We start from the raw sequence: 62453 nt of genomic DNA on the forward strand, positions 1-62453 counted from the left end.
CAAAAGTGATTTCATCCCCAGATTTTCCCCAAGTGTTGAAACCCTCTAAGCTGCAAAGCTAGGTCGCTATAACTAAAAGGGTCAACAACTGATGTTCTATTACTTATCCCAAAGCATCCTTATTTCATTAGAAAAAAAGAAAAAGGAAAAGGAAAAGGAAAAGGAAAAAGAAAAAAAAAAGGTGTGATGAACAATATCATAATCTAATTCTGCTTTACATAAATCACCCCTCTAAATCACTTGCAATAGTTTCATTATGACAAGATGTTCCATCAAATTTACCACGCTATTAAATAATCCGCAGATTCCATCAGATCTTCACTTTTCAGAGTGATATGGACCACATTGAAAAAAATTAAGAATACAATACTACAACCAGAAAAAAAATCATTGTAAATATATTTACAGCAAAACCAGCCAAGCCACCCTTTCCATTTTATACTTTACCTAAAGTACAGCCATGTCAGCAATTGATTTTGCACTTATTTTGAAGACTCTAATTTTTTTTTTTACTCATTTTTTCATTTTACACTTTATTATATTATTATTTTAAAAAAATAAAATAAAATTTTTTATTGTCTTTTTTTCAACAATTTTATTCTCAACAAGTATAATACTAACGGCTATAATTGTTTGCTCCAGTTATATATTTAGATATAAGATTTTAAAAAAAATTTATTAAAAAACAATAATATATATATGTATAGTACATTACATAACTTCCTACAAATAAAATAAAATAATACAACTCAGGAAAAAAATATATATATTAATACTTCCACACATGAAAAAAAAAAAATAGTAAACATTACAAACTTTTTATATTATTATGCAAATTAATTAAATTATTATGTAATAAATAAATAAATTAAATTGATAAGTCAAAAAGTACAAACTTTTTTTTTAAAAAAAAAAAAATTAATTAAATCTTATGCAAATTAAATGACTCTTTTTATTTATTTAAGAAAAATGACTCGTTTTTAATTAATTAAAATTTGACTATCTTTACATTAATTAATTAATCCAATACACATATAATAATTATTTTACACATGATCGATCACATGATATCACTTTTTCATTTTATATCATTATCACACATAATGGCCAAATGCGCCAGGCGCTACTTCATTCTTCATCTGCGGAGTGTGTAACATGACATGGGGCTCACATGTGTAATGTGCAACATAAAGGCTTTCATTCAACACAGGTTTAGATATTGTATATTATTGCCTTGTGCTGTGGTTGCTCTCAGAGGTAGAAAGGTGTTGAATAATTTCCCATATTGTTCTTTTATAGTTTTCATTTATATTTTTATATTTACTTGTCCATTGTTGGCGTTCTCCAATAGTGTCATTTCAGTCATTTTATAAAATTATTTATTTTTATATATTTTATAAAATGGTTGATAATTTAACCAACTTATGGTTTAAATTTGTCAAAGGGGCCTATTTGTACCATATTGAAACTTTAGGGGTATTTTTTTGCACGAGAGGGACATCTCCAATTTTTAGTCATTTTACAAAATTATTTATTTTTATATATTTTATAAAATGGTTAATTTAGTAAACTTAATGTTTAAATTTATGAAGGGACCTATTTGCACAAATTTAAAATTTTTGAGGTATTTTTTGCATCATAAACATATAATTTTATAAACTGTCATTTTATTTTCTCATTTCATTTCTCTATTATGAAGTAGTGATCTCTTGCTTCTTGTGGAGTAAGAAAATTCTTCTACATTTTTTATAGTGACTGTTAGATTAAATCTAATAGTTCGATTCTAAACCTACCTATATGCTCTCTTTTTTTAATACAAAACCACTAAAACTATTTCTAGTTTCCAAATTTAATATTTATCAATAACATTAATAATAATAATAAAATGTAAGTACTAAAAAAATAAAAATAAAAATCTCTTCACCTCTCGAAATCAAGTCTCACCACTAATTTGAATTTTATTTTCTTTAAAAAAATTTATAAGTGTTAGAGAATTGCATCAATGACCTGATACTAAAATTGACATTGCCTATTTGTTTGAGTGTTAGAAATAAATTAAAAATTACATTATTGACATACAAAACATTGACTAAAAAATAATAAAAAATTAAAAATAAAGTCTCTATTTTTTTTATCTACTTTATTAACTTAAGGTAACCTATGATTTGCACAACACTTCACCAATAAAAAATTTAATAAATTACAATTTAAATTGTTGTATACCTCCCTAAATGTATGCTATTTAAAAATTAAAAATTCAATCTATATTTCTCTGACCCCTTTGTTACAAATTGTTTCATCTTTTTGGTTAATTTTGTTTTATTTTATTTCAAATTTTAACTAGTTGTAAACATATTTGAATTACTCATATGTCATAATAAAAGTCCCACAATATCTTTTTTCTAGTTCTAGTATAATAATAAAATTTTATTAACGTAATGAAGAGATTCACGACAAAAAATGTTATTATTTTATTAAATTTTAGATTTTCTTTATAAATTAGTTATTTTTCTTAGTGTTTTATTTAATATTGTTATTATTATTATTATTATATTATTATTATTTTTCACTATCATCATTTTTTTTGGTAAGCTAAAAAGGTTTGAAAGGCGGCTAATATGTAAAGTAACAATAATGATGTCAAAGAAAACAAAAATTTCGATTAATGATGGTAAATTTTATATTAAAAGAAAAATATATAGATATAGAAAGTACGAAATTATTTCACGAGAAATAAGATCATTACTCGTCCGCTATGTATATGTAATCTCTTAGTGTTTGTTCTACCCTATTCTACCTTGTTCCCAACGGGTGTAAGTTTCACTATTCTGGCCCAAAACTTGTTTGGCATGGCCTGTAGTGTTTTCAACAATGGTGGAGCATTTTGGAATAATGGCCCAAAACTTGGAACAAAATTTCCTTGTTCCAAGTTGTTCCCAAAATGAGGCCGGCCCACTAATAACTGTAGCGGGTGGAACAACAGAGCAAATTTGTTCCATTCTAAGAACAAGTATAAAGAGAATCGGTGGAACAAAACTATGGTTTTTTGCAAGGCTCAACAGAGGCGATACACATGAGGGGCTGTACTTGACACAAACGCGGGGTTGAAGCTTTCCGAGAGTCGTCTTCTTCACACCGGTGAGTTCCTCTGCTTCTTCTTCTTCTTCATCATAAATCGCTGTGCTCTGTATAAAATTGGTTTTGTTGTTTGAAGATCGGGCTTCAAATCGGCCATTGTGTATGCAGATCTGAAGAGAGGAACGCTCTGTCTCACCTCTGCTGTGCTTTTTCCGGCGAGCCCAAGCTTCGCCGCTGCTCTCTGCTCTACATATGTATATATATGATTTAATCTGTAGTTTTTTTATTCTCTTTATATACTACTACAAATGGATATAGAACATGTTAACGAGGCACCAGAAGGCCCCAACGAAAAAGAACAAAAATAAAGGGGATACAGACTCACCATTATGCGGTGTAAAAATGCACGTTTCTGATCAGCTACAGCATATACATTTCCCAAACTGGTAATGGAGTCGGTCCTGGTGTCCATTTTGGATAACCACACTACTTGTGTGATTCAACAGTTGTGGGACCCTATCAATCACTAGATTAGACGATTCTATATTCACCATTCTCCCAATTGAGGTTGAAGTGGTACAATCTTCAAATATTTCAATTCTATTGAGGTGGTGCCGAAAAAAAAAAAAAAAAATCTATTGAGGTCAAATTTTTTGGTACATGAAATTGGTCCTTTGGACTTATTATGACAATTAGAAATTAGTGTCTCGGAATCGAAAACTACACTATTATCGGTTTGCATAAAATTAGTGTATTGAAAATTTAGAAGATATACTTAATAAAGTTAGAAAAAATGTATTCAAAGAAAACATTATTTAAAAACATTCTTAATTTAACATATTTAATTATTTTATTTTTCTACTGATTTTGGTTACACTTTCAGTCTTACAAATATATTTTGTTCTCATATTTCTTAAAACAATATACATTACCAAACATGTTTTACCATGTTTTTGTTTCAAAATTCTCAGAATAAATTTGGAACACCAAACATGTTTTGTTCTCATTTCAGAACATCACATTACAAAACTTCTAAGCTAAAGCAGTACACTGTATCACACTACACTTCCCAAACGGGCCCTTACTCCCTTTCTTTTTGCAGCCCACCCATCCATGCTCTCTCTCTCTATTTGCAATAGTTCAGATTTCTGTTCTAGGCTAAAACAGTACATTATATCACACTACACTTCTCAAACGGGCCCTTAATCCCTCTCTTTTTGCAGCCCACCCATCCTTGCTCTCTCTCTATTTGCAATAGTTCAGATTTTTTCTCTATTACATCTGTAATCTATCTATATATGTATATTTATATACATTATACATTGATCTCCATCGTTTTTTTTAAATTGTTCAAAGTTTTCATGCTATGACTGAAGTTTTGGTAACAGAACGTGAGCAAAAGGTTCGGATCGGACCAGGGACAGACCGTGTTGACTTTCGGGATAGATTGAAAATAAATGGTGTAGGTAAGGGTCGGGAAAGATTGACCCGTTTTCATCAATCATTCGGGGCCCTTTTATCTGGTGACATGTCCATATTTTATCGGATAACAACCAACTGTAACATACGGTCAAAGGAGTATGGCACAAACTATCAAATCCCTCCAAAAACCCTAACAACAAGTAGCAGTAGCCGAGAAGAGAAACGTGAGGGGGGCGGCGAGTGGGAAGAAACTGTGCGCGTATAAAATCAGCGAATAAAGGGAACAAATATAAAGTAATGACCGGCACATTCGCTCTCTTACTTCCGCCGGTCTCTCCTCCAACTCTTTCTCTAAAGTTCAATCGGCTCTCTCTCTTTCAGCATTCTCCTCCTCTCTCTGCAACCTGTAAGCCTATATATATATATATATATCTGTATATAATCTATACATGTTTCTGTGTATATACATTTATCATTCTCCTTCTACACTTTGCTGTCTTTTTACGCGTCTCTCTGTACATATATACGTGTGTGTATATGTTCTGTCACGAGATTTAGCATAATCAATAATTTTTTTGGGTGTAAAATAGATTTTTAGAACTATTGTTAATTTTGTGGTGTTATTGTGAAACTAGACAGATATTCTGAGAGCTACCTCTAGAAGATTTTCTTCGACGACAAAGGCACAGTCAATATCGTCAATGGCAGCTGTAAGTTGATGCGCATATATAAATTTATTTACATTTCTGTGTTTGAATATGCAATATATACGTGTAATTTAAATGTACAATGTACGTTTACCATGACAATTAAAGAGATTATGCAATTTTTAGGTTTTAGCATGTAGGTAAGAAACGGTAGAATATTTTTATCATGTTTGCTGTAGATTGCTGTTTCATTGCCTGATCAAGTTGTTGTGCAATCTAATGTTTTGTGGGGACAGGCTGAAGAAAGCACAGGGACTCTTAGGCAACAATTGGCAAAACTATTTGAAGCCTCACTTAGAACAACGGTTCCTAGTGAGGCAGATGTAGAACCCTTGATTGCTGCCTGCAATCCAAGATTTGGCGACTATCAGTGGTACGGCTTCTTTGCATGCTTTTGCCCCAATATCTTCTCTGCTTTTTTATCAAGCTGAAAACCATATGTGATATGATGTCTCAGGTTTGTAGCGTGTTAGGTCTCTCATGAATTTATAGCACTACAAGTAGTTGTATGTATTTTGTTAAGGAACACATTATTTTGGTGCAGCAACAACGCCATGAGTTTATGGACAAGAATAAAAGGGAAGGGCACCGAGTTCACTGGTCCACAACCTATCGGACGGGTATTAACATTCTTGTGTAATTATTTTATCTACTAATTGATTCATCAGAGATGTTATGATATCTGGATTAGACTTTGAGTTAATGCCATCATACAAATATTGGTGGTCTTTTCTTCTGCAGGCCATCATAACAAATCTTCCTGCATCAGAAATGATAGAATCGTGCACCATAGCTGGACCTGGCTTTGTGAATGTTGTATTATCTAATCTATGGATTGCAAAGGTGTTTGCACATCATTAACTTATACTTAACGTCAAAACTCAAAATTTATTTATGTTATTTGGTTTACGACAAATATCATGTTTACTCAGTGATATTGTTACTGCAGAGAATCCTAAAGATGCTAATAGATGGTATTGAGACATGGGCACCAAAGCTTCCAATTAAAAGGGCAATTGTTGACTTTTCCTCACCCAACATTGCGAAAGAAATGCATGTTGGTCATCTAAGATCCACTATTATAGGGGATACTTTAGCCCGTATGCTCGAGTTTTCAAATGTTGATGTTCTTCGGAGAAACCATGTCGGTGATTGGGGTACACAGGTATATACAATTTTGTGCAAAATGTCCATATTTGTGGAGGATTTTAATCATTTTCTTACTAATCAGGGTTTTAGTCATTGCCTGTCAGTCTTTTCTTCTGCATTATTGCTACTGTTTATCAAATATGGGATTATTATGAAAATCATCTCATAATCTATATTCTGTGTGCCTCTTTGAAATTGCTATTGGTTTTTATCGATATATAGGCTGATAACTTTTTATCATCTCTTCTACCTCACATTATGGTTTAGTCTGCAAAGATATTACTACTACTTTTCTATTATGTCATGTAGACTGAATAAGTTTCACATGTTTTGCAGTTTGGTATGCTAATTGAATACCTTTTCGAAATGTTTCCAAACTGGGAAGCTGCAACAGATCAAGCCATTGGAGATCTAGAGGTGAGAGAAAAAACTTTGTAATCTACACAGGCTTCATAGCTCAATTAAGTATTTACTCACATTTTTTTTTTATAAAAAAAAAAAAAATTAAAATTGAATATTTGCGTATAGCACAAGCTAAATAAGATTATAACCAAAGTATTGCATATGACTAGTTATACATGATGTTTGGTTTGATCAAAGTCATGCTATAGATTTACTGATATTCCATCCCTTTATAATTTTGTCAAACTCTTTTTTCTCTTGTTAAGCATGGTATTTTGTAAAATTGGGAGATATCATAATTGAAATTTATGTTCAATAAACGGGTTCGTGATAGGTATTTAAGCTTATTACAAATGCCTGACATTAACAAACAGACTCTTGGAGAGGTCAACATCAATATTTTTGTTAGGCAATTACCTCGTCACTAGTCCATATGGTTTTTGTTCTTTATCAGTTCCTATAATTGGAACTTGGATGGTGATATTATGGATCATCAAGAATTACTTCCTTAATATAAGAATGTTTTATGACAGAGTGTTTAATCCATTACCACCATTTCTTTTATGCCTAGGAGTGCAACAACTATTCAAGACGCTGCGTTTTTGTTAAAAGAAAGTATGAAATTTAGTGCATGAAGGTAATGTTGTTTAACTTGAATGGTGCTCTTTTAGGCGTTCTACAAGGCCTCCAAGCAGAAATTCGATAGTGATCCTGGTTTCAAGGAGCGGGCACAACGGGCAGTTGTCAGTCTACAGGTGAATAACTTAGTTTTTTCGCTTAAACACTTGTGAGGTTGACTTCCAATGATGAGGACATTATTCCATTTATTGAATGATCCTATTGGATATTAATTCTAATTATTCTTACTGAAAGATTTTTATTTTTATTTTTTTTTAATAATGATTTCTCTTATCTGTTGATTTATTATTCACTTCTTTTTGCAATGGCATAACTATAAATTATATCACAGGGTGGGGAGGCGAAATATCGCAAGGCATGGGCTCAAATTTGTGAAATCAGTCGCAAGGGATATGAAAAAGTTTATCAACGACTTGGAGTAAAATTAGAGGAAAAGGTACCATATTCTTTCTATCTTCTGGATATAAAGTCATCAAAACATCTAATTCATAGCTGTTTTTGCATTTTGTTTTATGTGTAATTTTGTGGCAAGTTCTACATTTTTTGAACCCTCTTAAATATATACATCATATCACAACAAATAGATTTCGTCTATTGCTTGATGATTTTTATAGGAACAAGAGTTTGGATGAAGTCAGGAGATTGTTTTCTCATAGGTATTTACTATAAACACACACACACACACACACACACACACACACACACACACACCATTTTAATATTTCCCGTGGAGCAGATTAGGTGTTAGTGTATAACTATAACAAGTTTTTGCTTGATTGACACTTAAATTGTACTTCTAAGCAGACAAAGCATTTTTATTTCGTCAATTTCGTTTATGTATAATATGTTAATATGTTGATTTAAATTTAAATTATCTTAGGAAAGTTGACGTAACAAGACTCACCTACATTTTGTCTGTTGTGTCGTTTGAGGCGGGGGCTGGTCAGTTGGCAGAGATCAATGGTTGTCAGAGCTGCCTGCAGCCTAGGTGCTTGGGTGACAAAATACTGCATGGGCAATCAGAATAATAGATGTGGTTTTTGCTCACTGTATTGCTAAATGTAAACTAGTAGATGTGACTACTTATTTGGTCTTAAAATACTTAAGTGAGGTGGTTATTAATTTAATGAAATTAATATATTGTGTGCTATTTTTTATTTTGAAAGATGAGATCAATGGTAGCATCTTCGTATGGACTTGAAGCAGCATTTGATGTTGGGGATTGTGGTATTATTACTGCGGATTTCTCTAGACATTGTAAATTTATATTAGAATATATCATACTGAAATTATATTTCCATGCTCTGTTAAAAAGTTAATTAATCCATCTGTGAATATTTTTATATTGGCAAGTTTAACTTTAATGTCTATGTTCATTGGAGGTTATTGAAGAATCAGAAAACTTACTGAATTGACAGGTTTATTTTATATACTTAACATTCACAAACCCATTAAATTTAGGTTTAGATTAGAGCAGAGGCCACTTAAATAATTTTTTTCCCCTTTAATTCACTTGTTATCACTGTGATTTTGTTTCCAAATAGTTATAAATGTGCAACCCTATTTGCAATTCTAAGATATTACAATAAACAAATAACATAAATAATTAACAAGAACCAACTTTTTGGTCGTATTTAAAAAAGGATTTAATTGTTCTGGTATGGCATAAGTAGTATTCTGAACATGTTCATACTGCAACCTTTATTAAAAAATGGGCTTCTTTGTAGACACTGGTTAGTAATGAGCATCATCCATAAGTTGTAGTTGCTTGTTTGGCTAATAGATTGTGTTTCTGGCATTTAAGAGGTTCCAGGTGCTGAACGAAAAGGTGCACTGTTGCAACTTCTTAGGTAGTGGACCTACTGGTATCTAATGATTGTGTGCATGGTCTTTATATCATGTCCTGCAATGGATTTGCATTTTCTATGTTATCTACTTATGATGGTACATTTAACCTAATTAAATTTGCATTCTAAACTGAACTTTTGTATTTCACCCATATTGTTAGTTGTTTTTAAAACTGACAAGCAAAGCGACATGTAATTATTTTGTTTTGCCTCTTTTCAGGGAGAGAGCTTTTATAATCCATTTATTCCTGGAGCTTTAGAGGAACTAAATAATGTGGGTTTAATCAAAGAAAGTGAAGGTGCTCGTGTGATCTTTATCGAAGGGAAAAATATACCTCTTATTGTTGTGAAGAAAGATGGTGGCTTCAACTATGCTTCGACTGATCTTGCAGCTTTACGGTTAGTGTTTTTTAAAGCTTGAAGTTGATGAACCCTTAATAGCTTAAAAATATTTGATCCTTGTATGTGCCGTTGATACGTTCCTCATTAAATGCTTGTATCCCAGCTTAATGTGCTATCTTATCTCAATAATTTAAATAATGCGTTCTCAAATGCTTTTTTCCTTTATTTAAAGGGTTGCATTAAATGGATAAAATTATTAATAAAGTGTTGATCATTTTGTTCATTAGATCTAAAAGAATCTGTTAAACTGTTGGACGTGATATCTTTTGTAATCTGACATGACAATGTGTGGTATTAAAACCTACAATAAAGGGAAGGACTTGCATCACAAAAAAGTGTCTTCTGCTAGTGTAAGTGGGAAATGAGTGCATTTTTATTTGTCTTACTGCTTGCAATTTGTAGGTATCGACTTAATGAAGAAAAAGCCGAGTGGATAATCTATGTTACTGATGTTGGCCAGCGAGAGCACTTTGAAATGTTTTTTGCTGTAAGTATATAAAGCCATGTTGTATCTTTGAATCTTTTTTCCTCTTTTGTAATATAAAAATATGGTAATGTTATTGCTGTTGGATTTTGATGGTCAGACTTGGTTTATCCTCTTCTTCTTTCAGGCTGCCAAACTTGCAGGTTGGCTTCCAGCTGGTGATAATGTATACCCTAAAACTAGCCATGTGGGCTTTGGTCTTGTTCTTGGAGAAGATGGAAAGCGATTTCGAACCCGAAGCACTGAAGTTGTTAAATTAGTTGATTTACTTGATGAAGCCAAGAGTCGCTGTAAAGCAGCTCTTGTTGAACGAGGTATAACAATGAGTGATTTATACCACTAGTCTTTTTTTTTTTTAGCCAAAGATGCAGCTCCTTGAAAGATCCTTGTGTCTATAAATTCGTATGTGATATATCATTTGTTTTAATTTTGTAAGATCTATTTTGTGGTGTCTATCTATTCAAGATCTTTTTATAAGCAAATAGTGTTAGGTCAATAGGACATCAGCTGGCAAATTCTGTGTCATACATAAACTTGGGAGTGAGTATATATTTATTTTTTAGGATATAATTGAAGTATTAATTAGAGCTAGTTGGTTACCTCTTGTCCAAGGACATAATTGGAATTACAGTTGCATGCAAGGGCAGAAAGGTACACGTCATACTCAAGCATAAAAAGGGTAATTTAACACATATATGCACATACCACTCAGGGTTCGTGCATTCTGTCCTCTTTTTATTTTTTTGGTGGATAGATTTTAAAGTGTCCATTAGAGCTAGTTGGTTACCTCTTGTCCAAGGACAGAATTGGAATTACAGTTGAATACAAGGGCGGAACGGTAAAACTTCATATTCAAGAGTAAAAAGGTTAATTTAACACTTATATATGCACTTACCACTTAGGGTTAATGCATTCATTAATTAGGGTTTCATATATTCCATGTTTGATTCAGTTAAATCTTTTTTGATTTGCAAATATATGTTTTTGAAAACTTAAAATCAAAATTCAAGTCTAAGGACAGGGCAGAAGTCACTGGCCTTGTGTTGTTTGATTGACATTTGGCTTGATTGATCGAGCAATGTGAAATCAAAGTTTTCTTTTCAGATGTAATCTATATAAAGGCCTCTTATAGCATATTGAGTGCATTCTAGCAATTCATCTAGACTAGTGAGTATGCTTATATGGTGTCAATCATCTATTGTTGTTGAACTTGAATCAAATTCAACACCAACATGGAGCAATCACACAAATCATACTGATTGGACCACTAGTCTAAAATCAAAGTGATTTGGGAGAAGCAGATAAAGTGAGAAACAGATCTTTTTGCAAGGTTGACTGAAGGCTTGGAGACTCGAGTGAAGAGTATGGTAATCAGTCTTTGTCAAGAGGTAACTAGAGGTTTCTAGGTTTGGGAAACTAGTCAACCTTGTTGTAGTATCTCTTTCTCATACAGTGGATTTGATTTGTTTTTCTTTTTTGATAAGTGTATAGTGGATTTGATTTGTTGAACTAAACACCATGGTTTTCCACTTAAAAATATCTATTTCCATTGTGCAATTGCTTTTGGTACTTTTACTTTACATATTTATCATTTACATGAATGATTGATTGAGTTAGTTAGTATCTACTTTATATTTTTATTTTAGTTAATTTACTTAAAATTTTAATTGTAGTTAATTTACTTAAAATTTTAAAAATTGGTTAAAAATCTGTTAACTAGCTCGGTTGGAGCTATTGACCACAATCTAGGCCTAGATCACAGGCTTTGCACTGAAGAGCCTAGGATTCCGGTCCTACAACCCTTATAGTGTACTTGAATAACTTCAAAGTTTTGAAAATTTTATAATATATTTGATTCTTATCAGGTAAGGCTGATGAGTGGTCTGAGGAGGAGCTTGAGAAAACTGCTGAAGCAGTTGGATATGGGGCTGTGAAGTAAGTTCCTTATACTCCTACAGTCCTACATGCTTTTACTTGATTGTGGTGTCTGTTGTTCTTATCTTGATGCTACTTTTATTGCTACTACTTTTATTGGTTTTATTTTGTGACAAGTACATGAAGCAAGTAGGAAAGTTTGCCATATTGCATCTTTGGATGAATCGGAAGTCCCAGTAGAAATTTGTTTCAAAATGTCTTCCGTGCTGCTAGTGTAAACTTTGGTCCGTTACTGTCAGGTGTTCTTACCTAGTTTGCAATTTTTTCTTATTTATTTATTAGTAGGTGCTTATTTTGCAGTTGTTTTGGATATTAAGGACACTTCCGTTTTGGAAATTATCAAGTCTTTTCCTAATTTTTTTGGGATTCTCAAAAGGATCAGGATGTAGCTTAAGTGGGAATCATAGAGGCACCAGGATGATGCTTAGGTTAGGTGCCAATAATCAATCATTTTAGAAGAGCCCTTGTACTAATAAACTGTAACCAGCACCTATTTCAGTTGTATTCACAATTTTTGTCATTGTAAACAGAAAACTTTTTATCTTTTATGTTTGCATTAAAAGACAATTGAATATATGCATCTGATGACTTTTCCCACCCACCTTGATATGCATTGCTTAATAAAACATTGTGTTCAATAAAAGCAGAATCTAGTAGTTTGTGTTGGATTGAGGAGTTCTGTTTTCTTTGGTGGTGGAATCTAGAATTGGGTCTCCCAATTTTGATCCAACATTTGGCTGGCAGTCTAGGGATTGAATTACGCTGGGAGTTGGTAGATTTTGATGTGGGTGGTTTTACTCTGTTTTCTTTTAGTTTGTCTTGGCTAGTATTTAACATTTTGCTTTGCTTGTGTTAAACAGGTACGCCGACCTGAAGAACAACAGATTGACCAATTATACTTTTAATTTTGATCAAATGCTTAATGATAAGGTGCGTTTAATAATTAATTTTTCTCCAGTGTGCACTTTAATGTGAAGCTCGATTGAAAATGCTGTTGTGTTTACTATACCTGTTTCTGAAATAAGGTTTTTTATTTGTCTAACACGTACTTCAAAAAATATTTGCGACTATATTTATCTTCAGAATTTGTTGTTAAATAAAGTAAATAGTTGCTGTAAGGCTTTTTTGACCAGTCATTCATTAGTCATTAGTTATTCTTCCGTTCACACTATAATTTATAGTGTTGATTATGCTTGTGCAGTTGCTGCTTATTGAATAGTAATTATAGCAGTAATACTATTGCTATCAACATTAGCATTCATTTCTTACTCACCAAACTTTGTGATGAACAGGGGAATACTGCTGTATATTTGCTGTATGCACATGCTCGAATCTGTTCAATTATCAGGAAATCTGGTAAAGACATAGAAGAGTTAAAAAAGGTACGATCTTTTCCTACTTGAAGCAATTATAACTGAAATCTGCTCAAATATGTTTCACATCTGTTTTCTAGCACATTCCAATCATATTCTGTTAAATTCATTTGGCATAAAGTTGCTGGCTTTTTTACTAGATATGTGTGAGCAACATTGGTATTTTTGTTAGCATTTTGGTGCTTTCAATATAACGTGTGAGTGAGTTGGGCATGAACAGTTGCATACACTGAGTTGGGCATGAACAGTGGCGTACACTTTTTCTGCCGCTTGTGGTTCATCACTGTCATGAAACAGCCCTTCTCATTTGCATCTTAGGATTTTTGCAGCAAGATGGTAAATGAAAATAACTATCCTTTATATATGATAAGCCTTCCATTTAGATAGAAGATGAATGATATTTCAATTCAGTATGGAGCTGTTTTTACTCTTGATTGATCTTGATAAATCTGCATAAACTTTCAGACTCTTTTGATTTTTTAATTTTATTTTGTTTTTATTCTTTTGGGATTTAGGTGAGGCAGGCAGCGAAGCCACATTTTGAATCGTTTTTGCCCTTTTTGACTGCTACTTTTTGTGCTGAGTTATTTTGTCCTTTCACTTTGCTTAACATGCAAGATTAGCAACCATGTTGTGTGGCGCTTTTACTTGTTATATTAGTTACTCCGACCTAAAGCTTGGCAATAGGCTAGGATTTGACCCCTCCTTTTAATGATCCTATGATGTTATGACTAAGCTTAGAACTCTCTCGAGGTGCAGTTCCATACCGATGGAGTAGCCGAGTTGAATCATAGACCAGTTGCAGTTGCACCTGGACAGCATATTTCATTTGATGAAAAAATGTTAATTTTTATTTTTTAATTCTATTTTGACAGACGGGAACAATAGACTTGGCCCACCATGATGAGCGTGTTTTAGGGCTTCATTTGATCCAGTTTGCTGAGGTAAAACATGAATTTGAAGGACTGTTGCTTGTGTCAGCAACTTAGTTTGCATGTGATGCTCATCGTTGTAATGACTTTTAATATGTATGCCCTTGCACTTTTTAGGTTGTTGAAGAAGCGTGCACCAATCTCTTGCCAAATGTGTTGTGTGAATATCTATACAATTTATCCGAGTACTATACAAGATTTTATTCCAACTGTCAGGTACGAACTCATCATCCATTTACTCTCTTTTTCCCCTTACTCATTTATGGAAACTGAGTACTTACTACAACACCTTTTTTTTTTTTTTGTGGGGGTGTTGTGGGGAGGCTTACTATCTCACTAGGGTTGGCAACGGAGCGGGGATGGGACAGGTTTTCCTAAATCCTACCCACCCCATTTAGTAATACAATAGAATTCACGGCCCCGTTCCCATCCCGTTAAAGCCAGAATATATGCAAATACAAATATGTATGTGTGTGTACAAACCCTAGTTATACAAACATTGATCTTTTTTAAGCAAATGTACATAGATGCAACATAAAGGACCAACAATATAGAAGATGATATCGCTGCAAAAGCCAACAGACCTGTGGATGAGTCGGCTGGGTAGATGCGAGAGACATAGAGGTTTTTATATGTGTTTTCCCCTTGCAGATGCGACCATCTCATGTGCTTTGATTCAAACAAATGCGACCCTACACACTACCACAAGTAGATCTATAGGCAGAGGAGGTCATCGTCGGCTCCGGAGAGGAAGAGAGGGGGAGGAGGAGGAGGAGGCGTGACTGTGGGAGTGGGGCCTGTTGGTAGATAGAAGCCCCGAGAGAGAGAGAGAGAGAGAGAGAGAGAGAGAGAGAGAGAGAGAGAGGCTCACATTCCCGACCCACCCTGAACATGTATCGGGGTATCTAGTAAATATAAGGTTTAAACAAGGTACATATGTAAATTGCTGTATAATTGGTGCAGGGATGGGGCGGGATACTCACATACATGACCCCACCCTGAACTTTTACCAGGTTGAAATACTTTAACCCAAATCTGCCCTTATCCCATATAATACCTTACCATACTCATCCCATTAGAGGTGGGATGGGAATCCGTATGCTCGGAACAAATTCCATCCTTTTCCCACCTTGGGAGAGAGAGGGAGGAGAGGGTAGAATTTGGAGGTGGACTCAACTTTGGTGGCTTTACACATGCCCTTATTGATAATGGGTTTCTGGTATGACCATGTAGAGAATTACCAGTAGGCTAGTTGGCTCTTTCATTCGTTCTGTCTTATTGGGAAAAGTAGTAGCAGAGAACATTTGATGTGATGAAGATCTACTAATTATTTTGGATGCAATGGATCATCCATTGGGTTAACAAAAAGAGGTAAGAAAAGAAAAGAAAATATGGGATTTGTTTTAAGTTTATTTTAGGAACTTTGGAGAAGTCTGGAATTTACTTGGGTTTATGAGTCCAGATGTAATGATTATATTCGATTTGGTTTTGTTGCATACGGACTATAGTTACTTTTTCTAATTGAAGATAAAATTCGATTTATGAATATGGTATTGTTGCCTTCTGAATGAATCCTTATTTGGAGAAATTTGGCAGGTTGTGGGATCAGCAGAGGAAACAAGCAGACTCTTGCTGTGCGAAGCAACGGCTGTTGTCATGAGAAAATGTTTCAATCTACTCGGAATTGAACCTGTCTACAGGATATAATTCTCGACAGTTAATTGAATGGTTTTTAATATGTAGTTCTGGAACTGTGCTGTGATAGTACAAATTTCTTGGCATTTTAAGGTGTAAAGCTATATATGCCCTAGCAAAAAACACATTACACTCTTTTGTGGGCTCTTACTTAGAGTGAAACTGGCCATTTTAAGTAAATGTTGATTTTGGTTTTGCTTCCTGATCTTACATTTGTAAGAGGTCTTTAGTCCACATTAAGAAGCATCATCATCTACATGGTTATACTATATATAGTTGTTATATATATGTTTTCATGTCAGTACCTCTGAAAAAGATGGAATCGATATTTAGTCCTTTCTTTTGTGGATATGTAATTTAAGAAACTCCTTGAATGTATTCTCTTCCAAATCTCAACGTTCTTGGCTTTGTCTATATTTTTGAATCATAGAGGGTGTGTGCTTCGAAGAATATTAGTAAATGTCGGATCTAGTTATTAGACAATGGCAAAGGACTGTTATGTTAATGCTCCAGGTGATGCAAACAGGAAGCTCTGGATCTATACTGGGTTTGGAATAACAAAGTTTTACATTATCAAAATAAACAATTTTGCAATAAAAACCAGGCAAGTTCTTAATAGTTTTTGGCACATCAGTGTATATTCTACACAGTTTTTTCGGCAATGTAGTAGGATAACCCACCACCAAAAAAATTTCTGGGCATTTTAAGGTGTTATTTTGTTATTTGTCCGGTAGTAGCCGTATCCTCGAACAAGTGCAGCCGAATAAGTGTGTCTGAACGTAAAATCTGGTTATTTGTACGGGAGTGACCATCTCCTCGCGCGGAATATGTGTGCCGCATTAAAAGATTAGTGATATTGTGAATCCTTTTATCATCACAAATACTTTTATACATATGGCTTGCGATAGAAACCGACCAAGTTCGCAAGCCCTAATAGGTTTTTACCCATCGGTTCTTGGTACATATACTAGAAGACTGACTACCGCCACTTACTTACCTAGTGAAGAAAAGAAAGATACATTTGAAGCCTTCTTTGATATTGTAGGCTTAGGACTGTATGATTTATGGCCATCTAAACCCCCTCCAAAGCTCTTACATGACTTCATTTTCTTCCTCTGAGGACTCCCTTTCTTGATAAGATCTTCTAGGCTCTTCACACTTGCTAGAGATGCAAAGGACTGGGCCTTACCTTGATAATACTTGGAAAGGCCTCTCCTGCAAAACATATGCTTTTGAGTCACCAATATTCATTCACACTTCAATATATATATATATATATATATATTATGTATGTATGTATGTATATTACTATAGATTTCTTACTTGATAGGGAGTTGGACCATGAGCTCAGACAATTCATCCAACGGACCGAATGAAGGCGATGGTGACAGTATTGAAGAGGTTGCATCATCTGCAATGTCTAATGAAGAAGAAGATGATGCAACAGAACTAGTTGAATCTTCGAAGGAGGATTTGGTGGATACAGAGTAGCAAGTGTCGTCGCCATCTTCCATGATCACCCATTGACTGTGCCGGGGATCAGAACCATCATTTTCCTTCATGGAGTTATCTTGACTAATGTGTGTTGCTCCACCCATTGTGATGCTCAAATCATATGAACAAGAACAAGAGAGAGCAACACGAAGGGTATCTTATTCTTAGCTAAAGAATTGGTCCCATATGATTTCCAGCAGGCCTAATCAGAGGGAAAATATAAATACACACACACACACACAAGTAAGGTCTTGATAAGTTAATGAATGACAATCATTTGATGATACCACCAATATATGGTTATAAATGAAGCATTGGAGGGTGATCATCACAAGTTAATGTGTTTTTTCTATTGTCTTTTGTTTGTTGCTTTTATCGTTGGATTTGTCACTATCATTATTTCCCTATGGTTTTGAAATTCTTAGCTTTCCCACCCAACTAGGAAAATGGATAAGGTCTACATATTGAATGTATCCATATCTGAGTCACACTACCTTTTTCATTTTGGGGAAACTGAGGTCACAATCTTGGCATCTTTGTCCCCATAAAGTTATGACACAATGCCCAATTCTCTATAATATTTCAAGGTAGGAGAACCTTGCAATACTTGGAGAGAACAAAATTTGGTTGACATGGCTAAACTCTTGTACCAACCCTTTTTCAAAGTTTGACAAAATTTATGTCCAATAGTTTAAATTTGTCCACATCGATCTTAACTATTGTAGATGGTACAATTTTTGTATAGTAAGTCATTTGGACGGCACTCTACGTTGCTGGAATGACAATCATGTAACATCAAAATATAAGAAAAGATGGATGATTATAATTTTAAAAAGAAAGTAATACATAATATTAGGCAAGTGCACGAGATTTCTGTCATTACAAAGTCTAGAATCAATATATGCAATTATACTTTTGTATGAATATATATATATATATATATATTTTATTTTAAACATCTAGATCACAATTAACTGTAAGTTAGATGAAAAAAATGTAGAATATGAAATGAAAATAACACATGATTTTCAAACTATTGGTTCCAATTATTTCCTTTGTAATTACAATTTTGCCTAATTAGTAAATGAATGGAAGGGAGGCTTGAGAAAAGGGAATGAGATAAGAAGGCGACAGGGTACATGTCATGAGTCATATGACTCAAGGAATTGTCATTCATTTGATGGTACTGAACTTGCCACCCCATTTTTTGCCAATACTGCTTACTCGCCATTAATTTGTGTATGTAGTTCACATGGGATATATGAAAAATTATTACATCTCTTTGATATTTGTTTAAGATTTACGTTAATTTTATTTTTTTGATATGTAAATATTTGTTTAAAATTTACGTTAATTTTGTTTCACTTTTTACTTGCATGTCAACTTATAATTGGCCGAAATCAATGATCTTGGAGCCATGTAATAATCTCTCTAGGCATGTGCCAATAAATGGCTTAATACTACCCTCAAAAAAAAAAAAAAAAAATTAAAAACCCTAATACTTTCAACCCTTGTTTGGCACTTCACAAAAAAGCTGTGTCCCACCAACTGTGGTGGTGTGAAAGTGTCGAACAGTGTATCATTTTCTCTGCCAACCTCCCTTAGGTTTTTTTTTTCTCCCACATATGCAAAAAAACACATTAGCTTCTACTTTCATTTTTTTTTAATTTTTTTTTTTCCTTTATATCTTTTGTGCCAATAATGAAATTACCCTAGTCTCATAGATCAGGTATTCATCATAAAAAAACCTAAAGCCTTGAAAGTAGTCAAGAGTACAGATATAGCATAGGATTGGTCTCTCTACTTAAAGGAGTTCTAAGAATAGAATGTTTGTTCACAAACGAATAGGAGAAAAAAAAAGAAAGACAAAAGACAACCAAAAGAGAATAAAGAAAGCATAGCATTAGTCCTGGTTCTTGTAAATTTTAAGCTAATAGTCTAATAGTGGTAAACGATCTGCAAAATAGAATATTTGTTGCAGAAATTGGTGGAAGAGGTAACCAAACGAAGCAGCAAAGGAATGTAAAAAAATGGACATCTACAAAAACCTGATGCCGACAATGTTATTTTAATCAGATTTCATGGGCAAGGTGTGGGCAAAGCATAGAAGAATTCGTACGCAAAATAGCTACGTAGCCATTCAATCACATTAATAGTAAACCAGTGAATTAAAATTGAGAGATATTGAGGACTTAATTGTGGCTCTCTGAAGAGGAGGTACAGCTAAGTAGGTCCAGCAACCTCACTAATTACACTAAAATGGAAGATCCGGCCAAGAAAATAAGTAGCCGGGGCAGGTCCTGGTCCATCGCTTAAATGCTTGATACACCCAATCAAGACATGGACCCAACCAGAACCTGATTTTAGGTACCTGATGAATACATTACTATCTGAACATTCAAAGACAGTTAGGCATGGCATATCAAATGCTTAATTGCTATGTAATGTTTGAGCACAGCTGTCGATACATATAAGTGAGAACATTTCACACTCAAAATCCATCATTGCAAGACAGATTTATCTTGTAAAATTTACAGGAGGTTCCAAGCTACCCACCAGAATCTCGAGATCAATGTCTTTGTCCTCAAACTTCTTGATAAATGGATGACTCTGGAGCACAACAGAGGTTTAATAAGTAATTGACTTTGAAACGTGAATATCTACTAATAAGTAACATACTAACCAATAGGTCCAAAGCTGACAATCTGTCTCGAGGTTCCTTTTTTATGCTGCATATGCATAGAACAAATAGAGTCAATGAGGGATACAATTTATTTTATGCAAACTGAGTTTCATAGAAGCTGCTTTCTGTTATATGGGGGAGAATATGCATCCAACAAATAAGAAATGTCATGCTTCTTTGAAAGAAAATATTAGCGGATGATTATTATGAAGATGCTCTACTGTCAAATATGCAAACCGGGATTTGGACAACAGAGGTGAAAGAAAAAGAAAAATACTGGCCGTAAAGGAAAAAGTATTCATTGTGCAAGCGTGTCCAAGAATATTAGTCTAAGCTTAGGCACCAGTAAAACACAAAAAAATTAAGTTTGAAAAGAGCTTATTGACATAATTAATGAAAAAGAACAGGCGAAGTAAAAAAATCCAATCACTTGGAGATCAAAATAAAGGATTTTCATAATGCAATTCAACAATATAAATGCAAGTTGAGGACATCTTAGTCATTGTGCAAGTGTGTCCAGGAATATTAGTCTAAGCTTAGGCACCAGTAAGACACAAAAAAATTAAGTTTTAAAAGAGCTATAATGAAAAAGAACGAGCGAAGCACAAAAGTGCAATCAATTGGAGATGAATAAGGGATTTTCATAATGCAATTCAACAATGTAAATGCAAGTTGAGGACATCTTAGTCATTACCAAGCCGATACAAATGAACAGAACTCAGGAGAAAATTGATCTGGTGGAGCAGAAGGTGGTGGGCTTCCCACAATGGCCTGCAAAAGCTCATAAAAGCTTGGCCCACCTTGCTGATCTTCAGATTGTATATAGGGAAACCGCCCTATAGCACACTCAAGTATTACCATGCCCAAACTCCAAATATCGCTCTTATAGTCGTATGTGCTCCCACTAATTCTTTCAGGCTGAAAGAGACGTAAAAACATTACAGTTAGCTTTCATTTGTCAAGATAGCATAGCATGCAAAAAAATTTGGGATCATTCAAAATGTACTTTAAATTACTGAGATTAAAAAAAAAGAACAGAAATCACTATATAAATAGCTACACCAATATACTCAGTGTTCTAGGGAAAATGTTGAAGGGTGATTACTCCACTTACAGACATGTAATTGTAAGTCCCAACAAATGTATCTCGTTGACCCATAGAACTGGCCAGCATCGCACTCACACCAAAATCTGTAATCTTTACTTCTCCTTTGTGATTTACCAGCAGGTTGGATGGTTTTATATCCCTATGAATTACATGCCTTTCATGGTGCAAGTACACAAGACCTTGTAAAACCTGGAATACAGACACGGTTTTGTATCAAGCTAGAATTTGCCAACTTCCTCAAACTATCAAAAAGGCACTTGTGTCTCAGCTCTTTAGTTGGGAAGAGATGAAACTCACAAACCTGCTTACAAACAACTGCAAGATATGGTTCAAGGATTGTTTTGACTTGTCTGATCACATCCGCCAAAGACCCACGGTCCATGTATTCTAACACCAGAGAGATGACTCCATTGTGATAGAAAGAATGGTAGCAAACTACAACTTGTGAACATTGTGATGCCTGATTTATTTTCAGCTCCTGCACAATTTGTTTACGAATATCCTCTTGTATGTTCATCTGTATAACCTGTGATACACAACCCAATGAACTTCATAGTTAATTATTTACATAGTTTTGACAGCCTGGATTGTGAAATGTGATATTCAAACCATCATCATCGTAGTAATACCATAACAACAACTAAAAAAATCTCAGTATATGTATCGCTAAAGAATTTTGGAGGCTAGTATTGTGAATTACTGTTCCAATAAACAACTTCCACAAAAATGTCTGCAAAATGGTGAAAAACAGGCAACTGAATTGTTCACGAGGCCAAGTTCTAATGTACATCCAAAGGTGAAGCACTGCTTAATGAATTGTTCAATATGCTGATGTATCAAAAAGGTGAGGAAGAATTTATTTATCGAGCCAATCACTTTGGAATGTGAAGTTTGTTATTAATTATATTTGAATTTGGTACAAAAGCTAAAGCACCAATAAGAGGCGCTAGAAGAGTCGAAGTATAGCCAGAGTACATGCATACAAGAGCAACCCCAACCAGGGGCAGCTCTCCCTTCTGCTTAAAAAAGATGACAAAGATTAGTAGCTACTTCAAACTTCACATTCCAAAGATGACAAAGATTAGTAGCTACCTACCTTAAGAAAAATTTTTTAATAATAACTTTTCCGCTGGTATATCTATGTAAATCTTTTTATTAAAAATTCGAACTCTATGGTAATAGTCAGTAATATGTTTACAAAATCAAATAAACTAACAGGAAGTTGAACAATGTGTCTATAGTATACTGACCTTCAAGGCAAACAGTGTTCCGACCCACTTGTGGCGAACAAGTTGAACTACGCCACCACTGCCCTTCCCAATGACTTTGATGGTTTCAAGGTCTTCTAATGAGAATTGGAGATCAAGCTCAGTTTCTGAAAGCTGTCCAAGCAAAGCAGAAATAAATATGATGGCATCGGACTGTAAACTCAGAACACTCGGCAAATGTACATTGCAAAAGAATAAACATGAATATTTCTAGATCATATATAACAAGAAAATCACAATAGATCCCGGTGTTTGTCATAAATACAAGGATAACTACGGCTGTGGTGAACCAGTAGACATGGCAAGGGGCCAGATTAACTATGTTGTTCTTACAGATGCTAATCTAGCTAACATTTCCCTGTTTTTAGAAAAAAAAATTTCACAAACCCCCAATATGTCCACAAACAATCCCCATGGTCAATAGTTCCTACATTTCTTACCAACTTTTTGCTCCTTGTTAATCAAATAGATACCAAACGTTACAGTTGACATGAAAACTTTTAAATCTATCAGCAAGGTTTTTAGGAAGGTGCCTACACATGCTTACCATAGGTTCTCTCTTTCATTTTGTAGTCACATTCTGCTTCTCAATGTATGTGCCAAATCAATTTTTAGTGCAACAAGTGCCAGTCCAGTCCATTCACCCAAAAAAATACTTAATATTGTGCATCTATATACAAGCACAAATCGAAGCGGAAGAAAGATTAGTTAGCATGTGTCAAGGAGAGAACTGACAGGTTTTGTATTAATGTTAGCCATAAGAACATGTACTGAAAATTATGGCATAGCTACCAAAATGTAAAGTGAAAACCCATAATAAGCATATGAGGCACCCTCTCATTCATTTTCATGTATCTTGTACCATATGTAAGAAGCACAGGTTTTGGTTTACCGCAAGGTTTGATTTGCTTATGCAATAAAATCGACTTTTTTTAGAGTGATTAACGTACATTTGTCAATTTTTTTGAAATTTTTTTTTTTTTGCCATTTTCATATGAAGATGAAGATGGTGTGTGCCATCTTATGGGACCTTTCAAGCAGCTTATGTTCACAATAAAGTCTTGCTCTTTGAAACGCTGAATAAAAATTTGAGGCTTGCCATCTAATTGATTCCAATAGATTACATTTAAAGTTGAAGATTAACTCAACTCAACAATCTTTATAGCAAAACAAGATCAATAGATACTATCAAAAGTCATATCTAACAAACACATATCCACCTTATCATATGTAAGGTGGTATTCGTAACCATTTATTTTAGTTGCAGATGTCATTTGGTAAGATTAAACCATAAGATCTCTACAATGGACTTGACTTTCAATTGGATGAGTAGATCGACGGTTGCCTGTTTTATAAGCAAAGTTTACTTTATATAATAGCATATTTTTAAATAATTGCCATCACTGTAACTTGGAGATTTCATCAGAATATAAATATTTAATCTAACAGGAAAAGGAGTTAACAGATGTTTTTGCCTCCAAGAATGAGTATTTAGCAAACCAAAAAGATCATGAACAAGCCGCAGTGCCACACCAAAGAAATATAGAAAATCTGGGGTAGGCCGCTTTAGATATGACTACAAGGCAAAGGAAGCTAATGGAATATGATAACCACCAATTTACATGAGGAAGAGAGATCAATGGGTGATTATGATTAGTTTTTCTCAGCTACACTTATTAGCATTTTCCTTCTACAATTAGATGAATGAGAAAATTATTCGTTTTTTAAGTAATGGATCATTCAACAGTTCTCAAAACCAAAAGTGATTTCATCCCCAGATCCTAAATGTTGAAACACTCTAACCCGCAAAGCTAGATCGCTATAACTAAAAGTTGAAGATAACTCAACTCAACAATCCTTATAGCAAAACAAGAGATTTCATCAGAATATAAATATTTAATCTAACAGAAAAGGAGTTAACATATGTTTTTGCCTCCAAGAACAAGTATTTAGCAAACCAAAAAGATCATGAACAAGCCGCGGTGCCACACCAAAGGAATGTAGAAAATCTGGGGTAGGCCGCTTTAGATATGACTACAAGGCAAAGGAAGCTAATGGAATATGATTACCACCAATTTACATGAGGAAGAGAGATCAATGGGTGATTATGATTAGTTTTTCTCAGCTACACTTATTAGCATTTTCCTTCTACAATTAGATGAATGGGAAAATTATGTGTTTTCTCTTAAGTAATGGATCATTCAACAGTTCTCAAAACCAAAAGTGATTTCATCCCCAGATTTTCCCTATATTATGCTATGTTTGGTTGGAGGGATGGATTGAGGAGGGATGGATGAGGCTTTTCGTGTTTGGTTGGAGGGAAGGGAAGAGAGGAAGGAAGCAAGGAGGGATGCTTCATCCCTCCTTTCTTCATGTTTTTCTATCCGCCCAATTTTAGGGGGAAGGGAGGAGAGAGAAAATGAATAACTACCAACAATATGCAATTTCCAATTTTAACCTTTTCAAAAAAATTCAAATGGATATTTACTTTTTGTTATTTTATACAGTGAGGATATATTGGTAAAAAAATATAAAAAATCTCTTTCCCTTCCTCCAACCAAACAAAAAAAAGTATCACCCCATCCATCCTTTCTACTATCCATTCCATTCAACTAAACAAAAAATGGAGGAAACACCTTCCGTTCCCTAGGGATTCCTCATCCATCCATCCCTCTATCTCTTCCATCCATTTTTCCATCCCTCCAACCAAACGAAGCATAAATGTTGAAACCCTCTATGCCGCAAAGCTAGATCGCTAAAAGTGTCAACATCTGATGTTGTATTACTTATCCCAAAGCACCTTTATTTCATTAGAAAAAAATAAAAAGAAAAAGGAAAAGGAAAAAGAAAAGGTGTGATGAACAATATCATAATCTCAAGTCTACAGAATTCTGCTTTACATAAATTACTTCTCTAAATTACTTGCAATAGTTTCATTATAACAAGATGTCCCATCAAATTTACCACGCTATTAAATAATCCGCAGAATCCATCAGATCTTCACTTTTCAGAGTGATATGGACCACATTGAAAAAAATTAGGAATACAATACTATAACCAGAAAAAATCATTGTAAATATGTTTAGAGGCAGAAAGGTGTTGAATAATTTCCCCGGAAACTACATTAAAGTGGAGCCTTTCAGATTATTAAGTAAACTGTACAAGAACTGAATTGCAAGAAAACTTACACGAGGTTCGTTTTCTTTGGATGTGAGTCGCAAACCTTTCATGTTCAAGAGCAAATCGCCTTCATGAAATGTGCCACTCGCAGTCCTGAAATTCAAATTTGTGCAAAAAAATTTACAGAAAAATAACTTACATCAACGAAATTTCAAGAAGATTGCAAATTGAAATTTTAGCGATTGGGTAAATCAATCTAAATGCAATTCGAAATCATATCCATAAACACAAAAAATGAAAATCGAACTGACAGACCAAAAAAAACTCGAATAGACAAGGCAAGGAATTGATCAGATCAAGAAAACAGAAAGTAAGACAAAGGTGTTTGTGCTTACAAGAAGCTGGTGATTGGAGTTTCTTGAGCAGGAACAGAGAGCTTCAGCTGTGTAAGTGGTTTCTTGGTCTTCATGATTGTCTTCTAGGGTTTACAAATGATATATGTGTGTATATGTGTTTTACACACAGAAATAGAGAGAGAGAGAGAATATTTTCTTTTTGGAAACGGCGACGAGTGACCGACCGACACGATTCGCGTAAACAATAAATTCAAATGGGGATGACCGCCAAAAAAGTAATCATGTACTGTGCTTAATTAATTTAACGTTACAAAACTTTATTTAATAGTCTACAAATGAAAAATATTAGACCGACCAAATTTTAAAGAGAAAGTTAGAGACCGATAAAAAGAGAGCTAGGACTAGAAGACTTTGGGTGTTGTTTTAAAATTTATTTGATTATTTTCTTCAAATTCAGTGAAAATTTAATTTGGAGAGAATGTAGGAGTTTAGAAATTATAAATTTCTATTCGGATAGATTTAACATCAATTGGGAGTATTTATAATTCAAAATTTGAATAAAGTAGGGCAATAGTATTTCAGCTAAGAAAAGTATAAATAATTATTTAGAAATTCTGGACATAGTGAATAATATTCACTGTACTGCTTTGTATATGATCATAATACATATATGTTTACCTCTCAATTTTCAAAGTTGACGGGACTTTTCTTTTTCAAATTCTTTGTGAGACTTTATCCAATTTTGTTCCTTGAATAATATGAGGCTAAAATTTGTGAATAAGTTGGTAGAGTCGAGTTTGTCCTAAGCATTCCTTTTGAATTAAAGTCAAGACCATAAATAATATTCACATTTATTTGAAAAAAGAAAGAAATAGAAAAAAATATATATATTCCAAACCAATTTATGTGTTTTTGTGTCTATTAAAAAAATATTATCAACGCTCCAAATTCCATGATTCGATGCACTAACTAATAAAGTTTGAAATCGACTCGAAAACTAAATTCGAATGCGAAAACAAATATGAATAAAATACTATCTCTACGACAATAAAAGCATCTCAAACGAAGTTAACAAATTTTGAACACGAGTACAACTGTGAAGGTTAATGACAAAAAGAATAAAAAATGATCACAAATGCAGAAGATAAAACCCACATTAGTCTACATGGCTAATGTGACCCAAAAGATGAATCAAATGAAGTTCATTAAAGTCATACCAAACACTTATTAACATCCTATGATATTTTAGGCTCTAGAAAAATAATTTCGATACAAACAGTCATTTTTAACATATGAAAAACCTTACTAAAATTGTTGTAACTCACTCATCGCTAGGTTTACGGTCCGACACATATAATCCAGTATGTAACCCGGCCGAACCCACTGGTCAATGAACCCGGTGGGGGAAGTAAGAAAGTTTTAAGTAATTCATGGTCCCAATTATACGAGCTCCTGGTACAGGGCCGGCATAAAGCTCAACTGGCCCAAACCCAGCCGAGCATTATTTATTAGTATTGGAATTTTCAGAACCCTCAATAAATCAATGTCAAACACGTGCAATCCTAGTCACTGTCACATAGGAAAAATTATTACATGAATTTGGCCCACTTAGTGGGACTACTTCAATCAAAATTATTTGAAAATTTATTACATGGAAAGTAGGCACTTAATGAGTCCAATTAAATCAAAACTAAATTTTAATTTATTTTTTTTAATATAACTCTCTTATTCAATTATTTTATTTATTTATTTATTAGAGAATTTTAGTTGGGCTCATTCAATAATTTATAGCCTTTTGGAGGAGCACTAAGTATTTATTAAAGCGACATGGACACAAAAATAAAAAAATATATATATATAAAAAAAATTAAGCAACCAGAAAATCTCTTGGTAAATAGTACTACTAGGCACTAGTAACTTGTAGAGAGAGTTTAACCAAAAAACAACTCGTAGAGAGAGAATATTATATATATATATAGAGAGAGAGAGAGAGGGGGTCCGAAGTTCAAAAACCAAATGAGAAAAAGAAAGATTATTTGTGGGGCTTTAGACGTAGCTAGGTACCGTTGATGTGGCATCTAGTGGTGGTGTAGAGTACGAGATTTAATAGGTGCGGGACAGACATGCTACGCATAGTTAAGCTAATCCAAGCTATTAGCTGCGGAATCGAGACCTTTCCATTTAACTCTATTTCATAAACATCTCTGAAGTCCGCTTCCAACATCGCTGACACACTCTGACCATCAACTGTAACACCTTCACACACAAACAAACACACAGACTCTCTCTCTCTCTCTAAACTGTAGTGATTAGTGATATAAAGTGGAGAGAGAGACGTTATATAAAAAGAAGAACGTTTTATAGTGGGGATTGGATTGGATTGGAGCACAGAACTGAAAAGAGTAGACTGAGAGTCGAGAAGATAAAGAAGAATTAAGCAGCTAGAGAAGAAGACGAAGAACAAATGGGAAGAGACTTCAGATTTATCTTTGCAACTTCGTTGCTTCTAATGCTTCTAGGTTTGTTTCTGCTACATTCCATACACACACACACACTCTTTACACACATAACTCTGTCTATTCCTGCATTTCATTGTCTTTGGGACTTAAGCTCATACTTTTTATTTTTCTCCTTTACAATTTTCCCCTCAATTTTTAGTACACAAATACATGTATTTAACACTAATCCTGTTTTAAAAGTGAATGAGCAAATATTCAATTCTTTCGATTAAGCACAACCCATTTCGTCTTCCCCTCTGTTTCATTGTTTGCTTCAATTGAAACCCTTGTTTCTCGCTTTTTATTGCCCTTTTTAAAAAAAAATTTGGGGGTCCCTCTCTTGTTTTCCTTTATATACACACACAGATCGTATATATGTCTGCGTATGTAAATGTTGCTCTCTCTCTCTATATATCTATCTATCTATCTACATCAATTCAAACAATGTTTTTCTTTTTCTTGCAGCAGAGAGAATTGAAACAAACTACCACTGTTATCATTACCATTATTTTCTTTGTTTGATGCTAAGCTTAAAAGATCAGTAGTTGGTAGGATTTTCTATCACTTGTGGTGGTTGCATTTACATCATTGTCAAGTGGGTAGGATTTTATTGATTTGGTAGGACCTCAAGTTCTTAGATGACCATAATGCATTAATTTAGTTTGCATACCCTAATTATTCATTATTCTATAACAAAAATGTATCTTCTATGGGGCAAAATGAGTGTGTGTGACTTGTCAAAGAAAAAAAAGAAAGAAATCAATAAAGAAAAAAAGCGTTGAACTCCTTTGGTTGATTTGCAGTTCTTGGTTGTTAGATCCTCTATATTCATCCAATTAATAATCATACTCCTAGAGATATAATTTCTAATGTGATGGGAGTTTGAGATTGAAAGTTTGGTTATTTAGTTTAAATTGGCTGTTGGAATCAATTTTGTCATTGAATTACACTACAAAGGCATTGCCAATTTTTATTGACTGAGGCATTTTCTGCTATATTTTGTAAATCCATTACTAAAGCTTCATGTGTGTTGGAGAGAAGAGAGGCGTACATAGTGCTGATTCTCTGAATGATCTGATGTTCAAGATTGTCTATCTTACAAGATGGCCTTGACTCTTGAGTGAAAAACTTTTGGCTTCATCATCCAAAGACATAGTTGGAGGGGAGTGTAATTCTGTCAAATCTTATTAGTTAAGAGACGATAATAGAAACAAATTTCCTTTATGTTTGAGGACGATTAAGTGCATGTAATACACTTTTATCTCACTTAGCTGACATTCAATGTATCCACCAAGGTGCTCTGTTGTCGTTGGAACTTTGTAAATACACTGCAGTGCTTCTAACCCACTATGAATACTTGCACACAGTTGTTCATCGGTCAAATTAATCAGATATTGATAATCTAAGTTGCTCTTGAGAAGGTCAAGAACTTTCTTAAGATCAACAACTATCCATTTATGTAGCTATGGTAGAATTTAAAGGAGAGTTTCACACCAATTAGGTCCTGTTTAGTATCTAATAACAAGTAACTTATAGTCTTATCTGAAGTGATTTAAACCATGAGGCTTTATAAGCAGTATATGATCCAAATGGGAGAGTATGCTGCAAGACAAGTCTAAAGTTGATAAACTGGTCCTACACAAGCATTGAGTTAATAATCCTTCTGAATAAGATGTTTCATTTGCCTTCATTCATCTTTGCTGCCAGGAGCATTCAAGTGATGTACTATATGTATCATCAGTTCAACTGTTTTTAGTTGCTCATTGATCAAGTATTGTCCAATTTTCTTTCTCGGCCAAGTTTAGCCATTTTCTGCGGATTTCATGTTGAAATGTTGATTTGAGTCTATTAAATGATAGTATCTGGAGAGTCTCATATAACATGTCTTTTGTTAGTTAATCATAAAATGTTACAAGTGCCGAGATTACCACAGCATTGATCTTTCTCTATTGGGTCAAACTTTATTCTACAGCCACATAAACCTTATGTTGGAATACTCTCGCAAATATTTCTGTCCACACAGTGTCAGCAAGCTTCTCAATGTGAAGAAAGCATGAGTCAATGCATCATAATGTGATTGGTAGAAAATCTGCTTCACTATATGTGTATAATTGAACAATGGTATCCAACAGTCATTTTCATGTTTCTCTCATCCTTAAGCCCTTAACAGCTTAATTAAATTAAAAGAGGATGTGTATATATTAAACTAATAACACGAGTTAAGTGCATCATGATGCAATTATTAGAATACTTATAATATATAAATAAATAAATGATGCGATTAATAGAACAATCTGCTTCAGTATATGTACATACATTATCATTGAGCTATAAAAATGTAATATTCATTTTTATGTATTGCTTTCACGGCTTAATATATTGAAAGAGGATGGGAGAGATATTAAATTATGAAATCTCCTGTGGCCAGAGATATTATCAATAATAGAAATTGCCATTTAACAATGTAGTTAGCAATGGAACTATTTACATTGCTCAGTCTCTTTGAAGTACGCTAGAATTAGTATAGTTTGCAAGTTGTGACTTCCTTTTTATGTGTCTCTCAATGCTTTTAGGGGTGTATATGACAAAATCTGCCGTCATTCATTTCTCTCTCTCTCTCTCTCTCTCTCTCAACACACACACATGCGCATGTTATGATACTTTCCTTCTATGCTGTTGGATGAATCTTGTTAATATTTTTGACAGATGTATGCAAAGGAAGCACAATTGGAATTTGCTATGGAAGAAATGCTGATGACCTTCCCACACCAGATAAAGCAGCACAGTTGGTCCAACTTCACAAAATTAAATATGTTAGAATCTATGATTCTAATATCCAGGTTCTCAAGGCGTTTGCAAACACTGGAGTTGAGGTCATGATTGGGATTTCAAATTTAGATTTGTTGCCATTTTCCCAATTCCAATCCAATGCTGACACCTGGTTAAAGAACAACATTCTTCCCTACTATCCAGCAACAAAGATTACATATATAACTGTTGGTGCCGAGGTGACAGAAGCTCCCACTAATATCTCTGCTCAAGTTGTACCTGCCATGCAAAATGTTTTCACCGCTTTGAGAAAAGCTGGTTTGCAGAGGAAAATTAAAGTTTCAAGTACCCATTCTCTTGGTGTTTTGTCCCGATCGTTCCCACCTTCTGCGGGGGCCTTCAACAGCAGCCATGCATTCTTTCTGAAACCTATGTTAGAATTCCTTGCTGAGAACCAGTCTCCATTCATGATTGATATATATCCTTATTATGCTTATAGGGAAAACCCCAAAAATGTGTCTCTGGACTATGCTCTATTTGAGTCATCCAATGAAGTAATCGACCCAAACACTGGTTTACTTTACACAAATATGTTTGATGCCCAGATTGATGCTCTTTATTTTGCCCTGATGGCTTTAAACTTTAGAACAATTAAAATAATGGTCACTGAGACGGGCTGGCCTTCTAAAGGATCAGCAAAGGAGACAGCCGCAACTCCAGATAATGCCCAGAAATACAACACCAATCTGATTCGCCATGTCATCAATGATACTGGTACACCTGCAAAGCCTGGAGAGGAGCTAGATGTGTATATTTTTTCTTTGTTCAATGAGAACAGGAAGCCTGGTCTGGAATCTGAGAGGAACTGGGGATTATTTTATCCAGACCAAACAAGTGTCTATAACCTTGATTTTACGGGAAGAGGTGCTGTGGACATGACTACAGAAGCAAATGTTACCAGTTCGAATGGTACTGCATGGTGCATTGCTTCAGCTACAGTTTCTGAAGCTGACTTACAGAATGCCTTGGATTGGGCCTGTGGACCTGGGAATGTGGATTGCTCTGCTATTCAGCCTAGCCAACCTTGTTTTGAGCCGGATAATCTAGTTAATCACGCTTCTTTTGCATTCAACAGTTACTACCAGCAAAATGGAGCTACCGATGTTGCTTGCAGCTTTGGGGGAACAGGCGTTAAAACAAATAAGAACCCAAGTATGTATGCTAAGAACTTTCTTTTGGGAAAAAATTCTTTTCCTAGTTTAGACATCTTTTCAAATGAATATCTATACTCAGAATATGAATTCTTTTATGTGCCTTGGTGGATCAAGTTAATAATGCTCATGTGCATAGATTGATTAAGTGAAAAACATAATTAAGTGAAATCCTGAGTTCTTCTTGGTTTTACATAGATTGATTAATTATTTCCTAATGCTGTTGAACTGGTCTGCTATAAGGATATAAAAAAAACAAATAATGCTTATTTGCAAAATGCTTTTACATAGTTGGGAAAAAGGCTGCTTCTTGTTGTAGTTGCAAAATGGTCTATTCTAAGTTGATAATCTCAGATGAATACTTGTATTTTCATTTTTATATTTTCCATATAACATGGGTCATGGCAGAGTGTTAGTGTCGGTGTCTAACTTGGCATGTGTTGGTCTCCATTATATCTCTAACAATCATATTTTTGCATGTTGGACACATAAAAAAGTGCTAAAATAGCATTGCCCTTATACCCTATAATTTAGAACTCAGGTGCATGATTCATGCATTGGTTAGCATATCTCTAACAATCATATCTTTGCGTGTTGGACACATAAAAAAAGTGCTAAAATAGCATTGCCCTTATACCCTATAATTTATAACTCAGGTGCATGATTCATGCATGTGTTAGCATATCCTCAAATCAAAATGGAAAAGATTTGCAATCAGACATGTGCTTGTGCATGGAAAAGTTTTCTTGATTTTACTAGCTGAGAATGTAACATTCAATCCATTCAACAACATCAAGAATCGTGGCTAGCAGTCCTCTTTTTGCTAATAACCCCGCATAATATTAGTTAGTGCATTAGAGTAAATTTTCCATATAGTTTTTTTTTTTTTTTTCCTAGTTGGTACTCGCACACACGTCTCCAGAGGCTTGAACCCTGACCTCCCTTTGGGAAGTAGGGGCCTAATACCGCTAGGCCACTGGCCCGCTGGTAATTTTCCATATAGTTTTTCCTTTAAAAAAAAAAAAAATTTCTGAAATGTCATGATGACTGTTACAAATCTTTTATTCCTCAACTAAGAGAGTCCTATCAAGCACAAAATAGTCTTGGACATTCATTTCCTTCAATTTCGCATTTGAGATCTTCCAGAGGGCTGAGTGGTATCACAAGGTAGCGGGGCACAGTGCTGCTATAGCAAACGCATAATAGTCTTGGACAGTCATTTCCTTCAATTTCGCATTTGAGATCTTCCAGAGGGCTGATAATACCACTCACATTTACTGTTATCATTTGTGCAGGCTATGACAGCTGCTTGTATATGACAGCTGGGTATGTTCACCGAGACAACATATTCAAATTTTAAAAGTTCATATTGCCATTTCTTTTTTCCATCATTTGTATAAATCACTGAATTCGGGTGTCAAAATTTTACAGGAGCAACAAAACTGCCGCAAGTAATGTGACAGCCACTTCTTCACCTTCTTCCTCCACCCGAAAAGTACTTTCTAAGTGGATTTGTGGTTTCCTCTTGATGACTTTCTTATTCAGTACCTGAGTAATGTCTAAAGCAGCTTGAATGATTTTCTTCTTTTTGTTCTGAATCTGAACAATGCCTAAAGCAGCTTGATTTTGGGAGCGGAGTCTTCCGTTCAAACAAGAGGTTTGCCTCTTTCGAAGCCGTCTTTTAAGGAAATTTTTTTCTTGGGTAGCAAGGATGTATTTATCATAGAGCAATCTTCCTTCCTAGTTTTGTATGATGTCAAATAGGTTCTTAGTTACAAAAAGATGGCATCTAGACCAATCCTTCAATGGGATATTTGTGGACCTGTATTTGCACATTGTGAAAGGAGTCTGCAATTTAGCTTGTAGCTTTTTGTTTTGTCTCTACACTTGTGTCGTGTTTAGGAACGGTGCAATTGCTACAATATCTCGGCATACTTTTTGCGTCCAAATTTTGGTCAAATCTCAAAATTAATGTCTTGTGGTCACTTGTGTTCAAACAGATGATAGCTACAATTCCTTAAAGTTGAATATGTGGTAGCCGTTGCTCTCTATATTTGTTCTGCAATTTTCGGTTCAGAGACCAAATTTTTTTTTTTTCCCTGGCAAACTAGGGATGGGGGGCAACACTGGCACACCGGGACCATTTGGTAAAGGTGGTGGATGACATTGGATTTTGTACGCCTTACCAATTGCTAAAGGTGTAGATATATAATCAGGTATTAATTACCAATTGCCAAAGGTGTAAATATATTTTGAAGAAAAAACCACTAGTTAATGAGTAGAGAAATCTTTTTATATAGGTAGCTGGGGTAAGGGGATCGTAATTTATAGTTGTTGAATTCTCCTTACTTTCCAAATCATAACATAACCCTATTTCTTAAGGGTGATTAAGCTGCAAAATCTACTCAGAAAATTATATTATGGAAGAAGATTCGCGCATCAAGCTGTTTAAACTTGTATGGGTATTTCTTTCTTGGAGCAAGACGGAGGAGACAACAATGGCATTATGGCAATGGTGGTAATTCTGGTGAAAGTGCATCCGTTCAAGGCGACGCAGAGTATGGTGGTGACTCTAGGTAAAGTGGACATCATCTCAAGGTGGCAGCAACAATAGCAATGGTGGTGATTCTGGTAAAAGTGCATCCTCTCAAAGCGAAAAAGATTATAGCAATGGTGGTGATTATGCTGAAAGTGCACCCTCTCAGTGAATAAATATTCGACCTGTCATCAGCTGCATGCTTTGATGGTATTATTCATACTCACATGAGATAAACCATTCCCGACTATTCAAAGTTCGGTCCATTTCACCGATACACAGGCCATACCATTGAAGAGTGACAGTGACCGCTGTATGTGGTTGATTTGGTTGGTTTATTTAATTTTCTTGCTTCTGTCTCTGGACAATAAAGCAGAACAAAAATCCAATCTAAAACCATGCTGATGGTGTTTGGACAAAAAACAGAACATAAGTCACCCCAATAAAAAAAGTAACAAACTTGATACCATCACGAAAAAAACCCGAACCTTATATTTGCGAAGAATACCAATTAATTCAGTAATCGATTTTTTTTAACAAGAAGAAAACCACTCGGAAGTAGATAAACATCTCACTTCAAATCATTATAACAATTTCCACAAGGAGACTACAAAGACAAGACTTTTGAATTCAGCAAGAGTTGATATCTATATCACTTCTCAAGCACCAGACACCATTTGTTTCACAGGTTCTTCACAACTTTAAAATTCTTGTATTGATATAGCTGCAACCATTTCAACAAGCAGATAATCAGATCCATGACACCAAAAAAAAAAAAAAAATCAGAAATTGCATAACTTTGTTCCAAAGGAAAATAGATTAAAAAAAAAAAAAAAAAGAATTGCAAAATATAATAAAACATACCAAAGCAATTAAAAACCCTGATCTAGGAGATAATCACCAAGCCTTTCAACAATCATGTTGCACTGGCCGGGTGTCATTGGCTCATCATAGACTCCAATGATCAAGGCCAGAGTGGTCTTTTTAACTGTAACACCACCAGGTCCCTGAAACAAGAATGGGATAGGGTCAGAATGATACCGTTAGAAATAAGGATCCAACCAAATGCTGAGTCACAAGTAAGGAAGAGCGACACGTTCCACATTATGGGTGATGCAATCATGCAAGGAGAAGGGGGAATACAAAAATAACATGGGTTGTAAATAGTAAGTAAAGATGTGTGTTTGTACTGAGCTTATGGCATTAAACAGAGCGTCAAGATTAAACAAAATCAAACTTCAACATTTTATTGGTTTGCTGTGGAAGTAGGTAGCATCGACCTCTACGACTTTTCATGGATTTCAAATATCATAGCTGGACACACAACCAAAAAAAACCGCTTAGCAATGATGAAGCCCCCCATAATAATATTGTCAATGCCATGTCACACGTGGCTCATCAACATAATTTTAAGTATGAAAAAATCAAATTTTATTCTTATACATTGCGGCTAATGACCATCTGGATTGGGACTAGTGCATATGAAGCTGCATCCATCTGAATTGTGAACCTTTTAGGCTTTGAAGAACGTATAGTTAGGTTTCAGATTGAACATACGCAAAAAAAGATCAAAACATCCTTGCGTACAACGCATTCAACATACTTTACATGCCTGCAAAAACATATATATATTGCAAGTGGTAGTTAGACCGAGATCAGATATGGGTTCATTACCTTCTTCCCTCGAATGACCGCTCCCGACTCGCCTTGTATCACCATGTATTTTGTGCCACCAAGGAACAAGCCAGTTGGAGCAAGTGAACCGGGTTCAGCAAAGTCATTCATAATGGCAGTAATTTCTTCAGGCTTGAACTAGAATACATAAGACATAAAACCAAAGTACGTGTGTCCATCAAAAAACAAATAAACAACACATGGCATTAAAAGATATGGTTAGAAAGGAAGTGAGTTTTGTTGAGGACGGGTGCACACATCTTGTTTATTTAAAACCAAAAAGTAGGCACTGAAATCAAAGCAGTTATATATATATATATAACAATTATAAGTAGTTATTATTATACTTTAAGTTGGTTAAATGGGATCCTAATCCAAGAAGTTATTCATTAATATTACATTTCATTCCCAGAAAGAATGAGAGGAGTAAGAAAATAATGCTTAGAAAAGGCTTTCTTTGTCTTGCATTGTTTAACCTTTTTTGTTTCTTCACTCTTGACTCTTTCAGTGTTTTCCTAAAAACTTTGGGAATGCTAAGTCAAATTTTCGGATATTAGCATCTACATTGTTTTTCCACTACTTCAATTCCTCTTCAGTTTTCAGCCAATCCCTAGGACTGCTAAAATCTTGCAGCTACAGATATTCCATGTATCAATTGTCTGCAAAACTGCATAACCATGAGCTCTCAACCAAGGAATGAAGAATAATCAGAACCAGACTACCATATGAAGTGCCAAATCTAATTTAACTCGAGACTAAATATTAATTGTTGGCCATATCAGTTCCAGATATGCATTTAAAAAAAAAAAAATACATATTAAATTTTTTTTTTAACAACGTAAATGATACTAGCAGCAGTAACACGAAGTACATAGGTGCTATACTAATTGTGATTATTGACCTTACATTGGGAACATATTGATAGACCCCAATAGACAAATCAAAATCCAAACCTACAAATGATACACAACTTACACTCAAATCCAAAGTGAAACACTGAAAAAGGTAGGTATAGAGTGACCTTCATGCCAGATCAAGTACATAAATTTTCAATTATATAAGGAAAAAAAAACCAAAAAGATAAATTTTTATATGATCTTCAAATGATCCATTCAATTTACCAAAAAAAAGAAAAAGAAAAAAGAGAAGAAAACACCAAGAACAAAGATGGATTTTAACCAATCTTGCAAGCCAGTTTGGGTTTGAATTCTATTTGTACTTCAACCCTTTGAACAGGTCTTACTTGGTAAAGATCGATTTAAGCCCCCGAAGAGACATAGATCGGATCCGTAGTTCAGTATCAAATAATTCAGAGTTGGGAATAAAATAAATTGGTACTACTGATTTTGAAAAAGCATGCTAAACAACAAACAGAAACAGAGACATGGAAGATAGATAGAGTTTACCTGAGGGAAGGAAGCGCTCTGGGCCCAGAGGCTGCCGTCGTGGCCGATGATGGCGGCGGAGGAAAGATGGTTGCCTTCGATCTCGCACATCAGGTGCTCGTCCACGTAAGTTTGCCAAGACATCTTCTCCTTTAGGTTTTTCCCCTTTCTCTCTGTGTGTGCTTGTGTGTGTTTTTTGCTCACGGAGAGCGCTCTGTACTGGTCGTCTTATATCAGATTCAGAGAGAGAGAGATGTATGTTAGCGTTGTGGCTACGAGTGTGAATAAATGTGCCGAATGCAATCATCACATTTTCATCTCATTGTCTGGAGGCGTGTGCTGTGTGTTTATTACTATAATTTCATAAATGCCCCTCTCACATTGCCAGTTTTACACTTTTGCCAATTCCCAACACTAAGAAATTATTATTGTTTTTTAATTCATACAATTCGCCCAATTAGTTTGGAAATATTAATAACTTAGTCTTGCTTTTAATTTGTGCAATTGATCAATTAGTTTGAGTATATATATTAATAATAATTTTTTTAAAAACATTATTTTGTGTGGACTTTAGAAGATGAACCTAATGAGCAATAACTTAGTTGATACAAATTTACCTTTACAATAAGTGTATGTATTTGCTTAACCTTTTAAAAAATAATAAAACTTTTAAAAAATAAAATTTATTCAAAGTTTGAGTCCCAAATATAAATTGAAACTTAAACTCAATCAAGTTTATTCACCAAGTTAAAGAACAACTCATTTGAAAATTTATTAACCTATTTGGAATTCAAAATTAACTAGATAATATAATAGTCACAAGCTCCTGTCCCTGAATCTTACAATTTTTTTTTTTTTTTTTTTTTTTTTTTTTTCAGCATGAATCTTACAAATTGACATTTCACAAACCTTAACATGAAAATTGTGAATTAGTTGAGTTTTGTTTTTCGAAGGGTAGATATGGAATTCAACTCGCTTGAGTTTGTAAAGTGCAAATTAGTAACTTTGCAGGATTTTTTACTAACGTCGTAAGAAGGAAAAAACGTGAGTGAAAGGAATGGATGAGACATCATTAGAGAAGAAATTATGTATTTTTATTTGGTTGGATAGAAGATAAGAAAATAAGCTTATAATTTACTATATTTATTAGGAAAGGAAAAAGGTGAAAGTTTTAATTATTTTTACCATTATATTCAATAATATTTATAATTTATAGAGAATAATAGCGTAATTTAAAACTTTTATAAATTAGAATAATATTTAATTTAAAACTTCTATAATAATCTATTTATTCTGCCTCCTTTCTTCCTTCTATTTTTTAAAAGATGAAATTTTTTATAAAAGAGGGGCCTATCCTTCTTATTCTCTTTTATTTTCTTATATCATTTTTACCAAATAATAAAAATTCATCCCTTCCTTCTTATTTTCCTTCGCACCTTTTCTTTTCCAACAGGATAAAATTGTTTCAATCACTTTTACACTTGCAATTCTCGAACCTCATAAAAGGTTGTCTAAGTTCAAAGGTTGGACGCGTAATTTAACCATGAAAATTTTATCCACGAACATTTTCAACATACAAAAGAAAAGGGGTTTGAAGACAAATATTAATAATTAAAATGTAAGAGAATCTTTATGTCTGAGTCACTCTTTTCATTCTTTATTATCGCCATGATTTGGGTGGTGGTTTGCTGCCTATCCAATAGGAGTGACTAACGTTTTGACCAGATATTCTACTTTAGATACAGTATCTTTTGCACTTTCTTTTTTTTTTTTTCTTTTTTTTCAATTTTTTTTTTTTATTCTTCTTTTTCCCCGGTAAGAAAATGTTATCCACAATGGCTACCATTGCTTTTATTAGCCATTGGATGAAGTAAGCCCACACAATTCACACCATCCGACGGCAACCATCTTCCGGAAATACCAACCATTTCATTAATTATATATTGCATTTTCTTGTGAGTACATTAGTGAAAATTGTTGGAAATAAATGTGTTAATCGATTTTCATTTTGGAATCATTCCTTTATTAATGGCCCAAAATGAAAAATTGATTTGGGCATTTTGACATTACATGTAGGGCGTGGGGGGACTCTTTCTATGTACATAAAAGCCCAGTTATGGGGCCAGATGTGAGGATTCTCCTTCTGTTTTTTTTTTTTTAGAAAGGTCAAGCTAAAATATAGTGAAAGGCCTTCGGCCCAAACCATCCCAAAAAATATTGGGGAAGCAGAGAGAAGCCCTCTACAACTTACAGTTAACAACATGCCTTTGGCCCAAGACCCAGCCCCTACCTAATTCAAACAAAAAGCCAAAAATAACAGTATATGGTGCCGTTAGTGGTGGATTTCTGAAGCAATTCCGGTGGCAGAGCCGTCGACGGCAATCAAAGTCCTACAGCATGAGGGAGGAAGATCCCAATTATTGAGAATGCAGTTTGCAGCAACAGAGCTTCGAAGAAACCCTAATATGAGGAAGCTCGTGTTAATGAATTTCTTCTTGTTTTATTTATTTTTTATTTTTATTTTTTTTCCTAAGAACTCATCCAATTTTGGTTTGAATGAAAATGAAGATCTGAAGTTGATATGCTTCAATGATTTGTAAGGTTTTAACCAGTGAAGAAAGAACTGCTACAATACAGCATAGGCCATACCTTGGCAAGTTATTGATATTCAAAACATACATTTTAGTTATATTTTGTGTAATTTGAGGGACTCGATTCTTCAGTAGTCAAGTACGAGTTTGTGTCTAGTTTTCCCTCCCAATACCCTACACATTCATTCAGGGAGCTGAGCACTCTACCAATTAGGCCACTAGATAATACCCGTTTGCAAAGAATTAATTAATTAATTAACTGCAAAATGATACATAAAGCAATGAACAATTGCAAACAAACTGAAAGAGAGAGTACATCTTTTCAAAAATTTAAAACAATACTAATATCCAACAAGCACCTCATCCTTCCAACAAATATTCTTGCAAATTGTGTAAGCATTTAATGGTCTAGTGGAGATCGAACATGTCTGATTCTCTTACTCAACTAAAAAGGGCAAATTAATATTACATCCACATAATGTAGAAGATGCATGGGTGTTTCAAATCCACACAAAAAAACCCTAAAACACCAACACTTGTTTACGCCTTCAACATCATTATTGTACGGAACAAGTCCACTTCCAATTCATGGCTTCGGAAGGAAGAATATTCAAGCTTAAAAGAAAAGAAAAGAAAAGAAACGTATCACGAAAGGTACTAGAAATCATGACATGACCTGGATGGCTACAGGCCCTGATCAACGAGGTAATCTCCCAACCGCTCAACAACCATGTTGCATTGCCCTGGAGTTACAGGTTCTTCATATATACCGAAGACCAGTGCTTGACCGGTCTTCTTAATGGTGACGCCTCCTGATCCCTGCAACCAAATAATACAACGAATCTGTTTTTCAATATGTGTGTGTGTGTTTATATGCATGATATTTGATGATATATGCGTTGAAAATATTCATTTATATGTCTTTAAGCCCCCCATTTCGCGTGATTCATTGCCAAACTCTGACTTGTTAGAAAGTTAACATTGCAATAATCCCACATTTGACATGGATAACCTATTGCTGGTCTTAAAAATGTATGCTAGCAAACTATAAGTAATAGCATATTGCAGAAATTAGAAGTATAATCGCCACTATAGCTATTTATGCATTATTCCCTGTAAGAGATTTCATTGCTTACACAGTTTATGTATATGCAGTGGAACTTACAATCCAAAAAAATTGCATTTACAATGTCAAGCTAGTTCTCATTCTCCGGAAAAACCAAAGAGTGTAAAACCACTGTCTCTAATAAGGAGGAACTGAAGAAAAAATAAAAAAGCTAGTTCTCATCCTCTGGGAAAACCTAAAGGTGTAAAGCCATTGTCTCTAAAAAGAAGGATTTGAAGAAAATATAAATTGGCGTACATAGTATTATTACCACAGCCTGTGGCACATATATTATGCACCAAAAGTGGGAGATGCTTTGTTATTAGTACAATGAGGAGCAAAAAGCATTGGAAATACAGTCTGTGTTACCGCCAAAGATATCAAAATTTAAACCTCGGAAAAGATCAACAGTTGTCAGATCAAAGACCGGCCATCCAAAGGACCGGGCCATTGGTTCAGCAATTAGGCCACACCATCACTGTTAATATCTACATATTAAAAAATTACAAGTAATACAAATTTCTAAAAGAAGCATGATATACTATTTCAATTTAATATTCTATTAAAAAACTTCTTTGCTTAATTCTAATCAGGCGGGTCCTGCCCCTGCCCCCTCTGGTATCCGACAGTGACGTGCAGGTGACAGATTCATAGCCATCAAACCACATAACAAATGATTTGCTCCATCACATTAGTGTATATAGAATCATACCTCGTGTTATTTGTGCATTTCAAACAATAACACCTTTTGTATTAAGAATAACTCAAAATCAAAATGTATATATGTATTAAATTCCGCCAATAGTATTAGTCAGAGAAAATTATAAAGGAAGAGCGTTTATAATTAAAAACATGTTATATAAAACTTCCTGTCACCATTTTTTGATATAGAGAATTCATGTTAAGCACACAAAAATACTTGGAAGAAGGTTTTGTTGAGTTCACCCGAACCACTCATTTAATGATGAAATTTGTTCCAAGAAAAAAAAAGATGGGGAACATATACATCACCTTCTTTCCGCGGATGACAGCTCCAGCCTCTCCTTGGATTACCATGTACTTAGTGCCCCCAAGGTGCAAACCTGTAGGGGCAAGGTGCCCCGGCTCATTAAAATCTTGGATGACTCCATTGATCTCCTCAGGCTTACACTGCATACAAATAACCAAAAGAAACAAAAGCTGTCAATGTCAGCAGTTGAGAAAGAGAGATGGCAATCAAGTCAATCAAAAACATATCCAACCACAATCACATTGTTGCATCAGAATCCACATATGAATTCCTATAAATCCATTCAAATCCTCAAGGAAGAGAACACACATTTTGATAGATCAAACTCAAATTCTTTCACAAAACAAACATATCAAATCGAATTCGCACAAGTACTAATCAAATAGAAAGGATCAAAATGTGCACAATAAAATTCCATTAATTAGATCAAACCAAACAGCAATGTAACAAACACACACACAAAGAGAGACCTGAGGGAAGGAAGAACTCTGAGCCCAGACGCTTCCGTCCTGGCCGATGATGGCAGCGGCGGTGAGATGCTGACCTTGGCCGTCGATGTCACACATCAAATGTTCGTCCACGTACGTCTGCCACGACATTCTCTAGCTCCTTCACACACACAGTCTCTCTCTCTATACTAGTATATATTTCAACTTTTCTGCCTCTGTACCTGGTTTTGTTGGCTCGTTTCTGTTTGGGAAGAAGATAAATAGTCGCCGCTCATGATCGTGATCTCCTTTCCACCGTCCGTTCCACTACATCAATTTACTGCCATTCACGTCCGCCTTTTTTTAAGGACGTTCAGTGCTCAATATATATATATATATATAACCCCGCGACTTTTCGAAATATATATATTTTTTAGCAAGAAAATATATATATTTATCCCCGCGATTTTTTCAACTCAATGTAGGAGCCTAACCTGGTGATAGTCATATCCTTTTCATTTTATTAGTAATAAGTCCCAACCAACATCATTGTAAGGGTAATTTTATACTTTTGCTGAGAAGGTGATTTTGAACGGGCAAAAAATTAATTTAGAATTTGAATTAATTTTTCTCTATGCTAATTTCAATTCTGCATATTCTCAAACATACCTTTAAGTCATTGGCCAACCTTTGCCTTGATTGCTTTGAATTTTACCTCTCAAGTTGCTGAACAAAATGTTGCAGGTTAAGGTTTCACGTCGGATAGGCCAAAAAAATATTTATATTTGACTTCATGTAACACCAAACCAAACGATTTTCTATTACTGTTTTCTTATTTAATATTAGAAAAATGAATTAAGCATGCCTTTGTAATTGTGATACATTCGGTGGCCCTTTATTTATCTGAACTTTTAATTGTTCCACCATATAGTAGTACTTTATAACTAAACTCATATAGTACTTCACTTTCTAAACCTTTATAGGCTTCTTGTCCATGTCACTTTCCTCTTACCAAAGCATAGAATCAGTGCTTGAGAAATTTAATTCATACTAAATTTTCTTCAATTCAAAATTTAAAAATTTAAATATAAGGCACGAATTCGGTAACCACCAAGTATGGCATCAATATCATTTCAACCTGCATGGCATCAATATCATTTCAACCTGATTTAATGCACTACCGACAACCTCATCAACTGCCACACAATTAACATACCTCACAGTGAGCAAATTTCTTAATCACTGCAGTAGCAAGATTTTTTGTTATTTAAATTCCTCATCATCGCTATGACTCAAATTTATCACTTGAATTAAAAGAAGAAGAAAAAATTGCATGAAAATTTGCAAACACATGGACTGCAATCACTTTACATCAATTGTTTGTGAACAATATAGATATGCCAAGTGATTAAGAAAACAGCTTCAGAGCTAAACTTTAGGTTCCCAATTGTGAGATCCATCTACTGCACCGTCGTCAAACACTTCCACTACTGTTAGTGGCCTTTCTAGAAAATATGATGAGAAGCTTGAAATACTAATGAATGTCCCATTATGTAAAAGTGTGACAACTGCAGTATCACCTGCTTAGTCGATGTGATCTTCCACGGAAAGCCACGCCTCCAGGCCCTTCAGGTTGAGCACGATTATTTGTTGGAGCTCCAATTCCCCATCTCGCAACTAGTTTATGTCTATGCAGTATCAGTTAAGAAAATACGCAGAAAATTGTTAGCTTCCAGCCAGTGAATCATTCAGTAACAGGAAAATTGTACTTTAAAAATAATAATTTTAAAGGACAAATGGAAGCATTATGTGCAGAGAGAGTACTGAAACCATCCCCCCACAAAACCCCAACTTCTAAAGCAATATGTGCAGGGAGAATACTGAAAAGGTAAAAAAAGTGTGCAAACACAAACACATGTTTGTAACTGAAAACAAGGACTGCAATTGGTGTAAGATCACTAATACTGACCTTTAAATTGGACACAGTTACAATCAGTGACCTAATCAGGTTTCAAACCTTAAACACAACATTTGTGATCTCCCAGTGCAAAAGAAAAGGGTGAGTATTTAAGACGTTATGATCTTCCAGTGCCACAAAAGGTGAGCAGATAGCAGATTGAGATGCGCGCGCGCGTGCTTGTGAGGGAGAGGGAGGGGGGGGGGGGGGGGGGGGGGGGGAAGGGGGGGTTGTGGAATATTCCCATCAAGCACAGCAAGAAAACACATTCTAAACAACTATGTATGCTTTCATACTGAGGAACCAAGGAAAAGGATACACCCAAATTGGAGTCTTCAATATGTACTTCCCACCAGCAAGCGGATGCAACACGGTCAAGAAATAATATAGATGTCCTGCGACAATTCCCAAAAGATCTGGCAGAAGAGGTGAACCAAAAATAACATCCAAAGCAAGCATAGCCCAAGGTAAATAAAACGCCTGCATTAGGAGATACGAAGTGGCATTAATCAAGAACTGGGAAAGAGAAAGCCAGAAAGCATATACAAAGATTCAGAAACCAAATTTATATAGTTTCTTATTTTGTCAAAACAAGTAGCTAAAGCCAGCATACCTTAAGGGTCACAAGGCCATATATGTTGATATTAGCATTTGGGAATTCTCTACTCCAGACATAGAGAAGCATGAAAACCAGTGATACCCCCAAGAAGGGGGACCAAAACAAGGGGATGGCAGATAATACCTACACATGCAGGCGAAGATACAAAGGTGAAAACATAAGATATTGATGTTAACTTGAGCATTTGATAATCCAACAGTCAACATGCAGGTGAATATAAAAGGTGAAATACGAGATATTGATTAACATGACCATTTGATCATCCAACCGTCTTAACGGGTGTATGAGAAGTAGACTACTGTACAGGAAAGTAAGACCAAGCTCAAAATAAGCTTATTGGTAAAGGATTACAGCACAGGAAAGTTCAAAATTTGGGAAAAAACACAAGGCAACAGCAAGATACTTTTTAAAGTTTCTATCAAAATACTTTTGGGAAGTCTCAAAATCATACAAGCTTCAGTCAGCAAAACACTACCCCATAGAAATGGGTCTGCACTGAATCTCTTTAAGAAAAGGACAACTTAGGACTAACAGATTATAACCCTGAATAAGGAAAAACTCACACACCAATAATGTCAGGGCTCCAAATATCATCATCCACAAGAAATCTGCCGTACGCTGTTGAAATGGTCCATTCTCCAGTTGTACTCCATATCTTGCACTATAATAAGAAGCAATAGCAAAAGATGTTAGCACGGTAAAAAATTAATTTCCTTGTAGCAGTTCACAACTATCCCATAGTTTTCAAAATGAAAAAGCATAAAGTGTCAGAAAGTTTAGATGGACATTTGATGGGAATGATCAGAAGTTTATCAAATACTTACATCATTAAGAGGCGAATCCCAAAATTGATAGAGAATTTGCCAAGGAAAAAGAAATTTGTGAACAGCCTCCATACCTAAAAACAAATGGAATGTAGCAAGAAAGTTACAATATCAAATAAAAAGAAATTTATTCAATTATGTCATTGGGAGGGATTGACACATGCATTCGCTTCTCTGAAGTTCTGGTTTGGTTTCAAAACCAGAATCAAGGCCAATCTGTGAAATCAAGATTAGTGAAGTGTAGGTTCACTGCTATATAATGGTGTCTATGGAATGAGAGAAATAGGAGAGTTCATGGTGGCACTGTGCATTCCCCTCATCGACTGGCTATGGAGGCTTGCTTTAAAGGTTTAACTGCTACGGGGCTGGCTAATTCTGATCTTCAAGCTATTTTCTGATCTTCATTGATATTTTTTTTTCCCCTCTGGTTTTCATCTTTGTCCTCTTTAGTGTTAGTGCCACAACCAGTTTTTTGGACTTAGTTTCTCTTTGTTGACAAATTTGGGGTATGCCCTGGATTTGTTTTTTCCTTTTTCAGTTTTTGGATCCTGGTTTGGATCTTTTCTCCTATGTACTTCATCTCTATATTGTTTTATTGAATAAAATACACATATTCAGGAAAAAGAAAAAAAATAGAAATTTATGTCAAGCAATACAATAAGTTTCGAGGATTATACTCCAGACCAAACCTCTGAGGCACCATTAGAGTCGATAGAAATTCTTACCATCAGGACAAATATGAGAGAGGAAACAAACGGCGCTTACTATGTAACAAAATCATCAAATGAAATTCTAAAGGCATGCAGACAGGGAAAATAAATAAATAACAAAAGGAAGGAACGAACAAATAAGAATAAAGAAAGACTGAGCTATGGTAGGTTTTTGAATTTTCTCAAAAACTTAGTATGCAAATGAATATAGCAATTACAAAAGCAATAGAGAATACAAAACTCAAAGATAAAGAGATAAGAGTTAGAGAAATGTAAACTCAAGAACACCAAATAGTAACATGGTTCGGCTCCCCTGCCTATGTCCACGCCTCAAGAGCTCCTCTTGAGGATTCCCAAATCCACTATCTTATTCTCCTTCACGGGTGAAGAGCACCTTCCCTTCACAGGTGGAAAGCAACCCTTACAAAGCTCCACGTGCTTGCCTTTCTTTGCTAAGTGAGAAACCTCACCTAGACTACAAGGGTTACACTAACTTTTTACAATCTCTCTGAAGATAGATAAGAATTACAATACAGCAATGGATGTCCCTCAATGGACTAATTTTACAACTCAAAGCTCCCTACAATAATCCTCGAAGGATAGATATACAAACAGAGATCTATTTCTCTAGCTTCAAAGACTGATATCAATGATCTCTAAAATTTTCAAGAAGATGTAAGAGATCTAAGATTTAGCAAGAGATTTGCCCAAATAAGTAAAGCTTTTTGAAAATATTCAAATGATACGTACAAGGAACCCAAAAGTTACTCAAATGAGAAAGGACCTCCTATATATAGCCTCATAGGAAAATATCTCCGTTATAGTACTTAAAGACTCTTTTTGGAAACATGCTTTAGAAAAATGCGAGTCATGTAGACGTTCAGTGCCTTTCGTGTAGACATCTAGTCTTCTTGCATCACTTTTAGCGCTTGCCTGTTCAGCATCCATTTAGACGTCTAGTCTATCTCATGTAGATGTCTACTTGCATATTCACTTTTTGGTGTAGACATCTAGCTACATGTACACAGATGTCTATTCCTTGAAGCACTGAGAATTCTGCACTTGCTACTTGCAGGACATAAAGGTGTAGACAGTCTAGTGGGAACCATGTAGACGTCTAGTTGGCTATTTTCCTATACTTCTGCACTTGCAGTCTCAAGCCAACTAAATAAGGAGTAGACGTCAATAGGAAAACATGTAGACATCTAGTGGGGGTTGACTTCACTGCGAAGCTAGCATAGACCCAAATTCAAACAATTTCCATACCCTTCAATCAAAACTCTCATTTTTTTTTCTCCTCCTCCTTTTAAAATTTCTTGTTCTTGCACTCATCAATGCATTATTACTGAATCTCTAATTTTCATTGGCTATCTTGTTGCATTGTTAGTTGTCAATAGGAAAACATGTAGACATCTAGTGGGCCAATACCTGAAGCTTGGCACTTGCAGTGTCTTGGCCATGCCATCAAGGTGTAGACGTCTACTAGAAAACGTCTAGACATTTAGTCATTTCAAAAATTCAAATTTGAAAATTTTAGGTGCTAAAGTAACACCAACAGACCAAATGACTCTTTGCCCTTTACATAAAAATCATATAGTTCTTGGGCTGAGTCATTCATTTATCCTAATTCCTAAAGACCTTAGAAATATTTAATTTAAATTTCAACGTAGGTCCTTAATTCATTTAAAATTCCCTAAGGTTGAGCTTTCGAATCAAATGCAACATAAATTACTTTACAAGGATTCCAGCTCTCACCAACCCAATAACCCCATGGTGTTGAACTTGATCTTCAATGTTGAATTCCATTGCCATTAGCTGTGATACAAAATGAGCTTGAGCATTTTCCATGGATCTACTTAAACTTGAGTTTATATTGAATATCTTTTTTTTATATAAGTGAGTTTATATTGAATATCTTGAAATTCACCACACTCAAGTAGATTATCAAATTCCCCCATTAATAGGTTCTTATCATCAAAATTACCAAGTTGCCCTTGGTGTGAAACATGGGGTTAGTAGACTATTTGACAGGAATGGGAATGGAATGAATAAAAATTTCAACCATCAATCATTTATCTTTAAAAAGCTTAAAATTTAACCAAGTGTTTCTGCTCCATCTTCTCATTTCCCTAGTTTCAATATAATAGGATTCTAGATGAAACGAAATTGCAATGTCCAGATCAAATCAAATAAGGTGTTATCCTTATCCTCCGAGTAATTTTTGACCAAGAGACAAAATTGTTTAAACAAGGAAAACTAGACATTTGTGTTCCCAGATTTCTCCATGACACTCAAGAACACAATCGAGGAAGTTTCTTGAATGGCTCACACAAGCTAGATATTGGTCATAGTAATCAGAAGGATTATCAAGCATCACATGCTACTTTATGTGCCTGTTTATTTTAGTCACTAGCCATCATAAAAGAACCAAAAAATGATGTTTGAATCAGCACAGGAAAGGAGTATGAAAACTGCACAACTATTCAAATGGATTAGCATGTATCATAGATGCATCTCATTATGGCCACTAACAAATTAAAGGTTATTTACGTAGTAATAAGACATTCGAGGTTTAGTTTAAGCACAATCATCCTTTGGTAGAAAAACCCTATCCATTCAATCCCTTTCTCATCCCGAAAATCTATAAATTGCACGAAGCAATGACGGGATTGTCAGGGCTGACTTGAACAGTAGTAGGCTACCAGCCCCTCCCTCAAGTAAAAGGGTAGGATCAATTTTTTAATGGCAAAGGTAATGGCATCACTACATGCCTCCCGCACCATACACCCTACCTTGCACAAGTCTACCATAACAAAAGATAACGTTATCAAGTCTGACGTGGGATAGGAGACGATATGAAATGAGGAAGACACAGAATGAGGTCATTCTCATGTTAACTTATAAAAGGAGTTCTTTAAATTGAAAATAATAATAACCTTATCAAAAAAAAAAAAAAAAAAAAATTGAAAATAATAATAAATTATAAAAATCAGAACTTATATTATGGACTTATGGTAGCCAAAATCAGGTTTAAAATGAGTATGATAACGCAAAAGTGTTGATGGCAAATACCAACTACAAATTTAATAACCAATGGTAATGGAATCCATACCTGAAAACGTGTGAACACTAGTTGGTATATCAATGCAATATCTGCAGGATGATATAGCCCAAATTGAAATGCTGTCGTGAACAACAAACAGAGGGTCCCATAAGCTTTGCTAATAGGTGGAAGTGAATGATAGAACCTGAAAGAAAAAAGCACAATAAAGGTAAGCTTGATGAACAGAAGTCAAATAAACAGTAACATATGTCTCATTAAAGAGAATAATATGGTCTATGATATAAATAAATGAAAATAAAGAAAACCAACATTGAGCCTCTACGGTTAAACAATAAAAAGGTTGTCACGGGTATTTGTGAAGTAGCACGTCTAGCTTAAAAATAAATTCTAAATGCAAAGACTTCTATACTCATTGGATTTTCCAGTTTCCTCAGTTAGTCAGTTGACATTCATTTTTTATGTAACCAAATATCTAATTTTGCAATTTGCATTATATTTATGTTTCCTCGTACAAACCATACCTTCATGTTCCACCACCACAATTTTGGATGCCTATTCCCACTGCTTGTCCTACTGCATCTTTGAATGTACATATCTTAAACTTTTTCCCTAATGTATAGATTTACATTCCTTAAAGGATGCTGTGTCTTTCCATGAAGTCTAGGTAAGACCATAAGAGTAATACATGTATATGTATTTATAAATCACCCGATCACTTTGTTTATTGCAAGACACAGGTCACTGCATTTGTTACGTCTCTTGCTTTGCTACTTTTTTGCAAAGAGTAAAACTAATCAAGAGAGCTGCCATTAACTCTCTTTATTAACCCCACTGACAGTTTTCGAATTTTGCCAAGAGTCAAATGAATCTTTTACTACAATTCTCAATCCAATAGTTAACAAGGAGAGACCAAGACTCTGGTCTACACGGGCTCTCACCCTCAAGTCTTTAGAAATATTAAAACCCCTTTAACCTTCTCATATCCTCCCTTGATTTCATTCAACTCCCCTCCTTAATTCGTTTTATTTCTGCAGTTTCATTAATTGACTTAGCAATATCAAAGTTAACATAATCAAGAATATGGGTACAGACATCTCGCAGTCAAAAACATTTGAATCTCTATCAGAACTACACTAATTTGACATTACTAAGGCAACGTTCACATCTTTCAAAATTGAATTTTCACTTGCTCACATACATGTTAATTTTAGGTCTACATCAAGAGCCAAACAGTTCATTTACCAACCAACCAATCATTAATGGAAGGAGATCACGAAGCACAAATCAAATAAATGAATTGCAAATTTGCAAAAACTACATCTGGAAATGAAGTAATTCGAGCGTGATCAATTCTAAACAATATAAATTATATATACAGATACATAGACATGTCTTTGTGTGTGAATACACACACACACACATATAATTATACATATGCATGAATATTATGTAGAAGATAAACAAAGAAGGGGGAAATTACTCTGCAGGTGAAGACATTGAAGACGAGAAGCTCGGTTCCAGAAAAAACTGACTCTGAGATCTCTCTCTTGAAAGTCCTCTGGTTCGAAGAACAATTTACTTAACAAGAAAGAAAATAGTGACAACTAAAAACTTCAATTTTCATTTTCTAAAAAATTGGTTTAACGAAGAGAGAAGATTAGAGAATCGCAGTTCCCAGAAGCTTCGCTATCAAACGGCGCGCTTTGTCTCTATTTTCTTGGCACGTGCAGTCGAGTTAGGGCTGGGGGTTTATAACTCAATGGGAGGCTGCAATTTGAGCAAACCAACGCACGCCCAATTCGAATTTAATTCGATTTTTCATGGACTTAGAATAATTATTTTTATATTTAATTTTAAGTAGTTTGGGTTGCACTCTGCCTCATTTTAATAATTTAATCTAATTTTATAAATTATAATTTTTGTTATAAAAATGGGTCCACTCATAATCAGTACATGGTAGTATTTTGTTGGTGTGACTAGTTGGAGGCATTTGATTGGTACAATGATGTGGTGATATACGGTTGGTCTGATGATGCAAAACTGAAAAGATTGGTCTGATGATGCAAAGATGGTGGGCGCCGAAATCAAGTGCAAGTTAGCAGAGGCAGTGCAATCCATCTATGAGTAATGATACTTACATCGAAGTCATGTATTGAATTGTTGAGCATAATGACGTGACAGTCTAGGTGACAGATAACGGCTTATTCACGTCTACGGTTCATTATCCCTAATTTTAGAAACCTCTCTGCTGTCCGTGTTTGTTTTTTTTGTTTTTTTGTTTTTTTTTGTTTTTTTCCCTCCGATTCAACACGATCTGCAACAACTCCAAATATTTTGGTTTTTTGACAATTTGGAGCTATTGAGTACCTCTGGTAACCAGTTTGACATATACTAAGCTATTTATCAAATTTTGAGGAGTCGGTACTCAATAGCTCCAAATCATCAAAAAACCAAAATATTTGGAGTGAACAGTAAACGTATATATATATCAATTTCCCTGTATATGTATATGTTGCTCCAAATTTTTTTTTTTAAGAGTTCAACACCAATGTCAATTCATTGAATATAAATTGATTCAAACGACTAATAGTGATCAAACAATTCCATCTAAAATTTGTAGCAACATATACATATATAGGGAGATTGATATATATATATATACACATTCTACAAATCGTCAAAAGTTGCAAATCGTCAAACGCTTGTTATAAATAGTCAAAACATTTAGAGTTGTTGCAGATCGCATCGAATCGAAAGAGAAACTTCGTCTGAAAATTTGAGGACGACAGAGAGGTTTCTAAATTAGGGACGGCAGAGAGGTTTCTAAAATTATGGATAGAGAACAGTAAGCGTGAATAAGCATATTAGTAAAAAATCTCGTTCGGTGCATGACTTCGGTGTAACTATCATTACTCTTCATCAATATATATGTATTGTAAGGGTATTCTTTCCAAGTAATAAACCTTTTTTTTTTTTTAGTAGGTCTCATTATATATTTCTTTATTTATATATTCATAACAATTTTTATATTATATCTATTATGGTGATCATTAATTCATGATCAGTGTATATTTATCCATTGAATTATTAAGTATTTACTGCTTTGCCACCTTACGGAGGCCAAAATCAAGTCCGTTGCCACCCCCACAACGAGGAACCCTAAATCGAACCCAATTCACACTAGGGCTGCAACTCGGGCGGGTTGGGCGGGCTTGGCACTTATTTCGAGCTAGGCCCATATATAAAATCTTCAGCCCAAGCCCAACTCGCCTTAAGCACGAGCCAAGTTGCCCAAGTCCAGCCCATACATAATTTTTCCAGCCCGAGCCCGCACTAATCCCATCTAAGAAGAATTTGTGTGTAAAAAATAAATCAAGTAATGCTACACCCATGACTTGAACCTAAAACTTTAAGCATAAATCCCAAGTAGACTACCAACTTGGCTACTACACTCTTATGACTTAAGTATAATTATAAATATATATAATATTTTTGGGCTCGGATTGGGCTTCGGGTTTATTCCATATCAACCCAAGCCCAGCCCGAATTGAATTCAGGCTGAAAATATATAGCCCAGACCTAAACCGAAATTAGAAAAACATTGCCCAAGCCCATAAAATTTTGGGCTGGACTCGGGTTACACACACACACACACACACACATACACACACATATATAAAATTCCAGTATGTCTCAATTCCTTAATTCACACACACACACACACACACACACACACACACACACACACACACACACACACACACACACTCTGCTCTCTATATTATCTTTTGTCACAATAAATTAGGTGACGAAGGGGAGATGTCCTATGCAACGACATCAGTCATCGGTGTTACCCAAGTATTGACTCTATTAAGGGCGGTGAATAGAGTCTATGACAAACAATGATCAATTTTCGATTTTAATAGTTTTGCAAATTCTAATAAACACCTTATAATAATTATGCAATAATCAAGATATAGATATAAGCAATTAATAGTACAATTGTAAAAAAAATAAGGAAAGAAAGATTGCAAACAATAACATGACAATTTTTGCGAGGTTCGAAAAGTCCTACTCTCCAGCTTAAGACCCCTTTTAAGACTTCCTAACCCACAATGGCTTCTCCTTACAGGTGGAGAGCAAACTGGTACAAAAAGCACACCGCTTCTTTTTGCTAAGAGAAAAATTCCTCTTTTAGACTTCACTGGATCACACCAACCCTTACAATTTATTGTAGATAGAAATTTGTTGCACAAGAATACATTTCTTAAAGATTGATATGCAAATCAAAGCTTACAACTAGAGAATAAATGAATACAAATGAAGTTCAATACTCTATGAATGATATGTATGAGATAATGAGAAGATGAAGAACAAAAGCTCTTTGATGCTTAAGAAAGTTTCTCTGTTTCTTTCTAATAGCTGCCCATAATGTCGAAACATTGTGTATTTATAGCCTCTTTGAGGAATATAGTAAATGTCTTTAAAAATTTTATTTATCCATTTACTTTAAGTTTACAATGTAAATAAAGATGTACCCTCCATTTGGATTCAATAAAAAATGCAAGAAAATTAAAATCCAACTAAATCAAAATATAAAAATTCATTTTTAGTACAAAGTAGGGTTCCCGACAGTTTTGGTGAAAAATGATTCTTCATGTAAACCAATGTAAAATTGGTAATAAAATCATATTTGGCTAATTAATATATAATGAGTAAATACCGGAAAAAATTATTTTGAAAATATCTTTATTTCAAAATTTCACTTTTTTTCATACTTAGCCAAAAAAACAAAAAACAGTTTTTCAGGAGAGATGCGCGGGTCGTAAAGTCTTTTACCATGTCACGGTAATAAAGGCTTTGTGAATGAAAAAATAAGTTCAATGCCTTAAACTCTTCTTTCTAGAGATCAAAATAAATCATATGATTGATGTGCATAGTTTTAGCATTTCTACCTCAAGTGTTGAGTTTTTTCAAAACTTATGCAAGCTTGAACTAACTCATTCTTTAACAAATACTCTATATGTCAATTATATATGTGAATAAAGTTCATAGTTTATTGTTAATGGATATAGGAACATATGAATAATGATATGATATGCATGATCCTATAGAGATGAGCTTCAAATGGATTCATAAATACTTTGACATTAAATTCTAAACACTTACCAAGCTATCTACCCTTTTTCTTCAAGCTTTGTCCATGATCGTTTAGGCTTTGAGGTATTCTTGCTTTCTTTGAGTTGCTTGTTTGCTTGTTCAAGCTATCTTTGGATGTACTTGCATTTAGCTCTTTGCAACTTCACGTTTTCTTTGTATCCATTGCTTTCCATTGATGTGGTCTTGGAATACTTGGAATGAACTTTATTGCTTTATTGAGATTATTCTTGGAATATGAATCATCTATAACACTCAATGTAAAGATTAGTCCATAAACACCATTAATGGTTAGTAATTATCAAAATTATTAGATTGTCCTTTGATGAAATCCTTTGTGTCAACAACCGGCACTGGTAGAGCAATTACTAACTTTCAACATTCGGAGTCCATGAGGTAGCAGAAGAAAACACGCCAGTGGGACTTAAAGTACTTGTGGCGGCGGAAGGCAAGGGCAAGCTTGATATTGATGATAGATGATGGCATGAAGTGGTAAATAATGGGTCAATTTTGTTGATTAAAATTAGTTCGAAAAAAGCATTCGGGTCATTTTATGATCAAAAGTAATTGTTGACTAGTCAAAGGGCATTTAGGTCTTTTTATAGGCCGAAAAAGGTGTAAATGCAAGATTTTGAAACTCTAAGGGATGTCACTGTAAAAAAAAGTTGACTTGCATCTGAATGGAATTGATCAAAACCTCATAAAAATGTGTGCAATTAACCTTTAAGATTAAGATCCTATTTGCCCTATAGTCCATATTACTGCCCACATGTCCTTATTAGTAGTCCATAATGTTACATGTGGTAATGAAATTAATTTTTTTAATTTAATAATGATTGGGATCGGCACGATATAATTTTTCAACCGAAGCGCGAACACCTTACCCCTCCTGGGCGCGAATCACCAGCTGTAATTATTCCTGCAGTCTTCTACTGTCTACCATCTTGTGGCCTTGGTTTGGCCACATAATTCTTCATAAAACAAACACTAAGTCCACGTTTGGCAATTATACCACTATTTATAAGTAACATTTCACCACCATTTATAAGTAATATCACAGAGTCTAAAAAGTAACATCACCATTTGTAAAAAGAAACATTACCACTTTTAATTTCAAATAGCACCACTATTTATAAGTAACATTTCACCGCCATTTATAAGTAACATCACAGAGTCTAAAAAGTAAAATCACCATTTGTAAAAGGAAACATCACCACTTTTAATTTCAAATAACACCACTATTTATAAGTAATATTTCACTGCTATTTATAAGAAACATCACAGAGTCTAAAAAGTAACATCACCATTTGTAAATGGAAACATCACCACTTTTAATTCCAAATAATAACATAAATGATATGTTGAATTGAATTATGTTTATATGTGACATTACTTAGTTTGCATTATGTGCATATTTCATTTTGAGGGTGAAGATGGTTTATTCTATTAATTTAGCTATCAACAACCTTTATTATTTAAGTGGTGATGTTGCCTTTTTACAAATGGTGATGTTACTTTTAGACTCTGTGATGTTTTTTATAAATGGTGGTGAAATGTTACTTATAAATAGTGGTGTTATTTGAAATTAAAAGTGATGATATTTCCTTTTACAAATAGTGATGTTACTTTTTAGACTCTGTGATGTTACTTATAAATGGTGGTGAAATATTATTTATAAATAGTGGTGTAATTGGCCAAACACAACCTTAGTGTCCGTTAGCTGAAGAATGATGTGGCCAAATATGGACCACTTAAAAGTTACAGCAGAAACTGCATGGAAACCTCGTTGCAGGTGATTCGCGCCCTACCCCTCCTTCCCTTTTTTTTTTTTTTTTTTCTTTTTTTTTCTTTTTTTTTAAGAATAAGTTCACTGATAGTCTAGTACCACCACAATGTCAAGTTTCTTCGACTCCAAAGAGTTTGCTCGCACTCCAATCACTTGCAAAACCACGGCGCACAAAACGTAGAACGGACCTCAATGGGTTCCCACTGAATTTTTTAAAATTTTCATTATATACAATTATTTTCATTATAATAATTAATTGTGCCCAGTTAAAGTTTTAGTTCCAAAAAAAGTGAATAATCACTTTATATCTCTTACCTTGTCAATGTTAGAGCCATGTTCACTCAATTTTTTTAATTATTTTTAGCTTTGCAATGTCTAACTTTTAATAATTGTATAAACACTCTTATAAAATTATAAAAATATATTTGGTCTTAAAATTCAACACAAAAACAAGAAAGAGAAAGGAGGACGAAGCAAGTTAGTGGCCAGATTTAATAGCTTGTGTTTCTTTTTCTTTCTTCTTTTTTTGGGTAAATTAGCTTGTGTTTCTTGTTTGTAATTTTTTTTTTTTTTTTTAGTGGCCAGATTTAATAGCTTGTGTTTCTTTTTCTTTCTTTTTTTTTTTTTTGGGGTAAATTAGCTTGTGTTTCTTGTTTGTAATTTTTTTTTTTTTTTTTTTTTTTAAAAAAAAAAACATAGATGCATATTTAATTATCTATATTAATAGAAGTATTTTTAATGGCATAAAAAATGTGATACAAGAGAAGTATATTTATAGTTTTGTTTTATTTTGTTTTTTTATTGGCAAAACACACACACCTCACTTATACATCTATTTTTTCATTTTGAATACCTGAATCTTTAAAGAAAGTAGAGAAGATACTATTAGGCCACAAAACCCTTGGTATAAATATATAGAATGAAAATATCATCAATCAATATTTATATATTTGTATTTATTATTTGGTTCAATATTTATTTTATTTTATTTTTTAATCTTACTATTATTCAATTACACATCCACTACGAAAATTTATGGATTCGTCACTACACACATCTATACACTTTTGCTACACCAGTGCACATTTTTAATCACTCCTTCAATATATTTGCATTAAACAAAATAACTCTCGTTCTCATCTAGCCAAGGCCTCATAAAGTAAACGATAGCTGTATACATTAATGTGTAAACAAACTACATTGGCGTTATAAACAAATTTATTTATTTTTTCACTTGGCAATAGATAAAGAGTTGGTGAGATCAAGGGAAATAAGATTCGAAAACCATTCAAAACCCATCGAACACACCAACATTGTATCATGTTAACAAAAGTAAAATTTACAAAAATGATAACTAATTATTTTTTTGGAATACATCAGCTTATATTTGATGATTGTAATGGTTTTTTTTTTAGTGTCTCAAAAAAGGGCTAAATTCAGGAATTCACGTTGGTAAATGCATAACTCTAACTATTAAATAAGATTATCTTATGTGAACATAATAAAAAATAAAAATAAAAGAGAGAAGTAGTAAAGACCGTTTATGTTATTAGAATTTTATTACATGTCTAGATCAAAATATTATTACATTAGTTTTGTTTAAAATGTTACATACAAACTTGAGAGAGTACATATTAAATAAAAAACCTACAATGAGACTTACATTTATATATATATATATATATATATATATATATATATATATATATATATATTTGGTGACAGAAAAAGAATTAGGAGGATTTTTTTCCCCAAACTGGACCTTTGGTGGTCATAAGTTGCCTAAGGCTCACCTGCCTTCGATAAGGATAAAAGGGCAAATGAAACTAGGTAAAAGGCCTTTCAATTCATTTAAGCATGTAATGCATGAGGTGATTTTTTTTTTTTTTTTTTTTTTTAATTTGGTACTCACACACACATTCTTCCACCGAGACTTAAATTATTGACCTCTTCTAGAGAAGTAGGAGTCTGTTACCACTAGGCCACTGACATGTTGATCATGAGGTGAAATTTGAGAAGGGAACATAATAGATTTTTGGACGGATCTATGAAAAAATTTCACAAAAATAAAAATTGAAACTTTTATTATTCATGAAACACAAGTCTCTCTCTCTCTCTCTCTCTATATATATATATATATATATTTAAAATTATTCTTAAATCTTGAAAACTTGTTCAAAACAACAATACAAATCTAATGCTCTGTTTGATTAGAGGATGGAAAAATAGAAAGAGAGGAGTGAGGAAAGGTGTCATCGTCACTTTTGTTTGGTTGAATGGAATGGATAGTTACATGTGGGAGAGTTTTAGTAGAATTTTAGTAGAGTTTAATAAGTGATTTTGTAAGTAATTAATTAAAATTTAAAATTGGTATTTGTAGGGTAACTTTTTGTTTCTTTCCTTCCTCTCTCTCCCGTCCAATTTTAAATGGATAAAAAACTTTAAAAAAACATGAGTTAGCAAGGATGCTTCATCCTTCCTTCCTCCTATTTTTTTTTATTTTTATTTTTTCTTTCCATCTAACAAAATAAAAGAAGCTTCTTCTATCACCTCTCTCTTTAATCTCTTATCCATTTTTTTTTACTACCAAACGGAGCACAATTAAAACAATCGTGACCCTTAGGCCGATGCATTCTCTGGTGACATATGTAATACTTAAAAGGACAATCCTGAAATTTTATTTAATTGTTTTAAATGGTTTTTAATTATTTAATTGGTTGTTTGCTTGTTTTAATTGACTTGATTGGTTTTTGTTTTCTTTAGCTGACTTAATTGTTTTAATTATTTGATTTAATTATTTACTTGGGTGTTTAAATTTCATTTATTTGCTTATTTGATTTATTTTATTTTAATTCAATTAATTGTTTCTCTTTTTCAAGCACGTATAAAATAAAAATAAAAACACTAACTGCCTTAGGTAGTGGATGGATTCTAGGGTTTTATGTTTGAACGTAGCTGACTTAGGGTTGGTGTATGATTTAAAATTAGGGTTTGTGTCTCTAATTTTACATAGAGTAGGATTGTTGTTTAGAGCCTATAAATATATAAGAACACTGGGGTTTAGGGTTTTAGAAAAAACGTAAGCACAAGTCTGTAAACAGAGGGTCAATGAGATAGAGAGGGAAAAGAGAGAGATAGGAGAAGAAGGTTAGGTTGGACTGATGAGCACTGAAAAGTGCGCATTTAAACCCGTTAAGTTTAAGTATTCTAGTACCTTTATCTATCTTACTTTGCCGTTTTAGACTTATTACGTGTTATTTATATTTTCAGGCACTAATCCCAAAATTGAGCTAACTCAGCCAAATAAGAGCTTAATTGAAGCAATCCTGAGATAAACCAAAGGAGGGAGCAAAGTGGAGAAAGAAAGGAGTAAAAAGGAATCAAAGTTGTACAGCTGAAAAGTTCGATCGATCCAACTTAGAGTTCGATCGATCGAACATCTATGATCGATCATAGTACTTCTCGATAGATCCAACCTTGACCTTTGCTGAAATTCCAAGTTCGATCGATCCAACATCACCTTCGATCGATCGAACCCTATTTTGTCCTATTCAAATGATTGATCTTATCCACAGCTGTACGCCTACCAACCACTTTTGTTCTTTTCCCCATAAATATCTTCGAAATATCTCAGCCTTGTCCTTATCCGGAGGAGTCAGACCACTTCGATCGATCCAAGATGCAGTTCGATTGATCGAACCCATCTTCGATCGATCCAAGTTAAGGTTCGATCGATCGAACTTCCTCCAGCGAGAAAAAGTTAAAGTCCAGCTCATTTATTCCGTCCTTCATCCAATCATTGGAGAATATGCCTTGCACGACCACAGCTCATCATAGGGTGTATTTGACCTACCTATATAAGGAATATGATACACTTTTTGGAAAAGGCTCTAGAGTCTCTTGACACACATTGAAAATCATCTTGGAGGCTATTCTTGGAGAGGAAGAAGGGAGGAAGCTAGAGCAACCATTGGAGGAGATCTTCATCAACAAGGAGCAGCCATGGAGTTAGCCCTTGAGGGTTGGATCATCATTACCATGAGTGGCTAGACATCTTCTCGGGGCTAGAGTTAGCCCCAAGCATGCTTTCTATACTCTAATATTGTGTATTATTGAGGGATTAGTGTTGTATGATACATCTTGATATTCATGTATATATAAATCTTGATTATTTCATGGTTTGTATGGTTTAATGCTTCTAATTGATTATTCTATTCTACCCATATGTCTATGTATGCTAGAGTAGGATATTCATGTGCTTATCTCTAGATTTAGTGTTTTTGATGTATGTCTATGTGTATTGATGCTATAGATCTAGAGATTATCAAGATGATATGCTTAATGAATGCTATTTTGGTTCATTTGATGGTTTATGCCTATTCTTGATGGTTTGTGCCTCTCCTCTAGTCTAGATAGCTTTATTTTCATGCTAGTAGTGTAGATTTAGTGTAGTGGTAGTATAATGTTAGATGGGAGGACAATCTACTCTTGATGTTTGATGTTCCATGCTTGTGAGTCCAAATGGCATATTTCTCTAATATTGTGTTACATGTGGATTGTGAGCTTAATGAAGGATTAATGACTTGTTTTGATCTATTGTGCTATCCCCATGTTGTCTAGACAATATATGCTCTATTATTTAGATATATTGTGCTCTTCACATGATGTTTAGACAATACTTGCTTGATTTGTCATCATTGCCAATTGAATCAACCAAATGCACACACACTCTTATCATACACACACCCTTATCATATTGCAACACATCCATTACCCTCAATTGATCACTTGTTAGTAGTATAGAAAAGTATTGCTTGGTGGTGATCTCTACACCCCAAGACCTTTCTCTCTCTCTTGTTTACCTCATATTATTTTATTTAGTTGAATTCAATTTAGCTTAATCAACCAACCAACCAATTGTGTGATCACTCGACTTACTAACCCTAATTACCATAGTTTCACAATTCGATACACCATCAAATCCCTTGGGACGATCCCTACTCACCCTATCTATATTTTATATAGAGAAATGTAGT

At 34.3% G+C, this 62453-nt stretch overlaps 7 protein-coding genes across 9 annotated transcripts; 2 read left to right on the forward strand and 5 right to left on the reverse strand.

Annotated features, from left to right (window-relative positions):
• The first annotated feature begins 4657 nt into the window (after window positions 1–4657).
• On the forward strand, window positions 4658–16270 carry LOC132280150 (arginine--tRNA ligase, chloroplastic/mitochondrial-like). 2 transcript variants are annotated; one of them, XM_059782278.1, is made up of 18 exons: window positions 4658–4906; window positions 5140–5210; window positions 5444–5580; window positions 5752–5827; window positions 5949–6050; window positions 6157–6372; window positions 6693–6773; window positions 7430–7513; window positions 7729–7833; window positions 9465–9643; window positions 10049–10133; window positions 10258–10444; window positions 11996–12065; window positions 12926–12995; window positions 13358–13447; window positions 14314–14382; window positions 14488–14586; window positions 15967–16270. In XM_059782278.1, the coding sequence occupies exons 1-18, from the start codon at window positions 4798–4800 to the stop codon at window positions 16075–16077; spliced, it is 1941 nt and encodes a 646-aa protein (XP_059638261.1). In that variant the 5' UTR covers window positions 4658–4797; the 3' UTR covers window positions 16078–16270. The 2 variants fall into 2 exon arrangements, with proteins under 2 accessions (XP_059638261.1, XP_059638262.1); XM_059782279.1 differs by having other exon boundaries at window positions 4659–4906; window positions 5136–5210.
• Window positions 16271–16912: 642 nt separating this feature from the next.
• On the reverse strand, window positions 16913–17838 carry LOC132280151 (protein OXIDATIVE STRESS 3-like). Its single transcript, XM_059782281.1, has 2 exons — window positions 17389–17838; window positions 16913–17280 (listed from the first exon to the last, which is right to left on the reverse strand). The coding sequence occupies exons 1-2, from the start codon at window positions 17661–17663 to the stop codon at window positions 17055–17057; spliced, it is 501 nt and encodes a 166-aa protein (XP_059638264.1). The 5' UTR covers window positions 17664–17838; the 3' UTR covers window positions 16913–17054.
• Window positions 17839–19723: 1885 nt separating this feature from the next.
• LOC132280152 (mitogen-activated protein kinase kinase 6) lies at window positions 19724–26383 on the reverse strand. The gene is made up of 8 exons (XM_059782282.1): window positions 26134–26383; window positions 25807–25891; window positions 22601–22732; window positions 21652–21876; window positions 21357–21539; window positions 20937–21160; window positions 20243–20288; window positions 19724–20169 (listed from the first exon to the last, which is right to left on the reverse strand). Exons 1-8 carry the CDS (start codon window positions 26205–26207, stop codon window positions 20077–20079), a joined length of 1062 nt encoding a protein of 353 aa, XP_059638265.1. The 5' UTR covers window positions 26208–26383; the 3' UTR covers window positions 19724–20076.
• Window positions 26384–28269: 1886 nt separating this feature from the next.
• On the forward strand, window positions 28270–34456 carry LOC132280153 (glucan endo-1,3-beta-glucosidase 13). Its single transcript, XM_059782283.1, has 4 exons — window positions 28270–28613; window positions 31299–32573; window positions 33868–33898; window positions 34004–34456. Exons 1-4 carry the CDS (start codon window positions 28559–28561, stop codon window positions 34122–34124), a joined length of 1482 nt encoding a protein of 493 aa, XP_059638266.1. The 5' UTR covers window positions 28270–28558; the 3' UTR covers window positions 34125–34456.
• A 1116-nt stretch (window positions 34457–35572) lies between these two features.
• Window positions 35573–38461, reverse strand: LOC132280154 (profilin-2). Of its 2 annotated transcripts, XR_009471479.1 has the most exons (5): window positions 38189–38461; window positions 36783–36920; window positions 35973–36115; window positions 35791–35832; window positions 35573–35756 (listed from the first exon to the last, which is right to left on the reverse strand). XR_009471479.1 is itself a non-coding variant. In XM_059782284.1 (4 exons), exons 1-3 carry the CDS (start codon window positions 38309–38311, stop codon window positions 35981–35983), a joined length of 396 nt encoding a protein of 131 aa, XP_059638267.1. In that variant the 5' UTR covers window positions 38312–38460; the 3' UTR covers window positions 35573–35832; window positions 35973–35980. The 2 variants fall into 2 exon arrangements, 1 of the variants encoding a protein (XP_059638267.1); XM_059782284.1 differs by having other exon boundaries at window positions 35573–35832; window positions 38189–38460.
• A 2569-nt stretch (window positions 38462–41030) lies between these two features.
• Window positions 41031–44436, reverse strand: LOC132280156 (profilin-4). The gene is made up of 3 exons (XM_059782286.1): window positions 43343–44436; window positions 42875–43012; window positions 41031–41577 (listed from the first exon to the last, which is right to left on the reverse strand). Exons 1-3 carry the CDS (start codon window positions 43469–43471, stop codon window positions 41443–41445), a joined length of 402 nt encoding a protein of 133 aa, XP_059638269.1. The 5' UTR covers window positions 43472–44436; the 3' UTR covers window positions 41031–41442.
• Window positions 44437–44588: 152 nt separating this feature from the next.
• On the reverse strand, window positions 44589–52215 carry LOC132280155 (derlin-1-like). Its single transcript, XM_059782285.1, has 7 exons — window positions 51955–52215; window positions 50523–50658; window positions 46701–46774; window positions 46444–46537; window positions 45871–45999; window positions 45577–45737; window positions 44589–44988 (listed from the first exon to the last, which is right to left on the reverse strand). Exons 1-7 carry the CDS (start codon window positions 51969–51971, stop codon window positions 44877–44879), a joined length of 723 nt encoding a protein of 240 aa, XP_059638268.1. The 5' UTR covers window positions 51972–52215; the 3' UTR covers window positions 44589–44876.
• Window positions 52216–62453: the final 10238 nt, after the last annotated feature.

This window comes from Cornus florida, unplaced genomic scaffold (assembly GCF_030987335.1).
Source record: "Cornus florida cultivar Cherokee Brave unplaced genomic scaffold, ASM3098733v1 CherokeeBrave_3.0.0_Hap2_Chr10, whole genome shotgun sequence".
Lineage (NCBI taxonomy): Eukaryota > Viridiplantae > Streptophyta > Magnoliopsida > Cornales > Cornaceae > Cornus > Cornus florida.

Coding starts and splice junctions, on each gene's coding strand:
- LOC132280150 (XM_059782278.1), top strand. CDS start 4,798: ATGACCGGCACATTCGCTCTCTTACTTCCGCCGGTCTCTCCTCCAACT. Junction 5,581..5,751: donor AGATTTGGCGACTATCAGTG/GTACGGCTTCTT, acceptor ATTTTGGTGCAG/CAACAACGCCATGAGTTTAT. Junction 14,383..14,487: donor ATTTGATCCAGTTTGCTGAG/GTAAAACATGAA, acceptor TGCACTTTTTAG/GTTGTTGAAGAAGCGTGCAC.
- LOC132280156 (XM_059782286.1), bottom strand. CDS start 43,471: ATGTCGTGGCAGACGTACGTGGACGAACATTTGATGTGTGACATCGAC. Junction 43,013..43,342: donor AGAGTTCTTCCTTCCCTCAG/GTCTCTCTTTGT, acceptor ATTTGTATGCAG/TGTAAGCCTGAGGAGATCAA. Junction 41,578..42,874: donor CTGTCATCCGCGGAAAGAAG/GTGATGTATATG, acceptor ATTTGGTTGCAG/GGATCAGGAGGCGTCACCAT.
- LOC132280154 (XM_059782284.1), bottom strand. CDS start 38,311: ATGTCTTGGCAAACTTACGTGGACGAGCACCTGATGTGCGAGATCGAA. Junction 36,921..38,188: donor AGAGCGCTTCCTTCCCTCAG/GTAAACTCTATC, acceptor TATGTATTCTAG/TTCAAGCCTGAAGAAATTAC. Junction 36,116..36,782: donor CGGTCATTCGAGGGAAGAAG/GTAATGAACCCA, acceptor TTCTTGTTTCAG/GGACCTGGTGGTGTTACAGT.
- LOC132280155 (XM_059782285.1), bottom strand. Junction 46,538..46,700: donor GGGATTCGCCTCTTAATGAT/GTAAGTATTTGA, acceptor TTCTTATTATAG/TGCAAGATATGGAGTACAAC. Junction 46,000..46,443: donor TTGGAGCCCTGACATTATTG/GTGTGTGAGTTT, acceptor CTGCATGTGTAG/GTATTATCTGCCATCCCCTT.
- LOC132280151 (XM_059782281.1), bottom strand. CDS start 17,663: ATGGGTGGAGCAACACACATTAGTCAAGATAACTCCATGAAGGAAAAT. Junction 17,281..17,388: donor ATGGTCCAACTCCCTATCAA/GTAAGAAATCTA, acceptor TATGTTTTGCAG/GAGAGGCCTTTCCAAGTATT.
- LOC132280152 (XM_059782282.1), bottom strand. CDS start 26,207: ATGAAGACCAAGAAACCACTTACACAGCTGAAGCTCTCTGTTCCTGCT. Junction 21,540..21,651: donor TTGCAGTTGTTTGTAAGCAG/GTTTGTGAGTTT, acceptor TCTGTATTCCAG/GTTTTACAAGGTCTTGTGTA. Junction 20,289..20,936: donor TGTTCATTTGTATCGGCTTG/GTAATGACTAAG, acceptor ATGCATATGCAG/CATAAAAAAGGAACCTCGAG.
- LOC132280153 (XM_059782283.1), top strand. CDS start 28,559: ATGGGAAGAGACTTCAGATTTATCTTTGCAACTTCGTTGCTTCTAATG. Junction 28,614..31,298: donor GTTGCTTCTAATGCTTCTAG/GTTTGTTTCTGC, acceptor TATTTTTGACAG/ATGTATGCAAAGGAAGCACA. Junction 33,899..34,003: donor TGCTTGTATATGACAGCTGG/GTATGTTCACCG, acceptor AAAATTTTACAG/GAGCAACAAAACTGCCGCAA.